Below are 61,646 nucleotides of genomic sequence, written 5' to 3' on the forward strand. Positions count from 1 at the left end.
TAAGAGTGAGACTTCCTAAGTTGGAAATAACAACAACAAATCATTAATTGAAATCTTTTTAATCACCAATTTAGGTTGTACTTTAACCAATCTTACATATTTGTCCTTCCATGCTGCTTTGCCTCCCGAGCCATAGTGCGCGGGAGTTTGTATGGCCCGTGCTCCGCGTTGTTGTCTTAGGATGACCCTGCTGCATCTTGATCGCTCTTTTCTTGCATTTCCCACTCCCACTCTGCATCTGCCATGTTGCCACCCCGATAGATCTTGTCTAGATCTCTAACTTGGTTGGCAGATGTGCACCATATGTACAGTGGACTCCTTGTTTTTCAAAAAAAAAATGTAGCCCTCCAACCACTATTGTGAAAAATGCTACTATGAGACATTTGAAAAAATAGCATGCAACGTGTCCTCAATGTAGCATGCATGATTGACATAAATGCCAATAGAGTAGTATAAATCCAAAAATTCTATAAGAATCATCTATTTCTCATGATAATTGAATTCATCAAATCTTTTAGTTCATTTGGTGGCTCATTCAAGGAAGAAACGTACCTCTTTCATGAGTGAAAAAATATTTTCTGATAAATGTTTGGATGGTATTCAACCTTTCAAGTCTTTGCTCCACATTTAGATCAAGCAAAGTCTAAGTCTCCAAAGTTGTGCAACACAACTTTTTGAAAGGGACAAATGCCATAGAACTGTACTATAGAAAGTGAGAAGTTGGGTACTCAAAGAAAATCGATAAACAATGCTTTATTACTTTAGAATAGTTTCCCTCTTCCGAAAGATAGCAGTACGATATATACCCATAGACCTTATTCTCTTCCGAATGAGAACCTTCTTAAGCATGTTGAACAATTGATATAAATTGGAATATCAAAGTCTATCATCTAAGATCAATACATTTGATGCATCGTTAGCATACACATACAAAAAAACAAAATTCAATGAAGATACAACATAGCATTACATCTGTCTTTTGTTAGTACTATTAGGACATTGAGAAACTTGGCGTGACTTTGGCCAATTTGATCTCACCAAAGAACTTAATTTATGTGAAGTAACTCAGATTTCTAACAGTATTGAACCTTGAGCCTTTGTCAAAGAACATAGCCTATTGACAATACTCCTCAATCCTACCACAATATATAGCAAAGTATTAACTTGATTTCTACCTTGTGGTTCACGCTGCCTCCTTACTACTTTTTTTTGAAGATTCACAATAGATGCCAATATCATCTTGCCAGTATGCCTCACTCTCCATTCTCAATAAGTTTTTTACTTTCACTTCCTCTTGCAATCTTCAAATATTTCCACTTTTAATCTTTAATTCAGAGCTAAAAGTTTTGATTATGTCAAAGAAATTGGTTTTGAATGTCCAGGAGACTTTGGTTCAACAATCTGCCTTTTAGAAATTATCCATACATTTCAAGATCCTCTCTTTGTTGCATGTACATTATGAAATGGAAGAGCAAAAAACATTTCCTCCTCATTAATGTGGATATTAACTCTATTTGAGAAGAGATTGGCCCAATGATCACAATAACGAGGGGTACAACATGACTAATCTCCATATTATTGTACACAAAAATTTCAATGGTTTCTAGAGAAAGGGTGAAAACCAAAAGAAGGTTAAAATTCTCTTTTCTTTGGGTACATCTCATCAGGTTATTGCATATGACCATGTTAAAAGATGTCGACTTCGGCGGGGGGGGGGGTTGTTGAAAAAATGACCTTGAAAATGTTTTTACCGATTGAATAGGAAAAGGGTCTCTTTTATTTTTGAAATATTTATAGCTAAGGGGTTTTATAAGTAATCCTTGAGTACACCTAATACATAGATTTTACATATAGTGAACCCCCCAAGGATGTAGTTTATCAATTGCTCCTCTCCTTGTATATTCACTTTCTAAATATCTACCTTTGTGGAAACCCATCTTCTCCTCAACTTGTCAAAAACTACATGTCTAAAGAAAAAATCTAAATAGAAATAAACTTGCCACACAGTCCATGCTTCTAGGGGTCAGTACAATTAAAAAAATGTTTATCACATGGGTTCAACAATAGGGATTATTTTTCTCTATATTTTCTCATAGTTTCACAAACAGAAGGGTGTTGAAAAGTGATCTTGAAAACAGTTTTACCAAATTGCTAGGAAAAGGGTCTCTTTTATTTGTGAAAAAATTGCAGTTAATAATCCTTGAACGCACATGATACATAGATTTTACATGTAGTGAATCCCTCGAGGATGTAAACAAGAAATTGCTCCTCTCCTTATATATTCACTTTCGAAGTACATACCTCCATGGAAACTCTCAACTTGTAAAAAATTACATGTCTAAAGGAAAACCCCAAACAAAAATAAACTTGTCATAGAGTTCATGCTTTTCCACTCAAACTCTAGCCAAGAGACTTTCAATAGTTTGGCCAGGAGCGGCCTGCTCCTCTTCACTTTGTCTATTCTTCTACACATCAATATTCTTCCTTCATTCTAGCTAGACTTCCATGATAATTTCTTCTCTGGCACTGCACTAAGGAACCCAGAGAGAGAGAGAGAGAGAGAGAGAGAGAGAGATCTACGTGAACTCTAAGATCCATGTTCATAGTTGCACCACCCTCATGTCAGTGACCTTGACCTTGTGTGTGTGTGTGTGTGTGTGTGTGTTTAAAACCCAATCCAAAGACACTATACAGTTGATGAGACCAGATATTGATCAAGACATTTGACAATGGCAATTGACAAAAACAATGACTATATGACAAGGATGACTTAAAAGACTAAGTATTCTCATAACTCTATAAAGTACATCACAAATTATCTATAAAGTACATATTTACCATACCATTAGAAAGGTATGGTAAAGACTATCCTTTGTCTTCTTGCTCCTTCAATCTATTTACTCCAAATTGACCAATCATATGATCCAAAGTATTCTCTATAAAGTACATCACAAATTAGCAATTAGAAAGATATGGTAAAGACTATCCTTTGTCTTCTTGCTCCCTCAATCTATTTACTCCAAATTGACCAATCATATGATCCAACATATTGTCAAAGCAATTTCTTGGATACCATAGTAATTCCAAGGAAGAAGCATGCTACTTCTCACCATCCAAGACACAAAAAACAAGAACTCAATCAGTACTCTTGTTAATTTGTACTTGGGAAGACAGGTGTCAATGACCCCTTCCCCTTGTTATCAGTTTGAAGGATTACTACCAACCTAACAATTAATAGATATTGAAAAGGAATTGATGACTTGTTTCTAAAAGAGTTAACATATTATTGACATTTTTTAGCCCATTACATTAGGTCAACAACCAAACAAAGAACTTCATTTGTTAATGTAAGCTAAGAACTATTTTGACAAAGAAAGAAAATAAGACCATGTAGCTCAATGTTATATTTGAAGAGACAAATTTAATGTATGTCCTGTAAAAATTTGTACAAATTCTCCTTTGTACTTTGAGAAATTTCTTAAAGTACACCATAAGAACTTAAGCAACCTCTCAAGAGGTTTACATCATCAAAGTTTTCTCTCCTTCTCACGATTTAACTACCATCTTCAATACTGTAGTTTAAGACCACCTTCAATACTCTGCTATATTCAAACACAAACTCATGAGATTATCCCCTATAAACTTTCTTTTTACTTTGTCATCGAGAGAATGCATCCGGGTTGTATGAGTCATTAAATCATGTTAAATTACTTAATAAGCTTTGTATCTAACTATAGAGGTCCTTTTGCATGTATGAATATCTATGCAAATGTGTGTGTGTGTGTGTGTGAATGATTGTCTAGCAATAGTTGGATTTCATAAACTATTGAACCACACAATGGGACTAGAGACCAGACAAAGTTGATCAGAACTATAGTTGACATATAGACTAGACATTGGCATATACAGTGTTATTTGTAAATATATGAAATTATCAAAGAAGCTTATACAAGGGCTATCAATAAATCATAAAAATAGTTGGAAGATGGGTGATCTTTTGTTATTGTTACAGTTGTCGTCGTAATCCCAAGGAAGGAACCTCTTACCTGCCACCATCCAAGAAACACAAGCCCGTCAGAACTGGCATTACTTGGGAAGACAGGTGTCAATGACTCCCTCGCCTTGTTATTGGTGTCAAAAATTACCACAAAAACTAACAACCTAACACATATCAAATATTATGTTTAGAGATTGAGCCATTTATTTACTATAATGTTTGCATCTTTTAATTCTAGAAAAAATCAAAGAGCGTCTCCTTTGTACATTGAATCAATTTTAAAAATTATAATCTAATGCCATCTCATCCAAGACCCCCACATGAGGATTAAGGCTCTTGTGACAAACATTGGACTGATTTAACTACCAAATTACAACCATGGTTAGCTTTTTGTAGCTAAGCATGGCCCTATATGTATATATACTTCAATTTGATTGTACTTTGCAGTTGTATCTGCAGCCACATATATGTTAGGAATTACATTACCAAACAACTAAAAAATATCCTAGATCCAGCCAATAAATATTCAATTGTGTTAAGTGTAAGTCCAAAACCATTAAACTATACTTGGGTAGCAGTATTCCATTATACCATTCCAAGTCATTAATGACGACCAACAAATTTGCCAGTACTGTGTGATTACAGCTAGCAATGACGGACCAACAACTTTCAAAAAGGCAAACAAGCTTATTTTTATACAACATATCCTGCACTGCTAAGATGTTGATACTCATTTAAACCATTAGTTATTATTTGTAAGTTAATTTACAAATGAAAAATATTGATAATCATTCGACAAGCTAGTAATCCTTTGAAAATTTGACAGCATTTCCCTTGTTTTAGAGTAATATTTTTCGTAATCCAAAACAAGCTAGCTCATCACTGGAGCCCATCATAGGAAGATTTAAGGCACTTATTGGTAATCAAAGTTTCCTGAAAAGACCAACAAACCGTAAAAGCAAAGGGGTTCACTCATACAAGTATGGGTATTCATCTTATGAGCCCATTATTATCCGAGAAGTTGCTTAAAAGCCTGAGGTTTCAACTCTAAAGCAGCTTTTAAATCTCAACTCAAAAAAAGCAATATAAAATCCCAATTTGAAGTCCATGTGAAGCATAAAAACTGTTCAAAAATAGAAAAAGAGTAACAATTATATTGCTCAAGATCTTCCCTCCTTGAGATTATTATCATGATTAGCATCACTAGCTATGGCATAAGGATTGAACAGATCCTTAAAAGGCCAAGAACGTTATGTTTCCTATGTGTGGGCATCTCCATGCATTCACTTTCATTTTTTAAGTAAGAAAACAAGTCAAAAAAATGTTATTATTGGTGCATACACCTACATTGTGAAAACTCACAACCGTGATCTGATATGGTGCTATGTCATGATAATCTCACACATACATGTAACCAAGATAATGGAAATATGAGCTGAGCCTAAGAGAGAGCCATAGCATGCCAAATCCCCACATACTATTCCTCAGATTTATCCCACAAGAGCATATTGTTGTGTAGGAGCTTGTGTGTGGTGTTATGTGAGTGAGAGAGAACCCCCACGTAGGCCAGCTAGTGGAGCCAAAAATCTCAAGAAAGCCTCGTCGTGCAAAAATTGTATTAGCCAATCATTGTCGGGCCTAACTTCATTTTGAAACAACCATATGTAACATATGAAACCAACAAAAAAACTCCAAAAGGTCATTTTGTACCTCCTGAAAAAGGCAATTATTACACTCAACTCATTTAAGAGAATATTCTTACTGTCTTTTATGCTATAAATGTTGTTCTTCCTTGTATAGAAATGCAGATAAATAGATCACCATTTGATGCATTATTGAATTATAAACCCAGCAAAAAAAATGAGAACATCTATTTCAAGACAATAAATTTGTTTTAAATTTTTTTTGAGGTGGCATGCTATGGAGTACCATATGACCTAAGTCATTCAAATCTACCTGTAGTTTCAAACAAATACAAAAATACACATGTACTGAGTAGGTGCTTTGGTACCTACCTATATGCCAATCCGGACCCGACAAGGGAGCACCCTGGAAATGTTGATTTGTGCCATTCCAATGGTGAATATCAAAGAAGGTAAGCAATGGTACACACGGTACATCAAGCGATCAGGAGTGTCTTCTACACAGATGGCCAAGCACTTGCTTCCCATCTGCTTAATCATGAGGGTTCGACGACTTGTGTACACCAAGAATGGTATTCATCTTTCGAGTGGATCATGGTTGAACTATCAAAGCATGCGTGTGTGTGAGTGTGACAATAGGAGGGGAGAATAGTATGGACTATAATGTGTATATTATGCATGGAATCCAAAATTTGTGGCAAGCAAGGCATAGAAACCAAGCTCTCATAAGCAACTAGGGGAAGAAGTCTGAGTTGCCTTCTATGAAACACTCCAGTGTGGCAGAGTGGTGTGGCTCTTTGTGTGCACATGATTGTGGACGGGAAGCCCAAAGGTCGCAGACATTCAATATGAGAGAACGTGTATGTGTTTTGGTGAGGCTTGCATGCAACTAATTGAGAGTGTTCTTTTTTGGTGTAAGTATGAGAGCGTAGATAGGGTAGGCCGGAAAGGGGATTAGGCACCGAAAGTGAGAGCTAACCCAATAAACTATAACAAGGTAGAGGGGGTCATCATTGAATGCTTTCACACAGTGGGGTTACCTCATGTGAATGAAAAGAACAAGTTCTCAATCAATTACAGATCCCTAAGTAATGCCAAAAATGGTAGCTGGAGAAAACGGGTATCATGTGTGTGTGCATGTGAATCAATTAACTTGCTCCAAGGTGCTTGAGCATGCAATGTGTGTTGTCTGTTCTAGTGAAAATGTGTGTGTGTGTGTGTGTGTGTGTGTGTGTGTGTGTGTGTGTGTGTGTGTGTGTGTGCATGTGAATCAATTAACTTGCTCCAAGGTGCTTGAGCATGCAATGTGTGTTCTCTGTTCTAGTGAAAATGTGTGTGTGTGTGTGTGTGTGTGTGTGTGTGTGTGTGTGTGTGTGTGTGTGTGTGTGTGTTTTTATAAGCACACCGGAGAGAAAGGCCTCGGCCTCCAATGATAAAAGGATCTCATTTCCAAAAAAGGAGGGTCAGTCTTGAACCATCCATGTGTGAATGTATTCATTCAATTATGAATATCCAGGGTAGGCTTGCCTAAGAGTTTATTAGGTCAAGTCTATTGCCTGCTCAAAAGATGATAGTGCTAACAAAGGCCACTCTAAAAGATGCAGGCATGAACCCATGTGCGAGATTGAAATTGACCTAAAGCCATATCTCGGTGAGAGAAGGGTATGAAGTTGCGAGGGAGAGTGAAGCAAGTCAATACGTATGAGAGAATGGGGCACTAGTTTTTGTCCACTCGTGTGTGAAAGTGTTGTGGGAGCGTAGATGAGTAGGGTTTTTAAGATGTGCAGAGAAAGAGAAGGGTATGTCACTTTGCTACTTAATGTGTGAGTTGTTGTGAGCATAAATCAAAAAGATGTGGCCACGCTGTCTTCTATTTAGGGCAAGGTTCCCCTTCATATTTAGAGTGAGGGTGAGTTGTCTTAACACATGGTGAGCTGTTAAGTTTGGGTTTATTGGTGATTTATAATCCTCATGTTCAAAAACAAGAAGATAACGACTCAATAACCATTCCAACTCATAAAACCACTTATCACTTCAGGCCACATTTTTTTCAAGGCATGCACCAATCATTAATAAGCTTCCACCTTAGGATTTTATGTGGCTCACATCACTTTTTTTTTCTTAGTTATCAACCCCCAGCTTCAAGTGTGGCACACAATATATCATCACTTTAGGACTTTGTGCTTCATCAAACTTTTGTTTGCTCCAGTTATCAACCACTAACTTCACAAGTGTGCAAAAAATATTTAACATACAATCTTTTTTTTTTGGGGTATTGAAAAAAACCATGTAAACTATACTCATATAGGTGTTAACCCATATCCACAATCAATCGACCAATGAAAAGATATGTCAAGTATGATTTCTCTTCCCAAGCAAAAGGCCAAGGCCGTAATTGTGTGTGTGTGTGTGTGTGTGTGTGTGTGTGTGTGTGTTTTGTTATTTTTCCAACTATACAGAACTATATAGTGAATTGCACCATTGAACACAACTAGTAGACTTCAAAACAAGATACAATCATATTTATACACTCAGAGAACATGATCATAAACTATAGAATTAATTTTTCAAGAATGAAGTACAATATGTCACTCAGGAGGAGTAGGACGTCCTCTGGTAAGTGAAGGAGAGATCCGTACCTGCCACCATCCAAACATCAAAGCTTATTAGAATAGGCTACAATGACTGGGTAGATAGGTACCAAGTGACCTCTGCCACTTGTTATTGATGTCACACCCCTAGAACAACCTCCTACTATTATCCTGAATTTTGATTTTTTACATTGGTCGGTTCAAAAACCGCTTTTGCTTTCCTAGGTAAGTATTCCCTAGTCCTAAGGGTTCTATTGTAGGTGATTTAAGCTCCAATCTGGCCATTTGTAGCTTATTATTAATTGCCTTCATGTTCTCTGGGTTACTATTCACCCTAATTCGTGCAGTCAGCCTTACTTTGTTTGGTTCCTGTATCAGGCAAGCATTCATTTCATGAGCATTGGCAATCATTGTTACTCGATTTTTTTTTAAAAAAAATTGCCAGAGTTTTGTTTGTTTTTCTAAACAATTTTCAAGAAAACCATAACCGTATCAAGGTTTCAAACATTCCAATTATCTTCCTGTATGTGATTCAAAACCTGCTCTCAAAGAAACCCAATCATTTATCTTGACAAGCAACCAGTTGCCTTCCAAAAACACCTTAATATGCATGTCTTTCAAAAAAACTACCTTTATCAATACCTGCAAATGATTGGTTAAGCATAATCCAGTCTCAACCACAAAAAGCATTTCCTTATTCAGATTAAGTCTGTAACCACCAAGTTACTCCTAAATTTTTGCTCGGACCAGCTAAGCCAGCCTGCTCATTCACTATGATATGTTTCCGGATTAGAGAGTAAATTCGTGAAAGGATTCTTTAAGTCCAGCAATATATGTGATTCAAAAACCGCTCAAAAAACCACATTTATTATACCATTTTTTCTCGACAAGCGACCACTTCCATATTAATTCTCTTCCAGAATTACTTCATGTACACATGCATATGATCAGGTATGCATAACTGAGTGTTATCAATAACCAGACGACATTCATCTGCATGCATCTATGTGATTAAGTGGGTGTTTAAAAAATCTGAAAAAGCGGTCTAAGTACTCAGACATTATATTAGTTGATCAAGCATGCATTATCTCCTCAATATTCCTGTTGTAGGTTCCCGAAGTCCTAGTTTCCCTATTTATCAATTAGGCATTTCATCCAGCTTGAATATACTCAATAAATCAGTACTCCAGCTAATCACATCAGCTCATGCCCAGTATGAAAGCTCTATTGCAAATGATATACAGAGTTCCATAGTTTTGTTTAATCACATGCACCAGTAAAGATCAGTACAGTTTATGCTTTTAAAGACCAGAATTCTCGCGTAAGGGCCAGTACACTGTTGCATGCTTTGAAAACTTTTTTATGCCTTTTTTTTCATGCGGATTAGTGCATGCTCTCTTTTATGCTATGCAGGTCAGCATGATCCAGATGTTAAATATGCTAAATTTATGAAGAATCTTTCATACAAATTTCATCCTTATTGACCCCGTACTTATACCTGTGTTTGTACCTCAGCTATTCGCATTAAGACAGTGCACCATATGTGTATGTATGGTGTGTTAAGCTCAGTAGATCAAGGTGGGGATCTACTTGTGAACTCGCCATTGCCTCTCTCAGCGTTAGGAGATGCCTCTGCAGGGAGTGTCAATGCGCGGAGTCTCCTCCACTTCCTTAGGTTCGGTCCAGCTTTTGGGCGTTGATGCCTGTGTGTGAGGGATGGGCGATGGTGCAGGTGTGGTGTGTGTGCTCGATGGGCGATGGTGCAGGCGTGGTGTGTGTGCTCGATTGGGCAATGGTGCAGATGTGGTGCCTGCTGTGGTTCGCACTGCGCTTATAAGCCCCTCAGTAGCTCTACCCGATTTCGGTGCTTAAAGACAGCCATGCTCCTACCTCGGCTCAGAGACTATGTTTAGCAGTAATACCATTTACTTTATTCCTAGCATGTGAGATTGCTTTAAAATTGTTATGTGCCCTGAATCCATTAGGCCCTATTCACGTGAGAAGACATCGAGTCCATTTATTTTTTTGGCACCAAATAGAATGTTCTATTCCAAACGAAATTTGAATACAACCATATGCATAACAATTTCCACGAGTATGGCATAAGATGTTCTCCAAAAATTCTCCGGGGTATTCACATTGTTCCTCCACTGCTGCCTTTGCCTGATAGTGTATGTCCGACCGATTTCTGCATGAGTAGCAAGTTACCATCATATTAACCAGGTTCCTAGTTATCGTGTGGTGTGTGTGTGTGTGTGTGTGTGTGTGTGTGTGTGTGTGTGTGTGTGTGTGTGTGTGTGTGTGTGTGTGTGTGTGTGTGTGTGAGAGAGAGAGAGAGAGAGAGAGAGAGAGAGAGAGAGAGCTTGCTGAGGGAGTATGTTATAGTGGTGCTAACCTTTTCTTTTGTTGCTAGTCAATACATGCCAACATATGATTGTGAGCTTGAGTGATGCAACCTAAAATAAGTTGCAAGTGATTGGTCATGTGTGTGTGTGTGTGTGTGTGTGTGTGTGTGTGTGTGTGTGTGTGTGTGTGTGAGAGAGAGAGAGAGAGAGAGAGAGAGAGAGAGAGAGAAGGAAGCATGCTTGCTATGGTCATCATGCCATAGATCATGAATTTCCTCACATACATGCTGCATTTGTAGTGCTTACGAGTTGAGACACCTTGTCATCCTCTCACACACGCTGCGGCTGCATTATGCGTAGTATCTGATGTACTTTGCTATGCATGATGTGGTGGGTTGGCCACATTCATGTGTGTGCAAGGCATGTAAACATAGGGTGTGCATGTGTGTGAGGCCAACCCACCATGTCATGCATGGCGAAGTACAACATCTGCCTCATAATGCAACACTAGTGTGTGCATGAGGATGGCGAGGTGCTCTCGTGCGAGGGAGGGAGGGGGGGGGGGGGGGGGGGGGGGGGGGGGGGGGGGGGGGGGGGATCGTCACCATATAGAGATCTTGTATATCAGGTGCATTCAAGATGTATTTATTACACCCCCTCTCTACTTCTTTTGATGTATATAGAGACCCCTTATGTAGCACTTTTCTTTATTTAAAGAACCCTTATGTACATAAATTTTCACCTTTCTAATTTAGAACACCCTTATGTATGCATATTTTCTATAAGTTCATGAGATAAATTAACCCCTTCTATTGAAATCACATGTTATTGTACAGATTTTGATTACAAGGGGTAATTTACACTCAAAACTATATGAGAGTTTTCAAGGGAAAACGTAAGTTTTATTATGCTGTGTGTGATGAAAGAGATTTCCAAGATATTTACAGTGCTACAAACATCAAGCATTTTTGGAATGAGGTCATATAATGCCTTTTAGTTTTTATTTATTTAGCATTCCGGAAGTTGATGTGGGTATTGTGAGCCGTCTATGAAATAATCATTGTAGCCCCATTTCTTTAGTGCATTTTTAATTGGCTAGAAATTTCAATTTCTTGGCTATATTCCAAGCTTGCATTGAAGAAAACCAGCAAGATTTTATAGTTTTTACCTTAAATACCAAAGGAATGCTTCAAATTTTGACCTAAAAATAGAAGAACTTTTAGGTTTTCCCTTATTTTGTTTGGTTAGGAAAAATGTTTTTTGGCAAGCCCTAAACGTGTCGTAATCATTCTAGAAGTTGATGTATGTAGCATAAAAGTGTGTGCCCTAGTCATAAGCAATGGATTTTGGACAATACTGTTAACAATTTCTAGGTTAGCAGGGGCTAATTTACACGTAACTATGTTTGTGATATTTTGAGAAGAAATGTATGATATATAATGCTTTGTGTGATGGAAGAGATTTCCAAGTGAGAAGCTTGTGGCATATATAGTATTGTAAGAATCAAGCATTTTGGGAATGATGTTGTATGATAGCCTTCTGTTTCCGATTTATTTCACAACATTTTGTTGGCATTCTGGTAGTTGATGCGGATACCGTGAGAGGTCTGAGCAATAATCATAAATCATGTAATTTGTTCTCACCCATTGTAGTCCCATCTCTTGATCATAAGTGAGGAAATTGTCAAAAATGGGACTATCATTTGTGCTATCTTGGAGGTTGCAATTAGAATAAATTTCCTCCATATCAAGATCACCAATATTCTCTTCTACATAGGAATGGGGTCCTTGCATGCACCCATGAAGCACAAGGTCCTTATATGTTGCTGAAAAGGGAGAGAACCTAAAGTCTATCTTGTACTTTCCGCCTTCTGTTGCCCATGTAGATGCATCCCATATTGTTCCGTACACCGACATAGGTTTTGATGGGTATTGTACGCCCAATTCCTTAGAATTCTTCATCTCCCTTATTGGTACTCCATCTATAGAAAACCTGTTCAAACATGCATTTTACCTGACTTCATCACCTTTGAGAATCATAACCAAAAACTATGGAAAAACATATGAAAAAACATGCTTCATATGATGGATTGACTAAACAATGGTATGGAGATTTAAAATAGGGATAATAATGATTATAGTTCACTCAACTTGTTGTCTGACAGAAGAACAATAACTCATTGTTGTCACATTTTGCAATATAATCTCACGTCTTCATCTCATGGCTTACAAGTGAACTTGAAGATGGATTTATTATTAAATAGAAACATTAGAGGCAACTTGAAGATGGAAATTTGATTAAATATAAAGGTTAGAGGCAAGTTCAACATGCTAACACAGTTATATACGATAAAATTTTGCTTTAGGAATTGTGAAAGCAGCCCCATTATTCCATTAACAATGTGCATATTCTTTTTCCTTGCATACCTTATAGGTGAAAAGTTGTATGTACTATAAGCTAAGTGGGTATTGTGCCAACGAAAAAGAAAAGCACATGAATGATGCCTAGTCAAGGCCCATACCTTTGTCGTAATAAACAATAAATCATAATGAAACTCTACAAATGGAAGCATCACTTGTTTGTCTTGGATGCAATACTTACCTCTATGAATATCTTTCTTGTGTTGTTTATGTACATGTGTACATGTACTTATACACATACTCGCACCCATGTGAGGCCGTATGTGTGCACACTAATGTCGCCCATGTTAGTGTGATTGTTGTTCTAATGTGATCGAATTTACATCAAGTAATGACAAATTATGTATATATGTGCATATTCGTTATAGAAGTACATGTATTGAGCATACTAATGGACATAATGCATATTATACACCTACCAGTACAAAGGTGTCACTTTCAACGGTCGCACCTCTGTTTCTCTCTTTCTCTCTCATATTGCCAGGGGCATGAGGGAAGGATAGACTGCCACATTGGGGTGGGGTGGGGTGGGGTGGGGGGGGGGGGGGGGGGAATCCCTCCCCCTTTTATAATAGTGAGTGTATGTATTGCATTCACTAAAACATTTTATAAAGGTGACTCAAGCTCGTGACGATCCTTGAGGGAAAACATATTACAATGGATAGTACCATGGCTTCCCAACGAAGCAACCCTCTTCTTCTCATCAAGTCAGATTTAACCGTTGGAACGGTCCAAGCCATTCATATGAGGCCTCCCGTATACCAATGGACGCAATCGCTTCCTTAGTACTATCTCCTTGAAGCTAGTCGTTACAAGAGCATTCTCAAACACCCTATGGTTCCTGGCCTTCCAAATTTCTTTAAAGTAGCAAAACCTAACGAGTTGAGAGCATACCAGGAGCGCTTAGCTTTTCAACCTCGTCTCTCCAAGGAACAAATCAGTCTTGTAGAAACCTATCCTTTATGTCCTTTGGACCCACTTTCACAGTCCTTGAACAAATCAGTCTGGTAGTCGGGCAATCATTGAACAGGTGAAGGAGGTCATAAGAGAGAGATAAACATCCTTGGTCTTCTCATTCCCAAAGTGCCTCTCATGGGGCCATCGCCTTGCTTTCCACTCGAGCTCGGATTCGCATATCCACATACAATAGTTGTCCAGCCCTTTCAGAACTATAATTGTTGCCAACGTATACTCTATCAGCGGAATCCCACCCCCTTTATATAATAGTGAGTGTATGTATTGCATTCACCAAAACATTGTATAAAGGTGCCTCAAGCACGTGACGAGCCTTGAGGGAAAACCGATTAAAATGGGCAATGCCTTGGATTCCCAAAGAAGCAACCCCCTTCTTCTAGATCAGATTTAACCCATCAAAACAGCCCAAACCATTCATCTGAGGCCTCCCTTTTCATTCGAAAGAGGATGGGGTTTAGAAGGGCCTCTATATTTTCCATGAGGTTATGGAGGTGATTAACATTTGGACAAATAGATGCACACCTTGTGCAAGAATGGTGGGTGTGTAAGAGAGGTGTAAGAGTGGTCAGAGGATGCACTTTTTTCTCCCAAAAAAGAAGTGGACAACTTATGTTTTTCGGATCTTCATAATTCCTACATATGATCTCTGACCTGAGTGGATATTATAGATTTGTAATCTACACGCCGAGCTCTTTCCGTAGACGTGCTATATAATATGGTTTTTCCCAATAGATTTTAAATTTCATTTTGGGGGGGAAATTTGAATTCAAATAAATTACTTGTTTTGCCTGTTTAAATTCAAAAGATGTCCTTTGATTACTTTCTTAATACTAGAGGTTTGACTCCCTTAAACTGCCAAATAAAGAGGCCCTCCTAAACCCCATTCTCTTCCTAATGTACCAATGGAGGCAATCAGTTCCTTGCATTCAAGTACTATCTCCGTGAAGCTAGTCGTTACAAGAGCATTCTCAAACATCCTAAGGTTCTTGGCCTTCCAAATTTCTTTATAGTAGGAAAACCCGACGATTTGAGTGCATACTAAGAGAGCTTGGCTTTTCAACCTTTCCCTCCAAGGAACAAGTCTTGTAGAAACCCATCCTTTATGTCTTTTGAACTCACTTTCACAGTTTCCTTGCAAAACCACTCGTAGTCGGGCAATCCTTGAACAGGTGAAGGAGGTCCACACCTATTCAAGGTGTTATATTGCATCCACTGCATCTATCGGAGCCGATCCCTCTAGCATAAATTTTCACTCATGTCGGCAAAGCCTCCCACAATACCTTCCATAAAAAGCACTTCATTGCTATGGGCCATTGAGGGCCCCAAATATTATCCACTACCACCTTTCATCTTGCGTCTAACCGTTGCTTTCCCCATTGCTTGTTAAGGGGAGAGAACCACTCAGCCGAGGTCATAAGAGAGAGATAAACATCTTTGGTCTTTGGTTTCCCAAAGTGCCTGTCATGGGGCCATGGTGAGGCTTTCCACTCGAGCTTGGATTTGCATATCCACATACAACACTTGTATAGCCCCTCTAGAATTGCCAACAGATACTCTATCAGTGGAATCCCTCCCCCTTTTATAAAAGTGAGGGTATGTATTGAATTCACCAAAACATTGTATGAAGATGCCTCAAGCTCATGACGAGCCTTGAGGGAAAACAAATTACAAAGGACAATACCCTAGATTCTTAAAGAAGAAACCCCCTTCTTCTCATCAGTTCAGATTCAACCCATTGGAATGGCCCAAGCCATTCATCTGAGGCCTCCCTTTTACGAATGGAGGGAATCACTTCCTTGCATTCAACTACTATCTCCGTGAAGCTAGTCGTTACAAGAGACTTTTTAAACACCCTAAGGTTAATGGCCTTCCAAATTTCTTTGTAGTAGCAGAACCTGATGATTTAAGTGCATACCATGAGCGCTTGGCGTTTCAACCTCGTCCCTCTAAGGAACAGGTCAGTCTTGTAGAAACCTAGCCTTTATGTCCTTTGGACCCACTTTCACAGTTTTCATCCAAGGCCATTGGTAGCCGGGTAGTCCTCGAACATGTGAAGGAGGTCCTCACCAACTATATTGCACCCACTGCATCTATCAGGGTCGAACCCTCTGGCCTGAATTTTCACTTATGTCGGCAGAGCCTCCCACAATACCTTCCATAGAAAGCATTTCATTGCCATTGAGGGCAACAAACGTTATTCACTACCACCGTCCAGCTTGCCTCCGGCCACTGTTTTCCCTATGGCTCGTTAAGGGGAGAGAACCACTCAGTCGAGGTCATAAGAGAGAGATAAACATCCTAGGTCTTCGCTTTCCCAAAGTGCCTGTAATGGGGCCATCGCCTGGCTTTCCACTCGAGCTTTGATTCGCATATCAACATACAATAGTTGTCCAGCCCTTCCAGAACTATGATTGTTGCCAGCAGATACTCTGTCAGCAAAATCCCTCCCCCTTTGTATAATAGTGAGTGTATGTATTGCATTTATCAAAACATTGTATAAAGGTGCCTAAAGCTCGTGACGAGCCTTGAGGGAAACGGATTACAATGGGCAATGCCCTCGCTTCCCAAAGAAGAAACTCCCTTCTTCTCATCAGGTCAAATTTAACCCGTCAGAACGGCCCAAGCCATTCATATGAGGCCTCCCTTTTACCAATGAGGCAATCAATTCCTTGCATTCAAGTACTATCTCCGTGAAGCTAGTCTTTACAAGAGCATTCTCAAACACCCTAAGGTTTCTGGTCTTCCAAATTTCTTTAAAGTAGTAGAACCTTACGATTTGAGTGCATACCAGGAGAGCTTGGCTTTTCATCCTCGTCCCACCAAGGAACAAGGTAGTCTTGTAGAAACCTATCCTTTATGTCTTTTGAACCCACTTTCACAGTCTCCTTGCAAGGCCACTGGTAGCTGGGTAGTCCTTGAACAGGTGAAGGAGGTCCTCACCAGCTATATTGCAACCACTGCATCTATCTGGGCCGATCCCTCTGGCCTAAATTTTCACTCCTATCGGCAAAGCCTCCCACAATACCTTCCATCAAAAGCACTTCGTTGCCATGGGCCATTGAGGGCCCCAAATGTTATTCACTACCGCCTTCCATCTTTCCTCAAGCCACTATTTTCCCCATTGCTTGTTAAGGGGAGAGAACCACTCAGTCGAGTTCATAAGAGAGAGATAAACATCATTGGACTTCGGTTTCCCAAAGTGCTTGTCATGGGGCAATCGCCAGGCTTTTCACTCGAGCTCGGATTTGCATATCGGCATACAACAGTCGTTGAGCCCTTCCAAAACTATAATCGCCAGCAGATACTTTGTCCCACGTAGATTGAACTGAGTAGCTAGCTGATTAGTACCTTTTATCTCATGTTGTTGATGTCCTAGAGGTGGGTAAGATGTCTTAGCCCTTAATTGTTCATCTTTCTGGCTGTATCCCTCCACACAGGGTTCAATGGTATGTCGCCTGCTTTAGGGAGCCATAGGGGACTAGTGACTCATGGAGTTCAAGAAGTATCTGGTTAGCTCTCCCCACTCCAGTGTCTCCAAACTTATTTGACACTATCTTCAAAAGATAAGTAGGATCTCTTTTTAGCATCATATAGATTTCTAGCTATTATAAATTGCTTTATGCAACATTTGGAATAAGAGGAATGTCAAAATAAAGACTTTTAAGCTTAGATAGACAATTTGATATGCCTTTGATCTCATTAAATACCTTCACATCCCATCCAGTGCCATGAAAGAAAGCTTTATGTAGCCCCTCCATTGCTTACAAAATATCTTCTCCACCATGCAATTAAGAGTAGGATTATGCATTTGTGACTCCAAAAGGAATCAACGAATATCAAACTGTGGTTGCAAAAAATTAGTCATATGGTTACATTTAAAACAAATCAAACCTGGTGATATGTGGTTCATATCAACAGAGTTTTGCATGCTATTAAAGACATCCTATATCCAAGGAAGCCAAATGATGGCTACTTTATATGGGCACTCTATTGAGTTTGTAGTGTAGTCTACATATTATGAAGCCATAGGCTTTTCCTTTTTTGCAATATGTATGGAATTTCTCTACTATCCTCGCTCTATTCTTTTTCTAGTAAAAGAGAATCCTCTTTGGTAGCTTGAGCTGGTTTGAATTCTATGGAAATGTCGCACTTCCACCACGAGAACTTGATCTTGATTGGAATATTATACAGGCATGTGAATTTCTCAATATCCCTAAGCCATACTTTCCACATGAGGATTTGGGTTAACTTTCTTTGCCCTTAAGCGTAATGCATGCACAAAGGTATAGATTGACCTTCTTTTGGCAATCTCAATGTGGCATGCAATGTTTCACAGCTTTGGCCATTTTGGGTTGTCATTTTAAAATGCTCTATTCTAGGGCAACAAAAGCATAAAACATCTAAAAACACACACACACACACACAGGGTGCGCACATGCACACAAACTTAGCACATGGCTTTCACATTTCTATCAATTTAGCAAATCAATTCACATGTTTTGTGGTTTCAAGGTCTGGGTGGGGTGAAAGATATTCGCTTAGGGGCTGTAGCACATTTGGGTATCTCTTTGCCATTTGGGCGGTGTTGAGGCAATCATTTCTAGCATGCCCCTACTCACAACCAAACCAATAATGATTCTTCTAGTAGCAATTTGTTAGAAGTTTGAGAATTATAAGTGTTTCTCATTCTTTTCTAGCACATCTCAAACCATAAAATTAGTGCATTTATTAAGAATATGTTTCCAACTTAAAGTATGCTGTAATGTTCCTTGGATCAAGAACACCTCTCTCTCTCTCTCTCTCTCTCTCTCTCTCCATGCATAAATTTTGGGAAAGAATAGAAACGTACACTATGTGATTGGGAGTCCACAGAATGCTGTAATGGTGAAAGTCAATTGTTGGATCAAACCAAAGATGAAAGCGTTGCTCTCTGCCAATACTAGTACTACCATTGCCATAGACGTTTGTTTGGACCACGAAGGGTTCGCCAGGAAGCACTCCTAAGAATTCAAAATCTATCTCATCATGGTTGTGTTTGTAGATTCCATTGTTTGAAGTCTAGAATAAAACAAGGCACCATTAGATCTCAAATCTTACATTTAAATACCGTAAATTAGACTTGAAGACTGTAGTATAAGCATACATATAAATGCTTAAGCTACAATTTAAATTTTGAAACTCACATAAAATGTTATAGCCACGCCTGCAGAATTGTTCGTAGGAAGTTTTATGGCTGCACTAAATAGACCGTATTGGTATGAAGATTTGGATTTGAATCCACTTCCTGCATGGAAATTGAAATATATACATATTGTTCAGAGTAGATTCTAGAAGGTAATCTTATGCATAACGCATACTGGCTTGAGTTTGTCTGTGTATGTGGGTTATTTACATATGTTTGATGATTGTGCGTTGTGTATATATGTAGCGATTAACATAAGTATGTTTGACTAGTGTGTGTTGTGTATGTATGCAATGATTAACATATGTATGTTGCAAGCATAGGTATGTATTTAAGTGTTATGCATGTATGTAGCACTTAATGTATGTACGAAATCATGTACGCTTCGCTATGTATGTCGTCTGCCTATGAAAACGAACCTCACTGTGACCACATCAAAGAGAGAAAGAGAGGAAGAAGTCAGATGTTTGACTACTTTTCGATAGGTGTTTTAACCAAGTGGTGGCTGAAAAAATGCATGGAGAAATGTGCAGGCATGGGAAATGATCGACAAGTATGGTTAAATATGCTCAGGTTTGCTCTAGCAAGCATAAAAAGTAGGTTCTTTCGAAATTTGTCAAAACCTATAAAATAGTTGAGAATTTGAAGTTGTAGAGGTCAAAATTAGTCCTCTCGATGAGCCCTACACTTTGATGTGAACGGACTTCGATGTTGACGACATTTTTTTTTCGAGAAAAAGATCCTTCCATTAGTTAATAAAACTGTCCATATTGCTACAACCACCTCTACGAGAAAGGGCTACATCTACCAATGAAAAACAACAGATGTACAATGAGGGCTAAATCAAGAGATGGAAAGAGGGAAAAGCCACACAGGTAGACGGTAGTGCCATCTGAGCTCACCCCGGACCACGGTGAAGAAAGGGCCAGGGCACCAGAGTCGTAGAAACGCCTCTCTGCGCTCCCGCATGCGGTCGGAGCTGCCTGAAGTCTCTCGAACTGTCCCCTTAGAATATCCAGCCAAAAGTCACGAACAGCCTCCGCTAGTGAGACAGGGCGAGCCTCGAAGATGCAGAAGCAACAGACCCGTAAAATGAACCAGAGTGTCAGGCCACATACGAGCTCCCTACACACCTCTCTCTCATTGCACCACTCTTGGGGGGTAAGCTCTGTAGCAGGCTGGAGTGTAGGTCGACCCCCCTAGATCACTATCATCCTGCTCGTGGAAGATAGCTCAAACTATAGCGCAGGGCCCGTGAGGGTGGACCAAGCAGCTGCACCCCAAGTGTACTGTTGCGTTGTGGAAAGAGCTGGCATCAGCCAAAGAACCCGAAGCCAAACCTTCTGTGCCATGGGGCAGTCCCACAGAGAGTGAGCTGACTCTACAAAGGATGGTCACAAGCTACACATGCTGTCGAAAGGCACTATGTACTAGCCAACTCCCCACTGTTATAGCTCTGTGTGCAACTAGCCACTGGAACAAAGTGACTCGCCGCAGCTGTCTGGAGTCCCACAACCTCACCCAAAAGCTTGACAAGAACTCGATGTCACAAGGCGGGCACCACGTGCCACTACAAAAGAGCAGATTGAACAGATTTTAAGCACTTCAAATAACAACTGAACTGAGAGAGAGAGAGAGAGAGAGAGAGAGAGACAACACGCGACACGGAGTGGCGGAATTCCACCCCAGAGAGTATTGGCCCCAAACCTTGGCGCCCCTTTCGGTATTTCTTTATATTGCATCAACACAGTACAAGCCGGTACTCGAGACTCTGCACCTTCTCCAGAAAGCATGCCAGAGAATGAGTCCTAGCCTCATATTTAAAGGCCCTTGGCCTAAAAAGTAGTTTACATGAAAAGCTTTCAAACTCAAAAGCTTATGGTCCACAAAGCAATGCCAAAAGCTGCCAGCGTAAATCACAGAAATCCGTAAAACCTGCCACGTCATCAGCCAGTGCAAAACGCAAAAATCTCCCTGCTGTCCTTAGGGTTAGGGTTAGGGTTAGGGTTTCTACAGTTTTAGGGTTTCTGACAACAGAATTAGGGTTTGCAGGTTTTAGGGTTAGGGTTTCCAAAATTAAGGTTTGTAGGTTTTAGGGTTAGGGTTTCCAAAATTAGGGTTTGCAGATTTTAGGGTTCGGTTTTCTAAAATTAGGGTTTCAACAGTTAGGGTTTTTGGCATAAATTAGGGTTAGGGTTTCTGCTCTCGGGCAACCACGTCATCACTTTGTGACACTTCTTCTGTTACTTGTTCTTCTTAGGGTTTGGGCCCCACGGTCGACATTTGCAAGTTGGCTCCCTTCTTCAAGGCTTTGACACGTCAGCAGTTTGTTATGTCTCCCCTTCTTGAAAGAGAGTAATCGTCCTCGATTACAGCGTACCTGCAAAACAACGCAAGTTAGCTCAAAAATTTCCGAGTGACAATCAGTTTGCTCTTTTTATTAAGGAGTTAGCTTCTCCTTTCTACTCTTTTGATCAAGGAGTTAGCTTCTCCTTTCGTCTAGATTGGAACTCTTGATATTCCGGGTAGTAAAATTAGCCATCACACCCAGACCTTACTGATCTTCGACGTGTGTCTTGATGCACTAAAATTACATACCCAGGCAATCTCATCCAATTAGGAATATTCAGTAGTTGGCACATCACAATGCAACACAAATGCTTACATATGCATGTTACAAGACATAGAAACATAAAGCCGCCGATGAACACTCCTCCCGCATAACCTAACAAGGTCCGGGCCGGGAGATATTCAACGACTCCCCCATCACTCCTCCCGCATAACCTAAAAAGGTCCGGGCAGGGAGATATAGAGGCCTTTTACAACCAAATGCCCCCCAGACCGCAGCCTGCGTCGTTTGGAGGTGCCGAGAGTAACCACTGCTCAGACTTCTTAATACTCCTCCCGCATAACCATCCAGGTCCAGGCCGGAAGTCACAACAACAATTATTTTACAAGCATACAACCAAACGCTCCCCAGGCATTGGCCTACGTCGTTCCGAGGTTTAAACAATACCAAAACAATATTTCTCACTTCTCCACCCGGGAGTAGCAGAACACGGAGAGAGACGACACATGACACGGAGTGGCGGAATTCCACCCCAGAGAGTATTGGCCCCAAACCTTGGCGCCCCTTTCAATATTTCTTTATATTGCATCAACACAGTACAAGCCGGTACTCGAGACTCTGCACCTTCTCGAGAGAATGAGCCCTAGCCTCATATTTAAAGACCCTTGGCCTAAAAAGCAGTTTACATGAAAAGCTTTCAAACTCAAAAGCTTCTGGTCCAAAAAGCAATGCCAAAAGCTGCCAGCATAAATCACAGAAATCCGTATAACCTGCCACGTCATCAGCTAGTGCAAAACGCGGAGATCTCTCTGCTGTCCTTAGGATTAGGATTAGGATTTCTACAGTTTTAGGGTTTCTGGCAGTAGAATTAGGGTTTGCAAGTTTTAGGGTTAGGGTTTCCAAAATTAGGGTTTGTAGGTTTTAGGGTTAGGGTTTCTAGAATTAAGGTTTGCAAGTTTTCGGGTTAGGGTTTTTAAAATTAGGGTTTGCAGGTTTTAGGGTTAGGGTTTTCAGAATTAGGGTTTCAACAGTTAGGGTTTCTTGCATAAATTAGGGTTAGGGTTTTTGCTCTCGAGCAACCACGTCATCACTTTGTGACACTTCTTCTGTTACTTGTTCTTCTTAGGGTTTTGGCCCCTCGGCTGACATCTGCAAGTTGGCTCTCTTCTTCAAGGCTTTGACACGTCAACAGTTTGTTACACTCAACTCTGAGACCCTCCTCCTACCAATGAAGTGCTGCAGTAGGACAAGCCTCTCTCCGTGCTGCCAGTATATGACGCCCCAGTCGAACAGTGTACTGAAAGAAAGGGATCCCAGGGTGGTCGGCTGAAGAGAAGGGGTCTCTCCAAAACCACTCTCCAAAATCCCACTGCACTCGTGCCAAAGGGCAACTCTCCCAAGCCCAAAGCCTCTAGTAGCCTATCTCAAGATCTTTTGGGTCAGAATCTATGACACAAGTCCTCCCACAGATGCCTACATTTCGAATCCTCTGAAAACAGCACTCTGCAACCTGTGGAACCTCTACTAAGACTATATGTAGTCGACCCTCGGCCTGAATCTCAAAGAACATGGAGGGTACAGACTCTAAGCAAGCGCGAACTGCAATGAGGACCTCCAGTCACGTGAAGGCTCCCATCCATCGGCGAGCTGTTGTCCCTAGAGAAGTGAGTCACTCAACTGGTAGAGCCTCTATGTAGTGTGATATCCTAGCACATGCTCTACACCCCTCTCATGCCCTGTAGCTAATTGCTCTGTACCTCCTCTGGCAAACCTGAGAATTGAAGCCAATCGCCTAGAGTGTGTGTTGGACCCTCTGCCATGGGACCCCAAGAAACATGGGGCCTACTACCAACCAAGTGGCCTTTCTGAGTGCTAACCATAGGGTTCCAAACAAGGGGCTGTCTCAAGCGCTCCTCCGTGCATGTAAGCTGCAGCGGAAGTGAATGTTGAACTTTGCTCAAGATGAGTGCTCCGAATTGTGCTCAAGGGTTCCTTTTACTTTCGGAAGGGAGAGCCTTCCGTTACTTTAGAGAGAGAGTGCAAAGGACACAAACAAAGAAAAAGACACTGTGCATGAAGGTACTGAAACTGAGAGATAGAGAGAGAAGAATACGACACCAGAATGTTGTCAAACCCTCCTCCGAAGGCCCCACTCCCTACGGCAATGCTTTGGACTGCCGATGATGTCGACGATGATAAGGACGACGACGAGACGGGCTGAAATCTGAAAATGCTAATGGCTGAAATCTGCAAATCTTTATCTGCTGAATTCTGACTCTATGTCGGTGACGATGTCGATGACGACGATGCGACGGCGACGCGCTGAAAACGCAGATGCTGAAATCTGCGTTTTCCGGGCTGAGACTGTAAACTTTGCGGGATCTGACCGTGCGGCGAGGATCTGCTGCAAGAAGGTGAGATCTAAGAGGTTCGGGACTTTTTCTACGATGTCTGACTGGTGAAAACTGACAACGCTGGTCTTCTTGTTGTCTTGTCGCGATGATCTACAAAAATGCTAGGCCTCTTGTGGATCAAAAACGCTAGGGCTGAAACTGTGTTCTGCTGCAAAAACGCTAGCCTCCTGTTGTTGCAAACTGTAAGGTGCAGCGGAATGAATGTTGTACTTTCTCAAGATGAGTGATCCATATTTGCTCAAGGTTCCTTTTAGTTCTTATGGAAGGGAGAGCCTTCCGTTCTTTGTGAAGAGTGCTATGATCACGAACAAAGTAAGTGGATATTGTGCGTGCAAGTGTATGAGACTGAGAGAAAGAGAGAAGAGAGATACGACACCAAAGACGCTGTAAAACCCTCCTCAGAAGGCCCCACTCTCGTTGGCGAGAGTGGTCTATGATTGATTGCACAAAGTGGTACAATGATGATACATGGAAAACTGATACAACTTGTGACTATGTCGGTGACGACGACGGCCCTACCTACTTTTGTTGGGAAGTCACTTAAATTAATAAGTGAAAAATATCAAAAATAGGAAAAATAGGCTAAATGCACTGGAAAAATCCCCTAACTGACTCTATTGGATTCTGATGGGAATATTGATGATCATTGTGTGTGCAACCAGAGGATATGCATCTGTGCTAAGTGACTGGGCATGCACGGTCTACGAATAAACTCACAAAAGTGCCAGATCACTTCTAATCTAGACTGACTGGACTTGACGGAAACCCTGTTATGGTGTAGCTTGTCCACGGACACATAGGGTTGGATGTGTCACGTGACATCCCCTCCTTTTTAAAGTGAGGTACTTGTACCGAGCTGCATGGCTTCCTTGTAGTCTGCCAACAACTCTGGATAATCCTTGAAGAACTCTTCGTCTACCCACACTGCTTTGTGGGTTCCTCGATCCTTGAACTTCAAAAAGTGTTGTCGTACTTGCTTCTTCGAACCATGGCAAAACCAATGCAACAACACTTGCTCCGGCTCCATGACTTCAGCTTCATCGATGATCTCTGGTTCCTCTTCTTCCGAAATGTCCTTTGGAGGTGTTCCCTAAAACACTTTCAACCAAGAAACATGGAAAACGTTGTGCATTGACCATGAGTTAGGCAACTGCAATTTCATTGAAACCTCATTTATCTTTTTAATGACTAGGAATGGACCATACATACGAAAAGACAACTTAGGACATTTCTTTCCAACTTCCTTAAAACGTTGTTTCATGATTCTTAGATATACCCAATCTCCTTCCTTGATCGAGACCTCCTGACGATGCTTGTTAGCCTGCCGAGAATAAGATTCCTGAGCCTTGCTTAGCCGAAGCTTCCCACTCTCAAAAATCTCATCCAATGACTGACTTTCAGGATTGGCATCAGGCATTTGACTGACCGATCGAGTCAAAAGTGACTGGAAAGGACGGCCAAAAGCGGCCTCATACGGAGTTCGACCAATAGCAGAAGAAAAGGAGTCAGTTAGAATAGCCTAAACCAATGGGAGATAGAGATCCCACTGAGACTACTGATCATGTAACTTAGTGCCAAAATTTTCAAAGAGAGCGCGCCAAAAATTGGACGTGAACTTAACATCCCTATCTGAAACAATTGACTTTGACAAACCACAGAGGGAGTACCAATGCTTAATGAACAACCATGCTACATCTTGTGCAGTCATTGTGGCTTTACAAGGAATCAACATGCAAAATTTGATGAAATGATCAACAATTGTTAAACATTTGAGTGTTCCTTGAATGCAAACTTGGTGGTAGGTTAGTCACAAAATCCATAGAAATATCCTGAAAAGGTCCATCGGGAATAGGCAGCGGAAGCAAGAGGCCTTGCTGCTTACCCCGAGGAGCTTTTACCTTTTGACATATAGTGCACTGTGTGACATAACGAAACACATCTTTTCGCATTTTAGGCCAATAAAAAAATCGTTCAATTTTTTCCAATGTGGTGTTCATTCCCCTGTGCCCACCCGTGAGAGAATCATGTGCATCATGCAATATGGTTGGCCTGAGAGCGGACAACACACATAAACGCTGACAAAAAAACAACAATCCATCACGAATGAGATAGTTGCTTGGCCCTTGGGAAGCAAGAGCCTGCAACCAATACTTACCAAACTCGGAATCCGCATATTGATTCTTCATGCTGTCAAAAGACTCACCCTGAATAGAAAATGTGGTCCTTGGCTCAAGAGCATCCTTTGCGACTCAACGCATCTGCAACAGGGTTAGCTTTTCCAGGCACATACTCAATCAAACCTCCAAATTGCTCAAAAAATTGTGACCACAGTGCTTGGCGATCACTCCAATGTGCACTAGGCATAGACTGGAGCCATTTGAGGGCTTCATGATCTGTGCGGACTGTAAACTCTCTACCATACAAAAAATGCTTCTAATGCTTAAGAGAGTGTTGACAGACAAAAGTTCTTTATCATAAACTGAATAATTCTTTTCCGCACTATTGAGCTTCCGGCTAAGGAAAGCTACAGGACGACCATGCTGTTGAAGCACAGCGCCTATGGCGACATTGCTCGCATCCGTCCATACCTCAAAGGGATCATCCGAAGAGGCAAGGATAAGACACGGTGCTTCTGTTCACCGCAACCTTGAGAGCTGCGAAAGCCTCAAGGGATCACTCCAATATGCACTAGGCATAGACTGGAGCCATTTGAGGGCTTCATGATCTGTGCGGACTGTAAACTCTCTACCATACAAAAAATGCTTCTAATGCTTAAGAGAGTGTTGACAGACAAAAGTTCTTTATCATAAACTGAATAATTCTTTTCCGCACTATTGAGCTTCCGGCTAAGGAAAGCTACAGGACGACCATGCTGTTGAAGCACAGCGCCTATGGCGACATTGCTCGCATCCGTCCATACCTCAAAGGGATCATCCGAAGAGGCAAGGATAAGACACGGTGCTTCTGTTCACCGCAACCTTGAGAGCTACGAAAGCCTCAAGGGATCACTCCAATATGCACTAGGCATAGACTGGAGCCATTTGAGGGCTTCATGATCTGTGCGGACTGTAAACTCTCTACCATACAAAAAATGCTTCTAATGCTTAAGAGAGTGTTGACAGACAAAAGTTCTTTATCATAAACTGAATAATTCTTTTCCGCACTATTGAGCTTCCGGCTAAGGAAAGCTACAGGACGACCATGCTGTTGAAGCACAGCGCCTATGGCGACATTGCTCGCATCCGTCCATACCTCAAAGGGATCATCCGAAGAGGCAAGGATAAGACACGGTGCTTCTGTTCACCGCAACCTTGAGAGCTGCGAAAGCCTCAATGGCTGCCTCGAGCAAGTCTACGCAAGGACGACGAGTCTTTACCCCTTTCAAAACAGCAGTCATAGGTGCAGCAATGCGTGCAAAATTCTCTATATACGAACTATATGCTTGACATAAACCAAGAAAAGAACGCACATCATATGCAGTTTTGGGCAAATCCCAATTACGAACCTGTTCCACCTTCGCAGGATCTGCAGAAATGATATAACCCAGATAAGTGACTTCAATAAGAAAAAATTCAGACTTCTTAGTTAAAATGTACAACTGACACTCATCCAAACAAGTTAGTACCCTTTCAACATCTCTTTCATGTTGTTCCCACGATGCAGAAAAAATGAGAATATCATCTAAAAAGTTGAACACACATACACCAACCATATCGCCGAAACGACCTACCATGAGACGATTGAATGTACCCACGGCACCTGTCAATCCAAAAGGCACAACAATATACTCCCATTGCCCTCGCTCGGTGCGAAAAGCGGTCTTGAAAATGTCGCCTTTGAATACCCATACCTGATGGTATCCACTTTTGAGATCGACCTTGCCGAAAACCTTTGCCCCATTGAGCCTATCAAGGATATACTCAATGCGAGGCATCGGAAACTTGTTCTTGACGGTCATTTTGTTTAGTGCCCTGTAATCAACACACAAACGAGACGAACCATCCTTCTTGCGAACAAACAAAATAGGAGCAGCAAAAGGACTTACACTAGGACATATGAATCCTCTAGCCAACAACTCCGTGAGTTATCGCTCTAACTCTTCCTTCTGTGTCTTGTTCAAACGGTAGGGAGCCTTACTGACAAGCTGGGTTCCCTCCATAAGCTCTATGCGATGGTCCTCCGGCCACTCGGGTGGGAGACGAGGTGGAAGATCATCCAGCAAAAAGAGATGTTTAAACTTCGTAAACAACTCTGAATACTTAGCTCGTGCTTGAATGCTCTGGAAAACCGGAGCAACATAGATGAATGCCGCTTGTACTCCTCGTCGTAATTCACGCTTTACCTGCACATGAGAGATGAGAGGCAAAGAATGCAAACCCTCCTCAGCACGAATGATGAGGGGGAGATCAGTTTTGGCATGTAGAGTGAGAGTGTTAGCCTCAAAATCAATGAGAGGGTTGAGTTCACGAAACCATCTAATACCCAAATTCATATCACATCTAGAGAGAGGAGACACAAGAAATTTCCTACAAAAAGAAGCTTGTTGAACAGTAAACATAACATCAAGGCACTCCTTCGTGATGAGAGAGTTCATAGCAAGAGCAAAGCCAGAAACCTCGAGAGGAGATTTCTGGCTAACCTCAGGCGGGCGGGCTCTCTCAACAAGAGGGAGACTAATCACATCATGCATACTGCCTGGATCAAACAATATGATAAAACGCTGTCCCTTTACATGACCATAACACTTCATGAGAGACTCATCAATGTGTGTGTCAGAGTCAGAAGAAAATGCACGTTGGTTTGTGATAGTGCTTGTGGTTGTTGCGGGTGCCTTTTGTTCTTTAGGTGGGACTGTCTTAGGACTGGCCTTCTTAATGTGACCCTTGACGTGACATTGAAAACATCTACCTTCTTTAGCATAGATCACTTGTTCTTCAGCCGTGATGTATCCTCCTACAATTCCTTGTGAAGCTTTTTCATCAAGGGTTAGCTTAGGTTTTGCAGGTGCTTTAGCTTTACCCTTAGATTCATTGTTAGAGTTCTTTTCCGAGGAATTAGAGGAAGAATGGCCAGAAGAGTTACCATTCTGCGTGTTCTGAGAATTCTGAGGGATTCCTTGAGAAGTCTTGCTTTCCTTTGGCTTTCCCTTGTGTTTCATCTCCTATGCGAGAGCAATCGCTACCGCCTTGTTGAGATCGATTGGACCAAGTACCTCCACATCATACTTGATATACTCGTCCAATCCATAAAGGAATGCCTCCTTGCGCTCCGCATCCGATTTGCGTAATTGAGTGCCGAGCTGCAAAACACGATTAGAGAAAGACATAACCGGCATACCATTCTGCTTGAGAGCGCGCCAATCGTCCTTCAATCGTGCAAGGTACTGAGGTGGCATAAACCGCGCCTTGAGCTTGTCTTGGAAATCAGCCCAACTAAAAGAGAGGGACGTGAATTCGTCGGCTTCCTCTAGGTGCGCGGCTAGCTGTGCCTCTTGCCATGCGTGGTACCAATTTATGGCATCACCAGCAAGGTACATAGCTGTCGTCAAAACTTTGCTATTTCCTGTTTTCTTAGTTGTCGCAAAACAAGCATTAAATTGATGCAACCAAGAATGAATAACCGTAGCATCCATCTTACCGTCATACTTACTGAAAGTCAACTTCTCTGTGACCGGGTTGTTGAAATCCGTATCGTGGCTTGCGCCACTTGATGAACTCCCACGATCCTTGGGTGGTTCGGATTTTGAGGCAAGTACCTGTCGAACCAATTCTTGAGTTCGTAGTCCTCTTTGAGCCTCTCGCTCGATCTCTAAGGCCGTGCTTCGTGCTGCCGCTTCCTCATTTCTTAGTTCTTTTCTTTCTTTCCATGCGTCGCGTTGCGTTCTAAAGCAAGGCGATTTTCTTCTTGTTGTGCGGCAAGTCTTGCGTTTCTTTCGTCGCGCTCACGGTCCTTAGCTTCTTGTTGTGCGGCAAGTCTTGCGTTTCTTTCGTCGCGCTCACGGTCCTTAGCTTCTTGTTGTTCTGCTTTGCTTGCGAGTTGTGCCAACGCAACTCAATTCGTTTCTTGTTGTTGTGCCATCATGTCCAACATCGACTTGACCATCGCCTCCATAGACGTGGCTCCAACTCGTGGCGTAGATGGCGAAGGGGGAGGGTTGGAAAATCTCCTGGTGGGGAGAATCCTTCATCGCCTTCTCATGCTCATCACCTGTATACGAAGTATCCATTCCGCTTTGGGTGACGACCATGCACTATGATCTTTGGTTCTTAAGTTCACGAGGAACTTGGGTTCTTGAGGTTCTTGAGGTTTTCTTTTGCTTGCAAATCGCATTTGAGAAGGATCTTCTCTTCACCCGAGTTCTACTCTTTTCCGCGGGCGCACCCCTTGGCGGCCTTGCGCTCACACCAAGGTTGCTTTTTCCCACCTCACGTCAATTGGCCGGCCGCTAAGTGCACGGTCCGCTCTCAATGAGTGAAAAGAGACACAAGGGGAGGCTGGACAAGCCCTTCTTTCTTGGGATTCCTATCTCTTCAAAAAACACGATAAGGAATCGACACGCCCAAGCGAACTTGGTTCGTGCAACCGTAACAAGCAAAAAAATTCTTGTGGTTCTTGTGGTTCTTTCCTTGAGTGATACAGAACATTGCCAAAGCTCTGATACCAATGTAAGGTGCAGCGGAATGAATGTTGTACTTTCTCAAGATGAGTGATCCATATTTGCTCAAGGTTCCTTTTAGTTCTTATGGAAGGGAGAGCCTTCCGTTCTTTGTGAAGAGTGCTATGATCACGAACAAAGTGAGTGGATATTGTGCGTGCAAGTGTATGAGACTGAGAGAAAGAGAGAAGAGAGATACGACACCAAAGACGCTGTAAAACCCTCCTCAGAAGGCCCCACTCTCGTTGGCGAGAGTGGTCTACGATTGATTGCACAAAGTGGTACAATGATGATGCATGGAAAACTAATGCAACTTGTGACTATGTCAGTGACGACGACGGCGACTTGAGGGCTGAAATCTGCGACCTTCTAATGGCTGAAAATCTGCTGAATCTGGGGCTGTTTTGGGTGGCTGAAAAACGCAGGTTTTAGGGCTGAAAAACGCTGATCTGGCTGCTTTTTTCTTGTTGCTGAAATCGTTGACAAAAAACGCTGAGGCTGCCGTAATTGGTGCTGAAAACGCTGCTCTGTATGCTGTGGACTGAAGGCTGAAAACGCTAGAGGATTGCAGCCTGGCTGGTGTTAGTGAAAACGCTAGGCTAGAGGATGTTGGCGATGAGGGAAACTGAAAACGCCGGGGCTAGGGGACTGTGGGTGGTGACAAAACGCCAAGGCTGAATGTGCGCGATGAGGTATGACCAAAAACGCCAAGGGGTGTAGAGGTTCTTGCTGAGAGGGAGGGAGTACCTGCTGCCTAGGGGCCACTTGTGCTCCTTGCTTATCTGCCAAAGAATGCTAGCTTTGGTTTGCTTATATATTTTCTTAGCAAAATTGCCCTACCTACTTTTGTTGGGAAGTCACTTAAATTAATAAGTGAAAAATATCAAAAATAGGGAAAATGCACTGGAAAAATCCCCTAACTGATTCTATTGGATTCTGATGGGAATACTGATTATCATGCTGCATGCAACCAGAGAATATGCATCTGTGCTAAGTGACTGGGCATGCACAGTCTACGAATAGACTCACAAAAGTGCCAGATCACTTCTAATCTAGACTGACTGGACTTGACGGAAACCCTGTTATGGTGTAGCTTGTCCACGGACACACAGGGTTGGATGTGTCACGTAACACAAACTGCTAGCGCTAGGGCTGATCTGATGTCTCTGCTAACTCCAAGCTGTCCTTGATGAAAAACGCTGGGCTGATCTTGGATCTGTGGCTGAAAACGCAAGGTTTACCGCCGGTGGGGAGTCTTGCTGAGAAGGTGCCTGTTGAACGCGAAGTTCCTGCTGCCTCTTCTACCAGAAAGTGCTAGCGCTAGGTTTCTATTTATACAACTAAGCAAAAATGCCCTGCCTACTTTCTAACAAAAGTCACTTAAAAATAATAAGTGAAAAATGTCAAAAATAGGAAAAATAGGTTTTATGCACTCGAAACTGCTCCTAATGGATTCTAATCATAATGCTCATGATCACGTTGTGTGCAACCAGAGGATATGCATCTAATCTAAGTGTCTGGACATGCACGGTCTGTGAACAGACTCACAAAAGTACCAGGTCACTTCCTATTCTAGACTGACTTGACTGAACTGAACCCTGGTCATGAAATACCTTGACCACGGACACACAGGGTTGGATGTGTCACGTGACATCCCCTCCTTTTCAAAGTGAGGTACTGGTACCAAACTGTATGGCGTCGAGGAAGATCGCCAACAACATCGGGAATCCTAGAAAGGACTCTTCGCCGGCCCACTTTGATGCGTGGGTCATGCAATACTTGAACTTCATAAAGGTCTGCATCGCTTGCTTCTTTGGGCCGCGCCAAAAGCGACACAAAATCTTCTGTGGATCTTTCGATGCTTCATCTTTGTCTATAGTCATGCGTCTACCTTCTTCAAGAATCTCCGACGATGAAAATTCGTGAAACCACTTTCAACACAAAAACATGAACATATCCATTCCATGTAAAGTGACTGAAAAAATTCTAGTCTTCCTTAAAGACTATGCATGCAATGTAGATGAACAAATAGACGGAGTGCCAAACCGTTCACCACACACATGCAAACAATGAGATTGAATCTTATCTTTCTGATCTAAATCAATCAACTGCGGCAAATCACAATGGAAATGCCTATGCTTGATGCTTAATCCTTCTTGTGCTCTCTCTATGATTGTGTCATGCCAAGGAAGAGACATGGAATGTGACTTCCTTGAATGCATACTTTTCAGCTTTTCATGAGAAATCCGCATACATCCGTGCTCATTCATGAGCGAATCGTCCTCAACATACAATATGGCATGCCTATGAAAAGGGATCACATAAAGACGCTGACTAAAATACGAATGAAACACTCGAACACTGCGTACTGACTAATCATGCGAACACATAATACTTCCTGTGGGAAATCTGTGGACCTAGGCTCGAGAGCCAAGATCGGTTCTTCCTAAGGACGTTCTTTGGACCTTGACTCGAGAGCCAAGATCGGTTCTTCGTGATTGATCAAGTCTACAATGAGGTTAGTTTCACTAGACAAAGTATCAACTAAACCATCATCCTTGTGAACAATCACATCTTTTTCTTGCAAATCATCATGCTTGTGAGAAATCACATCTTGATCATGCAAATCATCATGCTTATCATTATCATTCACATCATCATGCAATTCTTCATGCAAATCCTGTGTGTCATGCTTTGGAGAAGAAGAGACTGAGAGAGTCTCCCTTTCCCGAATCTCTAGCGCATCTGTGCTGCCTGCACTTGAGAAAAGAATCGGAACAAGGCGACTTTCTTTTCATTGTGCTCATGCTCTATAGCTGCCATTCTTTCCTCGTGTTCACGCTCTATTTCTACATTTCTTTCTTCGCGTTCTAACTTCCTGTCCATAAACATCTGCTCCAACTCCTCCATAGGAGTCAGTGCAATCCTTGGCGTAGATGGGAAAGGGGGAGGGTCAAAAAAATCTCCTCGTGGGGAAAACTCTTCTTCGCCACTCCCATGCTCATCATCTTCATGCAAAGCATCCATTCCGCTTCGGGTGATGACACTCCCAACCGGGAAAGCCACTGTCTTCCTCCAGTTGTTCAATGCGCCTGATGCACAACAAAACATCCCTAGAGCCTGCTCACACCTGTGCAGGTTGGCCTCTTGGCCCCCAAGTACAGAGCTCATTCGTCGGTAAACTCAGCATCCAGTAGCTCATCGCCCCGAATAGGGAGCGCTAAGCCATGCAGACCAAGCTGCTGTGAAACCAAGACTCTGCTCATCGCCTCGGCATAAAATAGAAAGAGGCATCTGTAGAGATCTGACACACCTCTAATCCAAGTGTCTGAGAAACCCATCCTGCGTAGAGGACCCTCCAAGAAGGCCTAGTAAACTTTGTCTGTTACGTGCACATCTAACCTTATGTGTACAAGGACAAGCTACTTCATGACATGGGTTCAGGTCAGTTCAGTCAGTCTAGCCTAGGAAGTGATCTGGCACTTTTGTGAGTCTGTTCGCAGACCGTGCATGTCCAAACACTTAGAGTAGATGCATATCCTCTGGTTGCAAACAGCATGATCGTCAGATTTCCATCAGAACCCATCAGGAGCATTTTTACAGTGCATATACCTATTTTCCCTATTTTAGTCAATTTTCACTTATTATTTTTAAGTGACTTTTGTTGGGAAACTAGGTAGGGCAATTTTGACAAGGAGATATATACAAAACCCTAGCGCTAGCACTTTCTGGTAGAAGAGGCAGCAGGGACCTGACATCCAACAGTGCATCTTCTCAAGCAAGAAAAACCCCCCCCCCCCCCCCCCCCAGCAAGAAGACTCGGTGTTTTCAGCAATCAACAAGAAGAGCCAGCGTTTTTCCTTCCATTGCAGATCAGCCCTAGCGTTTTGCATCTGTAAGCAAGCCTGGTGACAGCAGGACTCACCAGATCAGTAGCGTTATTGCAGCCGGACACACATCAGCCCTAGCGTTTTTGAGTTTGTAGAGCATCCTAGCGTTTTTGCAGATTCATCGCGACATGACCACAGAAGCATCAGCGTTTTCAGTTTTCAGCATAGACACATCACAATAGAAGTCCCGAACCTCGCAGATCTCACCTTCCCGCACAGCAGATCCTTGCTGCACGGTCAGATCCATCGAAGTTTGCAGTTTCAGCCCGGAAAACACAGATTGCAGCATCTGTGTTTTCAGCGCGTTGTCGTCGCATCGCCATCAACATCGTCACCGACATAGAGTCAGAATTCACCAAATAAAGATTTGCAGATTTCAGACATTAGCGTTTCCAGATTTCAGCCCGTCTCGTCGTCGTCCTCATCGTCGGCAAGTCCATTGCATTGTAGAGATTTGTGCAATCAATAGTAGACCGCTCTCGCCATAGAGTGGGGCCTTCGGAGGAGGGTTAGACAACATTCTGGTGTCGTATTCTTCTCTCTTTATCTCTCAGTCTCAACACCTTCATTCACAATGTCATTCACTTTGTTTGTGATAATTGCACTCTCTCACTAAAGGAATGGAAGGCTCTCCCTTCCGTAAGTAAAAGGAACCCTTGAGCACAGTTCGGAGCACTCATCTTGAGCAAGGTTCAACATTCACTTCTGTTGCACCTTACATTGGTACCAGAGCTTTGGCAGTGTTCTGTATCACTCAAGGAAAGAACCACAAGAACCACAGAAATTTTTTTTTCTTGTTGCGTCGCACGTAACCCAAGTCCATTTGGGCGTGTCAATTCCTAATCGTGTTTTTGAAGAGTGACAGGAAACCCAGGAAAGAAGGGCTTCTCCAGCCTCCCCTTGTGCCTCTTTTCACTCATTGAGAGCGGACCGTGCACTTAGCCGCCAGCCAATCGACGTGAGGCGGAAAAAAGAAACCTTGGTGTGAGCGCAAAGCCGTCAAGGGGTGCACCCGCGGGAAAGAGAAGAGCTCGGGTGAAGAGAAGATCCTTCTCTAACACAGATTGCAAGCTACAGAAGAACCTCAGGACCCCCAAGAACCGCAAGAACCCAAGAACCTCAAGAACTCAAGAACCCAAGACCCCAAGCACCACAAGAACCCAAGTTCCTCGTGAACTTAAGAACCCAAGACTTCAGGGTATGGTAATTACCGGAAGTGGAATGGATACTTCGCATGGAGGTGATGAGCATGGCAGTGGCGAAGAAGAATTTTCCCCACCAGGAGGTTTTTCTGACCCTCCCCCTTCCCCATCTACGCCACGGATTGCACCAAATCCTATGGAGGCTTTGGTTAAGTCGATGATGGACATGATGGCACAACAAGAAGCGAATCGCGTTGCCGTGGAGTGTGCACGCCAAGACAGACAGGCATCCTTGGATCACGAAGCGTGCTTGGAGGCCGCGGAACGAAAAGACTAAAAGCTGAAAGAAAGGCAGCTATTGAGCGTGAGCGTGAGCAAGTGCGCGTGGCGGCTGAAGAAAGACGAGCGGCCTTGGAGACAGAGCGTGAGATGCACAAAGACCTACGAATGCAAGAGTTGTGCGACAGGTTCTCACCTCGAAGCTCGAGCCGGCCAAAGATGTTGGTGGTTCATCAAGTGGCGCAAGCCGAGATTCGGACTCCAACAACCCCGTCATAGAGAAGCTCACGTTCAGTAAGTATGATGGTAAGATGGATGCTACTATTATTCGTTCTTGGTTGCATCAATTTAATGCTTATTTTGCGACAACTAAGAAGACAGGAAATAGCAAGGTTTTGACGGCAGCTATGTACCTTGCCGGTGATGCCATTAATTGGTACCACGCATGGCAAGAAGCACAGTTGACCGTGCACCTAGAGGAAGTCGAGGAAGACACGCCCCTTTCCTTCAATTGGGCCGATTTCCAAGACAAGCTCAAGGCGCGGTTTATGCCACCACAATACCTAGCACGGTTGAAAGACGATTGGTGCAGTCTCAAGGAAAATGATATACTAGTTATGTTTTTGTTTTGCAGCTCGGCACCCAATTACGCAAATCGGATGATGAGCGCAAGGAGGCTTTCATTTTTGGGTTGGACGACTATATCAGGTTTTATGTCGAAGTCCTCGACCCAATCGATCTCAACAAGGCGGTAGCGATTGCTCTCGCACAGAAGATGAAGCACAACAAGGGAAAGCCTAAGGAAAACAAGACTTCTCCAAGTACCACTCAAACTCCTCAGAACGATAAGAACAGTAAGAATGATAAGAACGGTAACTCTTCTAACCAATCTTCCAATAGTCTCTCAGAAAAGAACTCTCCAAATGAACCTAAGGTAAAGCAAACACAATTGCTAAACCTAAGCTCACCCCATATAAAAAGGCAGTACAAGGTTAGTCAAGGGCTGTTGACCCTGCTTAGAAATGCTTTGATCAATCATCAACATGTATATCCAGTTTTGTGTACTTTTGAAGCACAAGTTCTTGACCATCTCTTCCTGGGAAGGAAGTGGTCTTGTGGAATGTCTGTCTATTTTTGCTCGAAAATGTGTCTTATTCTGCCGGTTTTCTTGAGGACTAGCTTAAAATCTAGCTTAGAATCTAGCCAAAATTTTGAATTTCAGCTGTTTTGTTATGTGTTAAGCTCGGATGATTTGAAATAGATACAAATAACCTATCCTTTCTACGAAGAGTAGATGTAATTGTGAGAAAGGAAAATGAACATGCCTGAGTGGTGGTCAAGGTTGAGGGTGACGTAGAGGTCATCTGAGGAGACACGTTGGTGGTCTGGCGACCAGAGGTTGGCAAAGGCTGATGAGAAGCGTTGGGCCTTGTAACGCCCCCGGTATGCAGGCACTCGATATAAGGATGATGATAATGCTGCAGCAGCTGCCATGGAAGCTGCAGTAACCTCTCCTTTCTGCATATTTTCGCCATCGCACAGGACGCCAAACTCTCTGAATACCATAATAGCGCACACTACAATAAGTACCCGCAAGGTACCCATGATGCGCTGCTCTGTGTGTGTGTGTGTGTGTGTGTGTGTGTGAGAGAGAGAGAGAGAGAGAGAGAGAGAGAAATGGTCCCCTCTCTCCGTCTCCTTTTGCCCGTCGTGGCTTTACATTTTTGCCTTCTCCTTCCCTTCCTCTTCCGTTGCCTAACTACCTTCGCTTATCCGAGAACTTGCTCACGAGTATACTACGCCTTGACTTGAGTTGGTGCTGCCTCCCACGAGTTCCTACGCCAACGACCTTTTTTCGCCTGCCCAAAGGCAGGATCCTTTTAGCCTCAACTAAAAGTACTTTTCGTATTTCTTAGAAAAAAAAATATTTGATTGGCTGCAAAAGGATGTTGGTTGAAAATGGAAGTGATAGTAGAGAGTGGTTCTAGCAATTCCTTCGTATGAAAAGATAAATCATGATATACGGCCCTCAACGCTAAAAAGTAGAGAGCGCTTAACCTCTACAATTTACTCCTCCCTAAAGCTCCTTGCAATGTGGCACCAATTTCTCACTCTTGCTCCTCCCTATTTACCGCACAACCATCTACCTTCCCCCAATGGTTCATCACCACGCACATCTCTTCTCTTCCCCAGCATTAGGCTAACCGACACATCCAAGAGTTATGATGTGTACTACGATGGTGATCCCATGGGTGTCTAGCAATGTGCAACCTTTTGTGGGACATGATCACATCTCTTGAGCTCTTCAGCTACTCGACGTTCCCATGAAGGTGAGTAAGGTGCAGCTTACAGAGATATTGGGGTAGTGGGGAGCCGATGAAATTATAGCACTCGACCTTTCTCGATCACCTTCACCTACATCCCAATATTGAACCATTATCGGATCCCATCATAGTGAGGGTCTAATTACTATCCATTATTTTGACATGCACTCTGCCAAGAGTGCCCTTTCTAATATTTAGAACCAGCATCTTCTTCACTAGTAGCGTGTCCAACAGTAGCTATCCCAAGATCGACATTCTCAACAGCTTTGCATGTCTCCTCTCAATCAATATTCTCCGCCATAGGATTATAGTCTTCTGGCCTTTATTTGGTAGTTTAAGGAAATGCTTAAGGCTTAAGCCATGTTTGACCAAGCCTAAACGAGTGGGGAAAAGGCCTATGCTCGGCTTTTGAAAAATCTATTTCTATATTTTGTCTTTTAAAATAGGCAGTTTTGAGAGAAGTAGATAGATTAATTTTATATGTTTCAAAATTTTAAATTGTCTTTTCCCACACTCTCCTCTCTTTCTTACATTGAAATCGCTCTCTCTCACTTTGAGGTGATTAAAGGCCCAAGCACTTTTAAACCCTTCACCTGCCAAAAAAGCAGATTTTTCACATTCTCTCTTTGTACTCTCTCTCTCTCTCTCTCTCTCTCTCTCTCTCTCTCTCTCTCTCTCTCTCTCTCTCTCTCTCTCTCTCTCTCTCTCTCTCTCATGCTTCTCCCTCGCTTCTCCATCTCCACATCCAATCCCAATGTTATAGATCAACTATGGAGCATTGGATACAAAAAGCGATCAATTTATGGATTGAGGGTCATATTTACCGAGCGATCCTATAACCAGTCCATCATCACCATTTTGAAATCACTAAGCTATTGCATTTTGTAAATTGTAGGTGATGGAATAGAAGGCCTATTTGGCTATTGAAAGAGATTGTATTCTATGTTCTTCAACGAAATGAAAGCAAGAAAGCAACTCTTTGTTGCATACTCTTCATTGTAGGAGAATTATGTCAAGGATATTCAACAAGTCTAAAAGAAGTCAATGAGAAGACCAAGAAGCTTAACAAACAAATGGCAAAGCTCAAATAGAACAAAAGAAACATATCTATAAAACCAAGTGTAGATGATTTTTTGGCATGTATTCTATGATTTTTGCATGCTACTGAAACGTTATTCAACTTGCAGGAATTTGGTGTGCATGATGATGGGAATAGATTTTGATGTTGCTCAAGCAACATGAAATACTCTATTGCAACGCATTGTCAACCTATAGGAGCTTGTGGAGCTATTGCATGACCCATCTAATGCTAGCATTGCCAAAGTTTTGCACCACAAGCAACAGGACATACTCTATTGCAACACATCGTCAACATATAGGAGCTATTGGATGACCCATCTAATGCAAGCATTGCCAAAGTTTTGCACTACAAGTATTTTACTGAATTGAAGAACATTGTATCCCCTCAGGAAATGATGGAGGTATGTGATAATGCAAGAATAAGTTTCAAAGCTTACAAAGCCTCGTGTAGATCTGTCACACTAGGACATAGGGAAAAGGGACTATTAAAATTTCTAACAACACCTTACAATGTGAGCTTTGTGAAGAAATGTGCCAATAATGACATTATCAACTTAATTCAATGTTTGGATGATGCCATGCCCATGGAAGATAGCAAATCCTTCCACTACAACTTGTTAAAGATTCAAGAGTCAATTGTTGTGGTTCATCAACACAGAAAAATGCTAGTTCATCACAATTCTCTCAGCATCTCATAACTCAGAAATAATACACAGAGATACTAACATCATACTGAAGATAAGAGATAGAAGGAATTGATAACTCAGAATTAAGAAACAAGAGTACTTCATTGATCAAGAAGAGCTACAACATCTCTGAATACAACTGCGCCATCACAACTCACAGAACCGACTTATAACCACCATACAAACAGACTGGTAATAACAACCTCAGTCTTGATATATCATAACTGTTAAATATCCGATTAAGCAACACCCGACTAACTATGATCCGACTGACTACATCCAATGAAGCACTTCCAACTAACTACTAAATTGACACTCTGATATGCCTATCAACACATGGCACAGCCCAGTGGTGGATTTCTCAGAAATCCGACTCGAATCCACATATCCCTTAATCAGCAAGAGATAGACAAAAATGAGTCCTGACCACCCTAAACTTCAAACATATCTTTGAGAACTGTTTCAGCATCAGCTTCTTGGATTGTAGTCACCACAGTCTCCTCATTCTTTGTTGCATTCAATTCTGGAACTTCAACATTTGCAATATCTGTAATCTCCTTCTGATTTTCAACCTCCATTGGCAAAGCTTCTCCACTTGACTTATGAATTTCCTCAGCAGCTTGCAGTGTTTGAACAGAAACATGCACTAGTTTTTTAAGTGCAGAACCACCTTGTATCATGAATTCTTCATCCACCTGCAACTGTTTATCCTTGAACTCCTGGAGCTGCTCCTGATAAACATCTTTTTCCTTCTTCAGAGATTCCACTGTCTCTAATAAAGCAGCTTCATGAGAACTGATGAAGCCTGATCTCACAGCCTCATAGGGATACTTGATAACTGATGTCAGCCTTTCTCTCATTGCTTTCCAAACATCTTGCATCCCCTCAACCAACTGTTGCCTTACCAGATTGAGATCCCCTTCCTCCATGAGCACTCCATAAACATTGATATCTTCTTGGGCTAATACTTGTTTTTCCAGAGCTTCCAAAGGTTTCAACCTTTGTTGTAACATTTCATTCTCCACCTGCAACTCTGTATTTCTGCCAGACATCTGATTCAGCTCAGAATTGACTCTACCTTCCAAGTCCTTAGTCCATTCTTGAAACATTCCCAAGGAGAGCTTAACCTTTGCTACCTCTTGTTGATGTAGTTGCAGTTGAACCTGCATCTCTTGTTGATGCTTCTCCTTCAGCTCTAGCAATTCCTGCTTCAAAGATTCCACCAACTCCGACTGTTGGTGCAGCATTACTTTAGATAGACCAGATTCAGCTATATTTTGTAACTGTTCCTCCATATTGTGCTGCTGATACCTTACAAATCCCTGTAATTCCTGCAATATCTTCAGAGCTGTTGGTACGTATTCCCAGCATTCCCTGGACCTGGTATAAGGAGATGTTCCATTTTCTCGATAATGGAGAAATGCCTTCATTTTTGTCCAGATATCAACGACGTCGGTCGAAGCCAGAATTGTGAGATTGTCATGGGGAAGTTGTATTATCGCACGGTAGGGGATGTCTGGCTAAGATGTGTCCTACCATAGGAACAAGGATCTGTTCTGGAGGAGGTTCATACAGGCATTGGAGGGGGTAACTTTGCAGCTTTGATCACAGCACGAAAAGTGCTGCAATCTAGATTTTGGTGGCCAACATTGTTTCAAGATGTGAGGGATTTCATACAATATTGTGATGTGTGTCAATGGCTGGGGCAACCTACTAAAATGTCCAGAATGTCTTTACAGCCAGTATTACCCTTAGAGCCTTTCCAAACATGGGGATTGGATTTTATTGGGCCTTTTAAACCAGTAGGAGCTAGCATTGGTACTAGGTATATTTTGACAGCCACGGATTATGCGGCTAAATGGGTGGAGGCATGGCCTTTGAAAGATAATACAACGATTTCTATTGTTGGGTGCTTATATAAGGATATTTTTTCTCAATATGGCTGTCCTATTGAGTTGGTTAGTGATCGGGTTAGCATAAGGTGATGGAGAGAAATTCTGGGCCGTTCTGGATTTTTAAGTCATGTGGGTCTACCTCCTTTTATTTGGTTGATTTACGGGGGGAGGTGATCTCTGTTTCGGCAAATGGGTTCAGACTGTGCCATTATTTTTCACCTACCTCGATTAAGTGCCCCTTTGCTGTGGTACAAGACCCAGAAGCTGCCTTAATCATGATTGGGTATTCTTTAACATGCAATCTTGAAAAGCGAGAAAAGGGATATGATGGTTGCAACACCGTGGCTCGCCCTATTTTGAGAACTCTTTGTGAGTGGTTTTGTACATGTAATAGATACCTTATACTTTGTTCATGTTATTTGCAAGGCTTTCGCACGGTTGAGCTTCTGCGCTCTTCTTTTCTCTTGTGTGCCTTTGCCACCATGACAGCTTCTTGGCTACTGTAGTGCATTCCGTTTACTCTTGTGTAGCAACTGTCTCTCAGACAGGTGGATGCATGGTTGCAGGATTTGCGGTTGCGTGTCTTCGCCAACCTCTATTGGTAGGGTATCCCTGTTCACCTACAGGCTACGGCTTTGATCGAGCATTTAGCTCTTGGTAATATGGTGCATGTCAACAATCTGCAGATTCAGCTAACAGCTGAAAGAATTTCAAGATGTTGTTGTCTGCCGAGCAATGGTGTGGTACGCGCTTCACACGTTATACCTACTACAAAGGCAGAGCTGGAGTTCAGATTGAAAGTGAAGGGCGAATACAAGTTGTCAAGGCTCACTAATGCAGTGATAAGAGATGCATATCGTTGGTTCTTGGAAGCAATTTGGTTGCAAGCCAAAACCTTCACCATTTTTGCTAAAGCACGTAATGTACTGCATTCAACCAACTTTGAGCCGGTGGCTTAGGCGACGATAGTCAGGGAAATATTGCCAGCAAAATGTCAATGAGTGGTGGGGTAGATGGGGTGCAGTACCCCAACGAATACCAAGGTAGGGCAAATAGTCAAGTTGGTGTTTCCCTTACAGGAAGTTTTTCCTCTTGCCCTTCGCCCTTTGTGCCACTTTGAGGATGATAGATTGTACACAACACCACCCAGTCGGCACAGGCTCCAAGTTTCATGCCTGTTGAGGATTTAGCTCAAACCCTTGCTCGCATATTCGATGTAGGTGGTGCTTCTGCTGCAATGGTAGCCTCTGGTTCACAGGAGATGGCCACAGCCAAAAGCAAGAACGGGAGTAAGTCCTGCTTTCCACACCACCTCCTGGTCTGACATCATCTCTGATCAAGTGACCGACTGCTAGAGGATTCCGCAGTTGCACGCTGGCGTCGACAAATGCAGGAGCAGGCTACAACTTCCAACCTTATGGGAACTGACTCTGCGGGAGTGGACACTTCCTCGCAACCACAAAACCCTGATTCTAATAGGGTAGCTGCAAATGTGGTGGGAACTAATCCAGTCGCTCTACCTTTGGAGATTCATAGCGCAAATCCCTCGGATCAGCTTCAGGCGTGTGGAGCCTTTTGCAATGCATGGCGGATTCCCTGCAGTCAATTTGGCCACCACCGTCAACTGAGGCATGACTCTCTGAGCTCAAATCGCAACTGGCTACCTTGTAGGCTCGCAATGCAAAATTGACAAACCAAAACTTAACATTGGATAGTACAGCCCAACAGCGGGCTGGTGAAATGCACTCTGAGGGAGGCTAATTCTGTGTTTGCTGCTTCTGTCCAAGATAAACTTCTTCGATTGCGAACGCAAAATGGCCTGGCAAATTATCTAGCATCACATCCTGGTGATGTGATGATCAATATGAATGATCTTGATGCACTAGCTGTGGAAATGCAACAGGACCTTCACTTTTTTTTGGAGGGTCAAATGCAAAGTTGGAGGTCAAGGCTATCCAATGAGATGGTATCACAGCAACTAGCTCAACAACTCATGGTGAGCCAGCCTGAGCCGCCGACTAATGACAGAGGTAAGAGCATTGTCCAAGAAGGTATTGATATTTTTGATTGGGCGAAGCTACAGAAGAATGTGCTTAGGCCCAAGCCCATGTCTCTCGTTTGCAGCGAGTGATTCGTTGTCTTCTTAGGGAGCCATGTAGAGTCTATTTTTGGGTAGATACACTGGATCATTCTTTTTCACTCAATCTCCCACCATGTCCACCTTTTTTCCTACTCTAAACAGATATTTGGCTCGGTATTACCCTATTCATACCCCTTTTGCCCCTTTACCACAGGCCCCTTAGTCTGTTTCCTTACCAACACAATTTATTCCAAGGGAACCTTGGCCAGAGCAGCCTGAGATAGATCCACAATTGTTGGCCGAGGTTTACAGGGCCCATCGGCAAGATTTTCGGGGATTTGGCTACATCAACATTTCCTCGTCGCTAGATCGGGAAGAGGAGTAGCGATCGGAGCCTTCGACACGAAGAGGCTAAAGCTGTGGGTATGCACAATCCACATGCGTGCCAAGTGCTATGGCATTAGCCGCACATTGCGGTCCTACGGATGTCCGGACATTGTGGACAAGGAGTTCATGCGGCTTTGGGACAATTCTTCATGGGATATCATGGGACAGGACAGGATTTTGCACCGTTCCCGATCTGTGCTGGAGCAGCGCGTGTATTTGGGGGGGCATACCAATCTTTGTGGATATCTCAAAAGCAATCAATATATCATTCTCATGTAATTCTATGTTCTATTACATATCAATGAAGAAGACGGTGTTCTGTTCCTGTGTATTGTCTTCTATTATGTCTTCATATACATTGTTGTTTATAACATGTAAGGAAGTGTGAGGGTATTCATTCCCGTAGTGCTTATTGCTCCATTGTGGAGCTATAAGCATTACATCTGGAAACCACGATGCGCGATGGGTGACCCGCTGTGAACATGCATGCACACTAGGTCACAGGGTCCTCCTAACCCTGTTGTTCCAGTTGTGGGAAGACAACGGAGGAGAGGTGGTTCGGATGAATTCGTTTTTTCTACACCTCAGGCTGAGGAACATGTGTCTCCATCATCAAGCCTGGTGCATGGTTGGCGTATTCGGTGTGTGCAGCGTACTTCGCGTAGTCAGTCGTGTCCTCTTGCCGTGCACTCTCCCTCATCCATTCATGTTGCTCCACCACCAACTCCAGTAAGCAGTCCCGGGGTTTCACCACCATCATCCCCGCCTCGTGTTGTTCAAAAACTCTTTCCAAGAGGGGGAACAGTTGGGCAAGGCACTATGGATTGCAAGTAACCCTTACTCTGCTCGGCCCCTGCAGATGTCTTCTCCTTTGCCACTTTCGGGCTTCCTGTGGTAGATTGCAAAACTCGATCCTTGGTCTCTCCTTCTTTTTTGATGGGCACTCTCCATGGTTTCTCCAGCTTTCTCCTTGGCCTCCTCTATTTTCCCTGCTAAGGTGTCATGTGCCTGCCTTCCAGTTTCCCCTACTCTACTTGCATATTCAGAGGCCTTCTCTTGTCCTGCTCCTCCAATTTCTTTTGCATTGCTCTTGACATCATGCACCTTCTCCACCGTAGCATCTTTCACATGCCCAGTCGCATTCTTGGTCTCGCCCCTTGCACGGGCTGTGCTTCCCTTCTTCAAAACACCACTTTCACAGACTTCATCACCCTCATAATAAATAGTGAGAAAGAATCCCGTGGTCACTAAGTGTTAAGGGCAAAACCCACCCTCTACGAGTCTATGTTCATACACAGAGAGGAAGAAGAAGTAGAGGGAGATGGAGAGATAGATATAGAGAGATGTGAGCCGTTACAAGAGAAGAAGTAGGAGATAACCATACATCCCAATCCATAATTGCCTTATCCACTGATTGCGGTCTGATTACAACAAGTAATAAGAGTACCCTCTTATATAGGAAACTTCCCATACCCTTTCATATCCCCTTATGACCCTTCGTGCTTGCCTTTTGGAATCCTCCCTTTACCCTTAGACTAAGGTTCCTATCCCTTGTATTTATGGTGTATTGTCCACGCCATAACACTTGGCACGCACGAAGGACCATCAAGTGACCCTTGATTAGAAGTCAAGTTCCTACAAGTGCTCTTTTACAATTGTTTTAAAAATCTTTTTAGGCATAGCCAAGGCAGTGGACCTCAAGTGCAAGAATTATGAAACAATTGATACATTTCCAACGTCATGAACAAAAAATGAAACCATGTTTTTCCGCAGCACACTAGCAACTGCAACATTGCATGGTTCTCTTTGTTGCATAACCGCAAAAACTTGTGGCCATCCCTTCATGAATTTGATGCCCGGTCATAGGTGCTCCATTCGCTTGTTGTCGATATGTCCCTATACTGCATCAACCTTCATCGCTTAGACATCACCCCCTTTGGTTTACTTTGAAGAGGAACATGGAAGTTAAGACTTCTAGCACAATGAAGAGTAAGCACAAGAATTCCCCCACCGCCACATTGTTGCTTGCACTTTGAGTACTTCCGCAACCTCGAAATCCACATCTCCGCAATTTACTTCGTCCACTATACTTTGCTTTCATGCCGTATATCATTCATCCTCGCCCACATGAGCATCCCATTGCTTTCTTAATGCCACATAGCATTACTTTACGAGAAATATTTCCTAAATCCATTCAATTACGCACTGCAAAGTCATTTGAAGTTTTTAGCTTCAAGCATGTGAAGCGGTTACAAGAATATGTTCCAGAATCTTGGTACACATGTACTCCCATCAAAACTATGTCTTGCAGAAGCATCCCGCTGCCTTCAGAACACCCCTGTCACATTCTACAGATTGACCCACCGGCTTGTAGTGTGCATGCCTGTGGTTCACTGCTAACCCTAGAACTGGCATACATGTATACTATGCACCGTGACCCTCCATCATCGCAGTCGAAGGTAGTTGCCTGCACATGGCATGACATACCCCTTTTCCCACTACCAGCTGGATACAACCGAGTGAACCGCATGCGGTACTTGCATGGACTACCTTAAATTGCTGACGTTTTGAATTCAAGACTTGTCTGCATTGTGTTTTCCCACCAACCTGATGTAGCAATACCCAGACTACCGCATGCAGTACCTCCAACAACAACGTCCAACACAATTGGACTATCCTCCAGTAGGCCTCGCAACACAATACCGCAATTAATGGCAACCATACATATGCCGCAATAATTACCAATCCTTCAATGACCCCACAGCACTATCTTTCGCAATCTGCACTTTGCCATACAAAGTATTTGTGATGGATTGCAAGTAACCCTTGCTCTGCTTGGCCCCTGCAGATTTTTTCTCCTTTGCCGCTTCCGAGCTTCCAGTGGTAGACTGCAAAAATCGATACTTGGTCTCTCCTAGTTTTTTGTTGGGCATTGTCCATGGTTTCTCCAGATTTTTGCTTGGCCTCCTCTATTTTCCCTGGTAAGGTCTCACGGGCCTGCCTTCTAGTTTCCCCTGCTCTACTTCCGTATTTAGAGGCCTTCTCTTGTCCTGCTCCTCCAATTCCTTTTGCATTGTGCTTGGCATTATGCACCTTCTCCACCGTAGCATCTTTCACATGCCCAGCTGCATTCTTGGTCTCGCCCCTTGCACGAGCTGTGCTTCCCTTCTTCAGAACACCACTTTCACAGACTTCATCACCCTCATAATAAATAGTGAGAAAGAAACCCGTGGTCACTAAGTGTTAAGGGCAAAACCCACCCTCTACGAGTCTATGTTCATACACAGAGAGGAAGAAGAAGTAGAGGGAGATGGAGAGAGAGATATAGAGAGATGTGAGCCGTTTTTACAGGAGAAGAAGTAGGAGATAACCATACATCCCAATCCATACTTGCCTTATCCAATGATTGCGGGTTGATTACAACAAGTGATAAGAGTACCCTCTTATATAGGAAACTTCCCATACCCTTTCATATCCCCTTATGACCCTTCGTGCTTGCCTTTTGTAATCCTCCCTTTACCCTTAGACTAAGGTTCCTATCCCTTGTATTTATGGTGTATGGTCCATGCCATAACACTTGGCACGCACGAAGGACCTAAACCCATCAAGTGACCCTTGATTAGAAGTCAAGTGCCTGCAAGTGCTCTTTTATAATTGTTTTACAAATATTTTTAGGCATAGCCAAGGTAGAGGACCTCAAGTGCAAGAAGTATGAAACAATTGATACGTTTCCAGCATCATGAAGAGAAAATGAAACCGTGTTTTTTTCACAACACACTGGCAACCGCAACATCGCATGGTCCTCTTTGCTGCATAACCACAAAAACTTGTGGCCATCCCTTCATGAATTTGATGCCCGGTCATAGGTGCTCCATTTGCTTGTTGTCGATATGTCCCTATACCGCATCAACCTTCATTGCTTGGACATCACCGCCTTTGGGTTACTTTGAAGAGGAACATGGAATTTAAGGCTTCTAGCACAATGAAGAGTAAGCACAAGAATTTCCCCACCGCCGCACCGTTGCTTGCACTTTGAGTACTTCCGCAACCTCGAAATCCACATCTCTGTAATTTACTTTGTCCACTATACTTTTCTTTCATGCCGTATATCATTCATCCTCGCCCACATGAGCATCCCATTGCTTTCTTAATGCCACATAGCATTACTTTGTGAGACATATTTCCTGAATCCATTCAATTATGCACTACAAAGTCATTTGAAGTTTTTAGCTTCAAGCATGTGTAGCGATTACAAGAATATGTTCCAAAAACTTGGTACACATGTACTCCCATCAAAACTATGTGTTGAGAAGCATCCCGCTGCCTTTACCACACCCCTATCGCATTCTGCAGACTGACCCAGCGGCTTGTAGTGTGCATGCCTGTGGTTCACTGCTAACCCTAGAACTGGCATCCTGCATACTCTACACCGTGAGCCACCATCATCGCAGTCGAAGGTAGTTGCCTGCACACGGCATGACATACCCCTTTTCCCACTACCAACTGGATACAACCGAGTGAACCGCATGCGGTACTTGCATGGACTACCTTAAATTGCTGACGTTTTGAATTCAAGACTTGTCTGCATTGTGTTTGCCTACCAACCCGATGTAGCAATACCCAGACTACCACATGCAGTACCTCCAACAGCAACGTCCAACACAATTCGACTATCCTCCAGTAGGCCCCGCAACACAACACTGCAATAAATTGCAACCATACATATGCCTCAATAATTACCAATCCTTCAATGACCTCATAGCACTATCCTTCGCAATCTGAACTTTGCCATACAAAGTATTCGTGACGGATTGCAAGTAACCCTTGCTCTGCTTGTCCCCTGCAGATGTCTTCTCTTTTGCCGCTTCCGGGCTTCCTGTGGTAGACTACAAAACTCGATCCTTGGTCTCTCCTGCTGTTTTGATGGGTACTCTCTCCATGGTTTCTCCAGATTTTCACTTGGCCTCCTCTGTTTTCCCTACTAAGGTGTCACGGGCCTGCCTTCTAGTTTCCCCTTCTTTGCTTCCGTATTCAGAGGCCTTCTCTTGTCCTGCTCCTCCAATTTCTTTTGCATTGCACTTGGCATCATGCGCCTTATCCACCATAGCATCTTTTACATGCCCCGTCGCATTCTTGGTCTCGCCTCTTGCACGGGCTATGTTTCCCTTCTTCAGAACACCGCTTTCACAGACTTCATCACTCTAAAATAAATAGTGATAAACAATCACGTGTGGTCGCCAAGTGTTAAGGGCAAAACCCACCCTCTACGAGTCTATGTTCATACACAGAGAGGAAGAAGAAGTAGAGAGAGATGGAGAGAGAGATATAGAGAGATGTGAGCCGTTACAAGAGAAGAAGTAGGAGATAATCATACATCCCAATCCATACTTGCTTTATCCAAATATTGTGGGCTGATTACAAGTGATAAGAGTACCCTCTTATAGACGAAACTTCCCATACCCTTTCATATCCCCTTATGACCCTTCGTGCTTGCCTTTTGGAATCCTCCCTTTACCATATCCCTTGTATTTATGGTGTATGGTCCACACCATAACAATCTACTTCACCCATAGGGGAAAGAACATGTATATAGATTCTAGTGAGTGTGGTCACACTATTCCACTTGTAAATCCTCTTGCTTTTGATAAGTCAATGAAGAGCTCAGTTTTTGCATACATGATTTTTGTGAAAGAGTCTCTAAAAGATCCTAATGTTTCATCAAATGTAAATGGTAGGAATCAAGAAGAGTTAGACTTGTCTAATTTTCTAAAAGGATTTCAAGATGTGTTCATCGATGATATCCCTATGGACTTATCTCCAAAACTAGGGGATGATGACCATCGCATTGAGCTCCTTCCAGGAAGATCACCTGCCTCCTTATCGAGTCTCACAAGCTCAACAAGAGGAGGTCATGAGGCAAGCACAGGAATTGGTAGACAAAGGGATGGTGAGGCCTAGTCCCTCTCCCTTTTGTTCTCCATTCCTTTTAGTGCAAAAGAAAGATGGTACATACCGTATGTGTGTGGAATATCGAGCACTAAACCATATCACTATCAAAAACAGATTTGTCGGCCTTGGGTAGAAGATCTATTTGATAAGCTACAAGGCTCTACTTACTTCAGTAGGATTGACCTTAAAAGTGGCTATCATCAAATAAGGATAGTGGATAAAGATATCCTAAAGACCGTGTTTCTCACAACATTTGGTCTTTATGAATATGTAGTCATGTCTTTTGGCTTGACTAATGCACCAACTACGTTCAATCATCTAATGGAGAAACTTTTTAGACCTTATCGTAAACTCACTGGACTGTTCTTTGATGATATCATCATCTACTCCAAGTCTTTGGAGGAATATAAGCAACATCTCCAAGTGATTTTTCAAGCATTGAGGGAGAACAAGCTTTTTCTCAATTGAAAGAAAAGTTAATTCTTCCTTCAAGAGATTCAATACCTAGGTCATATTATCTCTCAAGATGGTATTCGTATGGATCCATCAAAGTTAGAGGTAATAAAAGCATGGCCTAATCCAAGGAATCCGCATGAGCTAAGAAGCTTTATTGGTATGTGCGCATACTATGGACGCTTCATAGTTAAATTCTCTCAAATAGAAGGACCATAGTATGTGCGCATACTATGGATGCTTCATAGTTAAATTCTCTCAAATAGAAGGACCACTACATGACTTAACTAAGAAGAACGTTAAGTATGTATGGACTACTAAGGAGCAAAATGCCTTTGATAAGCTCAAGGAGAAACTTACCTCCAGTCCTCATGCTTCCGGAGCTCTCAAAGCCATTTGAGGTCCAATGTGATGCTTGTGGTGATTGCCTTGGAGCAGTTTTGCTTCAAGAAGGGCATGTCATAGCATATGAGAGCCGAAGGTTCAATATGGATGAACGAGTCTTGGGCATTTATAAGAAAGAGCTTTTAGCTGTTCTACATGCCCTAGACACATGGAAGCACTACCTATTGGGGACTCCATTTACCCTACAAAGCGACCACCAAAGTCTCAAGTATTTCATGACGCACACCAAGCTTTCCGACAAACAAATGAGGTGGGTAAATTTTGTTTTGCAATGTAATTTTCATATTGCTCACACAGTTGGTAAGCACAATCAAGTGGTCGATGCACTTTCACGACGACCAAAAGTTAATGCGGTGTCTATAGCTACTCACAATGATCTATCCTCTATGATAGATGAGTATGCTACTGACCCAGACTTTAGAGACATAATGTCAGCCCTTGCTTGGGGGAGAAAGTGGAGCCATTCACCTTGTAGGATGGTTATCTTCTCCACAAAAATAGGCTATGTGTTCGCATTCCCTTCGTGAGAAAGTTATGTATGAATCCCATGGTCCTCCCTACGCAGGGCATAGAGGTATTCAACCTACTCTTCGAGGAGTAGAGACGTATTTTCATTGCCCTACCATAAAAGTGGACATGCAAGAGTATGTTTCAAAATGTGTAGTATGCCAAAAGACCAAATATGATAGAGGGAAGCAACCTGGAACTCTAGCCATTGCCTATCCCAAATTCACCATGGGAGAGTATATCCATGGATTTCATCTTTGGATTGCCCAAGTCTATCCAGGGAATACAAGAATATGGAAAATAGTCGACAGGTTTAGCAAGCAAGTCCACTTTATTCCTGTCAAAAAGACTATTAAGGCACACCAAATGGCAACTCTGTTCATATCTCAGATTTTCAAACACCATGGGTTACCCACATCCATTGTGTCAGATAGAGATCCTAGAATGACCGGTAATTTCTGGGAAGGTCTCTTTGAAAATTTAGGAAAAAGATTGAAATTCTCTTCAGCCTACCACTTACAAATGGATGGCCAAAGTGAGATGGCCAATCTTACAATACTCGTTCTACTCAAGACTTATGTTACAGAAGTAGATCAACACTCACAATGGAAAAATACTTACCTCTTGTAGAGTATGCCTACAATAATATTGTACATACTTCTATGGGAAAAGCACCTTTGAGATCATTGAGGGAAGACCTAAAAGTCCCTTGCTACTCAAAGTACATGGGAAGAATTTTGCTGCCGCTGATGAGTATAGCCGTGACCTACAAGAAGCTTTTCAAAAGATTAAGGAGGCTATATGGCATCTCTCAACAAAGGCAAAAAGCTGCTGCTAACAAGCACAGAAGGACCTTAACGTTCAAAGAAAATGATTGGATCTTTCTTAAGTTTCATAAGGCTCAATTAAGGCAAACGACGGGCAAAAATCCTACGGGCCATCAAAAGTATTTTGCAAAGCTACCAAAAAGATACTATGGTCCTTTCCAAATTTTGAAGTCTATCAACAAGACGGCCTACCAACTCAAATTGCCCAACCATTGGCTCATACACAATGCTTTTCATGTGAGCCTACTTAAGCCCTACAAAGGAGAGCCACCAAGTGAAACAATTATTGAAGACCCTCCCGAAGTTGAAGACCAAGAAGAGGTGCTACAACCCAAAGTTATCCTTCAGCATGAACATAAGGTATTGCGACATAGTAAGATTAGTTGAAGGTATCTTATTAAGTTCAAAAATTATCCTTTTGAAGATGCTATATGGATGCAAGGAATACAACTTAAGGATAATATGAACCTTGTCAATGCTTACAATGCTACATTAGAGTAAGCAAATGTACAAATTTCTTTTAAATGACCCATTTTTTTGTCTTATAAGACTAGTTCTTTGTTTAATTGTGCATAAATTTAAATAGTATGCATCTTAGAATCATGTTTTTGATGACGACGTCTCTCAAACACCAAGTAGAATTTGTCACTCTACTTTGGGAGAATGAAATGGACTAAAGAGTAGACATGCTTGCAGAAGCTATGTCTCCCAATCACCAAATGGATTAGTCATCCATCTTGGAAAGATGTCATAGGGTAAAAAGGGATCCTCTACCCGCTAAGTAAGATTGACTATTGACTAAGGCTTTATCTCTTCTACCTCATAGTCGAGGACGACTATGATTTCAAGAGAGAGGTAATGTCATAAAATCTAATATCTAACCATGCCAAATGATTTTCTCATATTAAATTGATCACTTAATGTGGGAGAATAAACAAGAACAAGGGTTAAGATATGTTAGGGACACACATCCCTAACAGGTATTCAATGCAGGAAACATGCAGTTTACAAAAATCAGGAACAGTAAACTGAGTATTCATACACAATACTGCAAAGTAAATAAGCAAATAACACCATAAGGAAGAGGAAAAGAGACTGCCATCAGGTTATCTCATCATCACCCAATTACAGAGCATAAACAGCAATCTGATATCAGGAGAAAGAGAACTGCCTCGATAGTTATCCAAAAACTGCCTCACGCCATCAGATACCATAAGGCACATTCACAACTACCCAAAATTATAAGTACTAATGTCCACATATCCCTAAGGTTCAAAAGTTAAAGGTCTTAGTTATAGTTCAAAATATAATATCCTGAATACCCTGAATGCCCTGACAGATCAGGTACTAGCACTTGGCACACCTGGTGGGCAATGTTTCTCAAACATTGTGAGAGCCCATCCCTTGATCAAAAAATTCATCCACCAACTGATCCTTGAATTCAGTTTGTTGTGAAACTGCTGCTGCAGTTGAAGTTTCCTTGTCAAGTGCTTCAACCTGTGCATCCACCTGAACTGTAACTACCTGCTTAGTACTTTGAGTCTGCTGATAGAGTTTCTCATCCACAATCATTTGCACTGGATCATTTAAGTTGTGAATTCCTCCTACAGCTTCTATGTCCTCCTCTACAACATCTTTAGCGTGTTCTGCAGCTGCACCTTTCCCTGTGTCTTCACTCATATGCTCTTGAACTTCTATTGGCACATCAGTTCCTGCAAACACTTCAGAATTTTTATTAACAAACACCTGCTCAGATTGTTGGCCTCCTTGTTGCTGCAACTGCATCTTCAGGTCCTTAAATTGCCCTTTCATGTCAATATACTGCTGCTTCAGTTCAGCATTCTGCTTCTCCATAAACAAGTTTTCCTCCTTCATCTCCTCCTCTGCAAACATCTATTATGGTTTACTCACCACATCATACATCCTTACCTTGATATGCTCCCATACTCCCTTCATGTATTCTCTCATTTCCACCTGCATCTGCTCAACATCTACTGATGCCAAGTACCACCCATCCACATCTAATTCCTCTTCTGACATTTCCCTGATTCTTTCTTCAAATCTCTTACAAGTTGTCACCCTGTTCAAAATAACTCTATTGCTACTCTCCAATGTAGCATTCAATGTATTCATCTCAGTCATTTCGCCCTGCAAAACAGTAAACCATTCATCCCTCCATTCAGCTAATCTGGCTGAAGTCTTCTCCCTAGATTCCAACATCTTCTTGTAAGAAGCCAACTCAGTTTTCATCACCTCCTGACTCTCAATCAACTGTTGAACCTCTTGTTGTAGCAGGATCTCGTCAGTTCTACTCTTCTTGCTTTTCTCTATATCTTCCTTGAGCTGCTCAATTTTTGTATGCATTCTCTTATTTTCCCTCTTAACTAAGGTAAAGTCCATCACCTGTTGCTCCACATACTCTTTAACCATGCCAATAGCATTTTTCACTTCTTTGAAGGAAACATTAGTAAAATTTGGTTTAGTCACCCTTGGTTCCTCAGCTACAAAATCTCCAATGTTCATACCAGGTACCACTGCTAGTGTTTTGCCCTTCAGTTTCTTCGACTTGAACCCTGTCTTCACTGACATTGGTGTTGTAGATTTATCACCTGTTTCCAAAGCTCCTTCAAAAAATAGCTCACCAAACTCTTTGTCCAACTTCACTTTCATTGTGTCCAAAGACTCCTTGCTAGAATAACCAACAACCATCAATCCTTGAACATCCTTTCTCATGTATAAGGTCTTTTGGTCATCATGCAACTTCTATCTTTTCTCTTTTCTCTGTGCAGAGCCTGAGTCTACAGGTAACTGCCCCTCCCCTGACAGAATTTTTCCCTGAAGTATACTCTGATTTGTCAACATACTGAAACACAGCAGCCAAATAAGGACCCACTTTTGTAGTTTTGTCCTTTCTCTTTTGCTTAGTATAAATTTCAAACTTCATCCTGTCAAAGATGATATTAGCCCATCCAACCTGCCTACCATTTTCAGCTGCCATTAAAATACCATAATTCTCCCTGCTGATGTATTCTAATTTGACAAGCAAAAACACTCTCTCAAGTAACCATCTAACTTGTTGTAACCTAGCCTGATTCTTCATGCCAGACAGTTGATAATAATGCCTGCCTCCTTGTGACTGCCCAAAGGCCTTTGTCATCTCTCTTTCTCTGGCTTTACCAAACTCATTGTCCTCTTGTGTAGGTACATGAAACACTTGTGACACAAGCTCCTCAGTAAGGTAATTGTCAGCAAAAAATTTTCCATCATTAGCCTGCAATTGATTTAAGTAAACCTTTGCCATGTGACTCTGTCTCCATGCAATCCATGGGAGTCTTGCAAAGTCCAACAACCCAATGTTCTTTAACCAAGGAGTGTTTTGTTCATTAAGGGGTAACTCATACCTGAAGTCAATGAAGGTATACTCTGAACTGCCTTCTTCCTTTGAGGGTGGTGAAGTTTGAACATGGGTATACATCTCCGAATCATCATCATCTTCACTACACTTATCAACCACCATCCTCTGTCTCCGAGTCTTGCGCATAGGTCTTTGCTTCATACAGGTCTCTTCCTCTTCACCACAAGAGTCTGACTTAGCACGCTAGGAGTTCTGAGTGTAGTCACCATGCTAGTGCATGCAAAAGAGTAACACAGAGAGTGAAAACGCTGCTCACATACGTAATCGGCTTTCTTTAAGATGATAGGTTTAGTCACTGTCTCGCATGTGTGATAAATCACAATCAAATTTACATCATGGCTTATATCCTCCTTTTGGGTTTCCAAATTTGGTCCAAAAAATGGCTTTAGTCTGAAACCGTTTATAGGTTTTACTATGACTTTCCCTGACTCATCAGCCAAAATGAAAGTATTTGGCCCCACTGCTCTAATGATCTGAAATGGCCCCACATATCTGATTTTTAACTTCCCAGGCCTGTGTCCCAATTTGTTGTTGTAGACCATTACCCAATCACCTGCAGAAAAAAATGTAAATTTGATGTTCCTGTTAATCCATGCCTGTCTTCTTTGCTGAATGATCTCTGTTGTATACATGCTTTGAATCCTGTTCTCTTCCAGTTTCAACAATGCCTCCTTCCTGCAGTTGACTGACTCTTTATGGGACAACTTCTGTTGAACTGCCATCCTGAGACTTGGTACCAAGAATTCCATAGGCACCAATGCCTCCAATCCATAAACTAGCTTAAAGGGTATCATGCCTGTTGTTGTTACCTTGAATGCAGTTCCAAAATCCTAGAGTGCAAAATCCAATTTTTCATCTCAGTGTGTCCTATTTTGATTTACCAGCTTCCTGATTATCCTCACCAAAATTTTATTGGTGCTTTCTTCTTTTCCATTTGCTTGAGGGTAGTAAACAGTTGATTTCTTGTGTAAAATCATATGCAGTTCAGTCAATTTATTGATTACTTTATTAATGAAGTGGCCTCCTTGATCAGAAACTAGCTCAATTGGACACCCAAACCTGGTCATAATGTCCCTATAGAGAAATTTGGCCACACTCCTGGCTGCATTGTCTCTCAAAGCTATTGCTTCAATACACTTTGTGCAATAATCAGTTTTTCAACTAGGATATACATGTTCTGTGTAAACCTTGTAGGTGGCTTGATAGGACCAACAAAATCCACTCCCCACTTTTGGAATGGTTCTAAAGGAAGTACACGTTGCAAAGGCATCCTGTCCACATTCAATGGCCTACCCTCTCTTTGACATAATAAGTAGTTTTTACTAAATTCCTGAGCATCCTTTATCACAGTTGGCCACCAGAGTCCTGCTTGGAATATCTTCCTTGTTGTAACATCCCCTAAAAAATGACGTCATGCATTACCTGCATGAGCCTCTGCAAGAACTGCTCTTTGTTCATATTAAGGAACACATCTCCTGATTACCTGATCAATTCCTTTCTTGTACAACACCCCTGCAATGACTATAAATGGTTTACTTCTTAGTGCCAACCTCTTTCTATGATCTGACCTCATTGTTTCAGGTAGTGCCCCTTCAGTCAGAAACTATAACATATCTTCATACCAGTCCCCTGACTGATCAGTCACCTGAATAAGAAACAATTCTACATTAGGCAGCTGGTTAGGTACTCCTCCAGGATCATCCTCTCTTGTCTCTAATCTGCTCAAGTAATCAGCCAACACATGAAGTCTTCCAGGAGTATGTATTACAACATAATCAAACTCCTGCAACAACAGCAGTATCCACCTGGCTAGCCTGCCTGAAAGGTGTGGTTTATTTACCAGGTAAATCAAGGCTTGGTGACCCACATGAAAAATTACCCTGTTTGCCAGCAAATAATGCCTGAACTTTTGTAAAGCATATACCATTCCCAAGCACTCCCTTTCTGTCATTGTATAGTTCTTTTTTGCAGGTGTTAATACCCGACTTGCATAATAAATGGGTCTGAACCATCCTCTTCTGGTCTCTTGCATTAATGTTGCTCCCACTGCTACATGGGATGCATCTACAAAAATATGGAATGGTAATTTCCAGTCAGGAACAATCAGTATAGGTGCTACAGTCAACATATTCTTCAAAATCTGAAATGCTTTGATTTGCTCCTCCTTCCATTCAAATACATTGTCCCTCTTTGTGAGTTTTGTCAAGGGTGTACAAACATGAGCTAAATATCTCAAAAACCTGTTGTGCCACTTAACCTGCCCCAAAAACCTAGCCAGCTGTTTAACTATTTTGGGTGATGGTGCCTTCCTGATAGCTTCTACTTTGCTAGGATCAATAGAGACTCCTTCTTCAGAGATAACATGCCCTAAGAGGACTCCTATCTTAACTGCAAAAGCACACTTTGTTGGATTCAATGACAACCTGAACTCCCTGCATTTTTGAAAACACAGTCTCAGGTGCCCAAGGTGTTCCTGCTTCTTTCCAAAAACACTGAAATTATCTAGAAAAACCCTCATGAATGTTGTCAAAACTCTGAAAATACATGCTGTACTGCTTTTTGAAATGTTGGTGGAGCATTCTTCGGGCCAAATGTCATCACATTGCTAGCATATACCCCCCATTTAGTCACAAAAGCAGTTTTATCCCTGTCTCCAAATGCCATTGCAATTTGGTTATACCCACTGAAGCCATCCAAGAAGGTATAAATCTCATGTCCAGCTACTGCATCTAATAGTGTATCACAAAAAGGCAAAGGGAATGGATCAGTCATTGTAGAGCAGCATTGAGTTTCGTGTAGTCTACACATACCCTGATCTTTTCATTCTTCTTTGGAACTACAAAAATTGATGACAACCAAGTAGTTCCTCTTCCACAGGATAAATAAAACCAACAGCTAAAAGCTTATCAATCTCTTCTTTCACCTGTTTGGCATAATTGAGATTCATCCTGTACGTTTGTTGTACAACAGGAACTGCATCAGCTTTCAGGTTAATTTTGTGTTGACAAAAGCTAGCATCAACTCCCTTCATATCTGTGTATTTCCATGCAAAAATGTCTTTAAATTCTAACAAGAACTCCTTCAGTTTCAGTTTAAATTCTTCATCAATATCTACTGATACTTTCACTGTTTGTGGTTCTTCCTAAGTGTTCACGTTTAGTTCCTGCAGGTCATCCCAAGTCACTCTAGCATTTCTTTCCATTTGATGTTCAAATTCCCTTTCTGCTTGCTTGACTGCTTCAATAGATTCCTCTTCTTCTCTCTTCTCAATTTTCAGGTTCTTCAGTAAGTCATTGCCCATCTTGTTGTTTGATTGTTTACTTCCCTAAGTAATCAATAATTCTCGAGGTACTGATTGTTCTCCAGCATCCTCTGACTGTAGTACATACCTATTTGCTATCTTCTGCACATCCACCTCAAATATAGGTACTACTGATGAATTATTTCTAAGAAATTCCTCTTCAGCATCTTCTCCAATCTCTTCTACCATATTCAGTCCTTCTGCATGTAAGGCCCTGAATCCTGGTGGTATCACCTTCTTTGCATCCATTTGCATTTTTACTTTCTTCTTTCCTCTTTTAATTACACTAGCATCTGCTCCCCATAACTGCTTTACCCTTGCTGCTCTTAACCAGGGTCTACCCAACATCATTGGGTATGAACAAGTTGACTCCTCCAACCTGAGAGCTACAAAGTTAACCACAAACTGCAGTCCTCCAACTGAAATTAACAAATTTCTAAGAATTCCTAAAGGCTGAACCCTTCTTTGGTCTGCCATCTTCACCTGAAAAGGTGTTGGATCCCATTCCATGAGATATAATCTTTTGCATGTAGACTCTGGGAGAATATTGACTCCTGACCCACCATCCAAAAAACTCCTGGGACAAAAACTTTTCCAATAGATATCCCAACAATTGGTACCTTGTAATCCACATCCATTGGCAAGACTTCACATGCTTCTCCAGCAATGTTTTCTTTAGTATCCCTGCTTATTACCTGATTACCATTTACTTCATTTATTAATATTTTCAACAACTGTTGGGAGAATGCAGGTACCAACCTCAACATCTGCTTTACAGTAAATGTTATTAGAGCTGATAACAAAGCTTCATAGAATTCATCACTACTGCCCTGCTCTTTCAGTACAGGATTTTCTTTTCCCAATTTATCTTTCCCATGATTACCCAAAGGGTTTGCAGCAAACTCCCATTCATCTGTGAATACATTCCCATCTTGAGATTCTTGTACTTTCTTAAGTGCTTCAGTTCTAACTTCTTTCTGCTCCTTACACTTAACAACGCCCTTGTGTGCTTTCTCCTGAACAACTTTTGTTATTGGCTTTGCTTTTGATCTTGTTACTACCATGACATCAGTGCACCTACTGCTTTGAGGGATATCCTCAATTTGGATACATACTGCACAGTCACAGTTGCAATGCTTACTCATTCCTTGAGTATACTGACATTCCTTAACTTTTTCAACAGGTTTCTGCTCATCCTGACAAAATGGCACTTTGTCCTGAATCCATTCTTCCTCAACCCATTCTTTATCAATCCATTCTTCCAATACCACCAAATTAGCCTCATCTGGAGGTCTCTGTTGCTGCTGGGTTGGAGGTTGTTGATTCTGACCCTGAGGCCTGTTGTTATTGTTATTGTTATTATTGTATCTAATGATAGGAATACCTCTATCATTTCTGTGTTTACACCACAGTTCACAATCAAGACCTTGTCTATGTCCTGCTGCTCCACAGCAATTACATTGTAACTGCTGCATGTTATTTTGACCTCTATTCTGAAATCCCCAATTATTCTGATTCTGAAACCTTCTTGGAGGTACAGGTCCCTGATACCTCCTATTAGCAGCTTGTGGAGCTACCACATTTGCAGCTCCCTCCCTCATCTTCTGAGCAATATACTCAGGTCTTCTTCCCCTAAAATCTAGATTATAATAACAATTATCATATTCATGACCAAATCTTTGACAAACTTGACAGTAAGGTTTTTCTGACATTGCAAACTGGTTCATTCCCATTGTTTGCAGTTTCTCCTGAACAATTTTGTTAACTGCATCTGCAATTACTACATCCTTTCCCTGCTTATTTTCAGTCTTTTGCTTATCCTTTTCCCTCTTCTGCTTTTTCTTTTCTTTCTTCTTCTTCTTTGTTTTCTTCTTTTCTGCCCAATCGTCGTCTTCAAAATCAGTTTCCTCTTCAGTATCCTGATCTGAATCTTCAGGATCTGACCTTGACTCTGAATCTTCAATCTTTTTCTTTTTCTTATTTTTTAGTTCTACTTTTCCTCCATATCTTCTTTCAGCTCTTGCAGCTGCTTCTACCAATTTAGTGAAATCCTGTGCATTTTCTAGTGGGGGTCTCCCTGCAACAACTGCACTCCTGAACTTCTTTTTCAATCCCTTACAAAAATAATCTCCCAACTGCTCCATTGAAGGTTGTTGGGCTGATTCCAACCTGTTATTCAAATTCCTAAACTTATGTGCATAATCTTCCACCATCAAATCTTCCTGCTTCAGTCTT

The 61,646-nt window shown here is 42.1% G+C and overlaps 1 protein-coding gene across 1 annotated transcript; it reads right to left on the reverse strand.

Annotated features, from left to right (window-relative positions):
* Positions 1-11,966: 11,966 nt before the first annotated feature.
* On the reverse strand, positions 11,967-37,871 carry LOC147462701 (putative xyloglucan endotransglucosylase/hydrolase protein 28). The gene is made up of 4 exons (XM_086527119.1): positions 37,428-37,871; positions 19,155-19,255; positions 18,821-19,029; positions 11,967-12,568 (listed from the first exon to the last, which is right to left on the reverse strand). The coding sequence occupies exons 1-4, from the start codon at positions 37,705-37,707 to the stop codon at positions 12,127-12,129; spliced, it is 1,032 nt and encodes a 343-aa protein (XP_086383245.1). The 5' UTR covers positions 37,708-37,871; the 3' UTR covers positions 11,967-12,126.
* Between the last annotated feature and the right edge of the window lie 23,775 nt (positions 37,872-61,646).

The sequence above is a fragment of the Adiantum capillus-veneris genome, chromosome 2, assembly GCF_014529385.1.
Source record: "Adiantum capillus-veneris isolate H3 chromosome 2, ASM1452938v2, whole genome shotgun sequence".
Lineage (NCBI taxonomy): Eukaryota > Viridiplantae > Streptophyta > Polypodiopsida > Polypodiales > Pteridaceae > Adiantum > Adiantum capillus-veneris.

Coding starts and splice junctions, on each gene's coding strand:
- LOC147462701 (XM_086527119.1), bottom strand. CDS start 37,707: ATGGGTACCTTGCGGGTACTTATTGTAGTGTGCGCTATTATGGTATTC. Junction 19,256..37,427: donor CAACCTTGACCACCACTCAG/GCATGTTCATTT, acceptor ATTTCCATGCAG/GAAGTGGATTCAAATCCAAA. Junction 12,569..18,820: donor TGGACTCCCAATCACATAGT/GTACGTTTCTAT, acceptor ATGTTTGAACAG/GTTTTCTATAGATGGAGTAC.